Genomic DNA, 60,901 nt, shown 5'->3' on the forward strand with positions numbered 1-60,901 from the left:
CATTTAGCAGGAAACCAGTTTTTTAATCTGAAGTGGATGTGAACCAGTGGGCTCTGCACTGAGGCCCAGGAGGTGTCTGTCTGCTTGCAGAAGCAACACCTGCTGTTGTGGAGGGAAGTAGCAGACACTGCCCAGATCTGGTCCCAGGGCTCCTTGCTCCGTGCTGCAGGGCAGGACCATGTGCCTGGAGTCCTCCTGCTGTCACATACTGTGTCATCAGTGCTTTGTGGTGTACACAGGGTTGGAGTGTGCTGGGTCAGTGTGGGAGGAGGTTTCTCTGCTAAGGTTGACCTGGCCTATGGCTCCAAGCTCATGGAGATGAGGCTTGATGGTATCCCTGCTTGTCCCTGAGCCTGATGCGGGGATAAGTGAAGCAGCTTTGGACATGGACTTGGATGGAGGCACTGGTCCAGGGAGGGCAGCCGCTCTGGCCTCTAGTGACAGCCTGAACTGGAACTGCTTTTAACCTACCTAGAGCTGCTCCTGCTCTGTAAACCCGAGTCTGACACTGAAGGACCTAGCTGGGGTGAAGGACTCACCTGTGCATGGAGTGGTACGGTGGCTGTGGGCTGCTGGTGTGGGAGGGACCCCAAGCAGCCTCAGTGTCCACAGCTGTGTGAGGGAGTCCCATGCACTGGGGCAGCCCTAGCCTCTCCTCGCTCCCTGTCTGCTCACTAGTATGGCCTGGTCACCCCATCACCCACCTCACTTGTACTGAGCTAGATGTCACTTGTCACACTGAGAACACCCTGTCCCTCTGTGGTCTGTGCTGGCTTGCGGGCCTCTCCCTGCCAACCAGCTTCACTCTTGCTGGCCCAAAAGAAATGAGCAACCTCTGCTTCTTTTTAGAGAAGGCTCTGAGATGACAACTTTCAGCACATCCCTCTTGCTCTAGTACTTGAACCAGAGAGCTTCACCCTGACTGTTGTGGCTCTCCTGGCTGCTCCACCTTACGTGGCGTAAGGGACCTGTCTCCTTGCCTTGGCTGCAGAAATGGGTTGCTCCATCTCAATCACTGCTTGACTTATGGCAAAGCTAATGAAGGACCTGGACTCGGTGCATTGCCCTTCTTTCTTCTCCCATAAGTCACCAAAGACAGTAAGTGACGCTAGTGGCCCTTGTTCTTGCTTAAATTCCAAAGCACTAGGAGCACTTTAAGTTTTTCTTTGGAGGGAAAGGAGTGTAGTGCAAAAAAAAAAAATAAAATTAAAGGGCTACAGGCTCATTGTTCATATTGCACTGAAGCACACAACAACAATACGATCTTCCTGGCATTAGGATGGCAGGTCGGGGCAGTGAGTCTTGTTGCTAATGTACTAGTGAGTGACTGGCAAAGTGTTTTGGTTTTATTCATTTGTATGGATGGCTGTTAATTTCGAAACTCTTGACGGCTCCTGCTGGGGCTGGTCCCGTGTTTTACTGAAGTAATTTATAGCTGAGAAGTACAATGACTTTTTTAATGCATAGTTGCCTTTCATTAAACTTTCTTTTTTTGGTATGGTTTGACAGTATTTTGGCTTTGCAGTCAGGCAGCAGCTGGCTGCAACAGGAAGCTGTGGCCAATGAATGTACCTATTTGTTCTTCACTAAACTGTAACCAAGCACTACTATGTTGAAATAAAAAAAAAAAAGTTTCTGTGCTAGGTTGCTGGAGGCATGGCTGTGTCTTGCTCTTGGTGTGATCCAGCCAGCTCCAGCTGTGGTCCTGCTGTCCCCCGGCCGGGGGTTTGCAGGCTGTGCTGGCACAGGACCCTGGATGTGTCTGGTAACCTGGTACGGCTGGTTTTTGCCAGGCTCCCAGAGCTGAGGCTGGCCTGGTGTAGGGTGGGAAGCACAGCTGGGTGTGGGCTGTGCTTTGTCCCCTTCTTGGGACCTGCTGTCCCTCCTCTGCAGCACTGAGCCGTGGGGGAGCTGAAAATCCCACTTGGTAATGTGGTGCTTCTCTTATTTCCTCGCACAGGTTTATCTGTGTGGCCTTGAGCTCGCTGCAAACAGCAGCAGCTTAGCTGGAGCACATGCTGCATCTTCCTGTGCGGCAGTACCTGCCCCCACAGTGTGTTTTGGGGTGCAAAGCAGTGTGGCTGGAGCTGCTGCGCCCCTTCACTTTGCAGGGCTGTGCGAGGGGCACGTATTTTCTGGCAGTGCTGACCACGTGTGAGCCTGTCCTTTGCCCCTGTTGCGAAGGTGGGTGGTGTAATCAGGGCTGGCTCCGTCCCTGTGGGCCCTGGCTGGCAGCTGGATGGGGGGGTCTGGCCCCTGGTGTTGCTGAGATGGAGGGGGGCTGTGGCTGACCTCTGTCCTGCTCCCCAGCTGCTTGTCCCTGGAACAGCAAAATCCAGCTTCAACAGAGGAGTGGCAGCCCTGGGGCCAGTCCCTCCTGTCCCTTTTTAGCCCTGCCTGGCTACCAGCATCAGACAAGCAGCTCCCAAACAAGGACACCCTCTTTAAGAGCCTGGCAGGGACAAAAGACCAGCAGGTCTGTAACAGATCCTGGCACTTGCTGAAGCCCAGCCAGCACACAGCAGAGGTGCTGCAGCAGAAACCATCGTGAACAGCCCACTGCCACAAAGTTCCACCAAGAGGAAGGCACAGTTGTAGGGCAGTTGAGGTACGGGGCTCCTACTATGCCTTGCAGTCTGTTTTTATGCAGCACAAAGTTAGGGTAGAGGCAGTGTAAGTGAGGGGGTGGTTGGAATCATGGAACGGACAAGACCTTTTCCCCAAATTTATTCAGCATCACAGTTCTTACCCCACCTCCAGCTTCTGAAGGCCAAAAGAGTGGTCTCATCCATCAAAATAGTACAGCACTATTTAAAGTGATTCAGAATGATCTTCCAATATATAAAATAAACTTTACACATAGTCCCCACTTATATTACAAAAAAAAGTAGCTTTTTTTTCCTTTTACAAAATATGTCATCAGCAGGTTACAGACAATCAGCTGAGAACAGGACATCCAGCAAGTGATCTTCACCGTGTAGTGGTTGGGAGTGTGATGGAACAATGGTCTTTGTCCATTTTTGGAGAACCCAGAACAGCCGAGCAGTAGAAGTTTAAGTCTCTCTTTCTCCAACAAATTCACTACAGATTTCGTAAGATGTTCCTGAAGTTTTCCAGTTCTTTAACGCTTGTTGAAATCCTGGGTGCAAGGAGAGCAAGAGGGAAGTATGAGCAACATCTGCACCACACCTTATTTAAAATTCAGGAGAAAGGGACTGCGCTCAAATAAAGCTTCATGGAGCTCTTGGGAAGAGAGAATTTAGAATTTCAGCGAAATTAGGTCCTGGTTACAGCCAGGCCCACTGAGAAACACAGCAGAACAGGGTGTTACAGAGAGCTCAGCAGTGATCAGACAAACCCATTAACTAGAGGTCAAGAAATAGACCATAATATCACCAGCTGTGCAGGCAGGGTGCAGACTCTCCTTGCAATCTAAGTTTGTTTCTTCTGAAGGTGTTTTTCTTTCAATCACCTACCTCATTTTTCTTGCTGAATGCATTTTACCCCAGAGCATCAGCCAAGATTCAGGCAGCGAGTGGGGAGAGCTCTGCCCCTCCCAGCCGGGACAGCCTTCGCTTGGGGGAGGTTTTGAATCAGTAACCCAGATCCCTTTGGAACCAGCAGCAAGAGACGGAGGTCGGCTTGGAAAGGCTTTTCTAAGCCAGGCAGGGGGTGAGGTTGGAGTCAGGGCTGAGGAATGAGGTGCTTGGCCGCAGTGTTTGCTCACAGCAGAACTTCCAGGGTGAGGTTTTAGGTGGGCAGCAGAGGGGGAAGGGCACAAAGAGAAAGGCTCTTTGCTGCCAGCCCTCAGCTTCCTCCGACCAGAGACTGTCAGAGGGTCTGTGAGTCTCCTCCATGCTGTTTTCCAAAGGCTGTGTTGACACAGCACTAGAAAGGCAGAAGGAAGCCCAGCTCCTCTGGTGTAAGGGGAGCACCACAACATCCCTGGGGAAGAGAATTTTGGAGTTTTCCAGATTTGACTGATGCACGTTGGGGTCTGCCCCTCACCAGGGGCTCACACTGCAGCAGGTACAGCCAGTAGGTTTGCAGTGAGACACAGCAGGACCCCCTGAGCTTTAGCAGCAGCAACATCATCACCTGAAGAATCCTTTGCCAGAAACTCCAGGTCTGTCAGCACCACTAAGCAGTAACGTATAAGCTGAGCGTCCTGAATCTCCTCTCCCTCCTAAAGGCCTGTTACCCTCCTTTTCTGCCAAAACCTCGTCATCCAGCTCTCCACAGGGGCTGAACTGATGGATTCCTGCTAAATGCAAGCTGTGCAAGTGGATCTGGGAACAAATTGGTGGAAGCAAGAAGCCTGAAGGAGAGCTCTAAAGTGAGGATTGAATGAGAACAGCAACCCTTGTCTGGGGACAGTGTGCTCTGAGGACATTTATTCAGAGCAGTCTCAAAAATTACTGAATTCTTTGTATCTTAACACAAATGCTTCCTTAAATTTCTCACAGAAATATAAAGAAGTTGTTTTAAAATTGTTCCAATTATTGCACTCTGTATTAACATCATCTGACATTTGAAAGCTGCTTTATGAGACAGTATGGTCCAAGCAGGAGTTAACACCAATGCTGCTGATGAGAACTTGCCTGTTTAACCTTAAATGGGATGTAACGCAGCAGAGAAAAAAAAAAAAGTCTCAAACTAACCTTCCAAAAGCATTAAATAAGGCAACGATTTCTTGTCTTGTCAGCTGGAATCCATAGGAGGGGCCGCTTTCAGGTATCTTTTCTATCAGGTTTTCAGAAAAGAGGATCTTCAGCGCTGTCCCCAAGCCCTGTGTCTGTGCGTGACAAACGAGATCATTTAATAGCGGGGAGGCATCCAGGGCCCCACAAGTTTAGCTTCACTTCCCTCCTTCATCTTTGCAGGGATTCCTGTTGACATCATTATGACAGAGCAAGACCTGGATTTCACTGAACACAGGTCAGAGAAGGGAGCGGAACAGAGCCGGGATGCTTTATTTATTTAGCCTTACTGCTACAGCAGAGCTACCCAGCAGAGGCTTCCTGGCTGGGTTTGACCATGTGTGAAATTCAGCGCAGATCTCGCTGAACCCCCAGTTTTACAGCACCAGAGGCTCTGCACCCCCTCCCGCCCCTCTCCTGGGGAGCGGCTCTAGCACATTAACCCAGTTTTCAGCTGCAGAGGCCACAGGCAGCTGCCGCCAGCCCAGCAAGCTGGAATCGGCACACTGCTTCCTGCTGACTGGACTAGGGAACGACTCACGCAGCCCCAATCTGTACGGGGGAGCTGACCGGTACCCGAGAACCAGATCCGCGCACCAGAGCCCCATCAGGTGAGGCACTTCCAGACACATCCCCAGCTGCTGGCAGAGCTCACCTGCAACTTCCCCCACAGGCGACATTTGAAGCAGCCAACGCAGTCCATTATCTTAGAAATATTCTTAAAGTGTAGCCTAAATTCCTCCTTCAGGAAGGAAAAAGACATTCAAGTTGATTATGGTTACGCACTAATTAGGACTTCCTCCGTTTCTTAATCCAAATCTAATAATGTATTAATCCTGGACTTCAGGCTAAATTCAGTGGAGCTGAGTTAGGGAAATGCTTCCTGAAGCGGGGTCCTCAGCAGCAATCTCCCGCTCCCCTTAAGAAACAGCCTCCAGTCTGTCATTACCCACAAGGATCCAAACCATTCAGAAAGCAAAAGTGAACTGGAAATACCCAATCCGGTACCTTGCGTGTACTGGGGTCCCTTTCGGATCTAGTATTAGCCCAGACACGCACCTGAAAATACCCTTTGGGTACCAAGCCCAAGCCTTCCCCAAAGGGAAGGGCTGGCCGATTACCTTTAGTTTAGCGGCTTCCTTTTTATTCCCTGCAAAGAATGAGTTTTCATCGAAATGCAGTGGGAAAGACCTGAAAGAGAAATGAAAAAGTGTTTTATCTCTCCACAGTTTGTACAGCCAAAGTCCAGATCTACAGAAGTATCTGGTTAGGTGCGCAAATGAAACTGATAGGTGTCAGACAGTGGGCATCTCTAGATGTATTTTAAGTCAAGCTGCTTATTTCTTAGATCTCTTGGAGGCTTTCAATTTCAATTTTAGCTTGCATCTCACCTTGGAGACATTTTCAGCAATTGCGCTATGGTTTCTAAGCGGTTGCAGTCTGTTTTCTAACAGACACCAGCACTGAAGGCACGGGAGTGCGACAAGATAAATTTAAACATCAATCACATCAGGAGACACCCATTTTCATCTGGTTCCGGTATCTTCCATTCCTCTTACTGCAGACTCTGTCCAATAGCCCAAACCTCTGTTACCAACGTGTTTAGGATTTTTTTTTTCTAGTCGAAAACACAAAGCCACGATTGGTATTCCGCAGGGGAGTCAAACAGGTAGCCAGTTTCAGGGCTGACACACAGGCAGTTATTAAATTCAATCCTGCTAAACCAAAAAGGCAGTCTAGACTATTAAACTGTGGGCTTAATTACCCTGGTTTGCAATTTGAATATGGATACCGATGTACTCCCAGCAACACTACCCTACTGCACAAATCACTCTCCTCCTACAAGAATGAGCCCAGAACCTGCCTTTCTAGGCGCTTTAGTGAAAGGCTAAGCACGCTCAGAGATGCCAGCGTTGGAAGAGCTTTTCTCCCCAGGTACCAAATGCAATTACTTGGCCAGATGGAGAATTTCCAGCAAGAGGTTTTTCACTTCCACGTCGTGACTTTCATTCCCTGTGTACAGCTGGAAACCTGGGCGCTCAAAGAACGGCAGCACTTTGGATAGGGCCCGCAGCTCTATCAGGTAGAGAAAATACAGGTTCTTGAGTCTTCTGGGACCTTCCCCTCTGGTGATGACTTCATCAAATCTCTGCTGGAACTCTGTAACATTGGGGCCCCATTTCTTCTCTGACCACGTATCTGAGAGAGGAACAAAAACCAAAGACATGAGGCGGATGGGAACGGCTCTGGTTCTGCTCCTCCCACCATCCCAAGTTAAACAGCGAGGTGTAACTCTAACCAGGGAGATCCAAGCTTTGCAATAGTCACAGCCCTTTCGCTAACTGCAAATTGCTCGGGAGTCAAGAGGGGTGTGCTTTTAACCAAACACAACTCCCAGTAAACGCAGATCTCCTGCAGACCTTTGTCAGTTGGTTTAAAACATGACCCAGGCTTACAAGCAAAAGCTAAAAAATAAAAGTAATAAAAAAAAAAGGAGGCTGCCTGTTTTAAAGAGAGTTAAATCCATTGAAGTGTTTCTCATCAGGTGAGCTGATTGTTTCTGAGAGCAGTTCTAAGTAAGCTGGTGATAGCTCACGTGTCTGCAAGCGAAGAGGGCCGATGGATGTACCAGACAGGCTGCGAATGTCCCTCCATGCCTTCCCGCCTGCCCACAAAAGCCACTGACTTACTGCAGAGCTCAGCAGAGGTCCCTGCTTTGGTCTGAGTGCCTGCAGAGGCGGGCAGTGCAGCCCTCCTCATCACCTTGCACCCGGAAGCAGCGCGGGAGGCCAGAGGCTGGGAGGCTCCCTAACGGACAGGGACACCTTAAGAGAATTCCTTCTGGTGTGGAAATGCAGGAGGACAAAAGCAGCCAAGGATCAGAGGAGACTGGACTCTGTTTTTCATTATCAAGCCCACAGGTTTCACAAAGAGTATTTCCATTTGCTCATCCTATCGTGTACTTTAGATTATATAAGGTCCGTAGTGGAAGATATAATACAATCATAGCAGGCTGATACTGAAAACTGAAAAGAAAAAAAAGAAGAAGTGGGAGAAGCTTTATCTTGCAAATCACCAATGGATAACCAGCCCAGCAGGAAAGGGCTCCTTCCTCCTTCCCAGCTCTGAGCTGAGGTAGGCTCTCTACCAGGGGATCACGGCACCTGCAGATGGGAATCCCTGCAGGGATCAAAGCTGAGCCAGGGAGACCTCAGAGCAGAGATCACCTTCTGTAGTCTTCACCACCAGCAGCTATCCCTTTCTACACAAAGAAATCCAACCTCATTTTCCTAATCCTCTCTGCAGACTCCCAACTCATCTCTCGCCTTTAATGTTTCTCTGTTATTCTATCTCCCAGCTCTAATGTAGTCTAACTCACATTAAGGTGAGGCCTACGCGGGCCGTAGAGTCTTAAATATAATTACTTAGTTAAATCTAAATTACTTATCCAACAGCTCTCTCTAAATCTGTACTCGATTATTGTAAGCTTGAGCAGAATAAAAGGTGGTAGGCTTGGTCTGCAGGTCTCACTCTGAACTACCGTGACTGAATCCTTCAGGAAGTGCATCAGAACCCGCATCCCACGCTGCACGAGTGGTGGGCCACAGCCCTTGGCCGTGCGAGACGCACAGGTCAGGTTTTCACATCACCCTGGGTTTTTAGCCCCAGGGCTGAAATTTAGATTCTTCAGATAGCTGCTTATGGACAAAGGAAATGGCACATGGAAACGGATCAAGGGCCTTGGGAAAACCCAGCCAAGCATTTCACAGGCTGGGTGAGATTATTGCTAAACTCTACGTCACAGAGACAGGCTAGGGAGGGACAGTCTCAACGTGCAGTTAGAAACCCCCTCCAAAATAACCTTGGAGGAAGAACAGAAGGAATATGTGCTGGAAATCTCAGTACAGAGCACAGTCCGGCCATTTTCAGACCTGAAGGCACGTGGCAACTGCATTCCTGATCTGTTACACAACCTGAGTGCTGAGGGATGGAAGAGCAGAGCAAAGGAGTAGGCCTGAACCCTGCCAGAACGGGCTCTGGCTAGCATTTAGCAGAGCCAAAGTGTCAATTTAGGCCTGATGCAAGAGAGCTAAGGCAGAAAGTAGCAGTTACCTTGTAAGAGGTACCTGGCGCTCAAATGGATGTTGATGCTTGCATGGAGACCAGAAATGAGTTTGTAGAAAGCTCGTTTCTCTACACAGACACCTGAAAAGAAACGGGCACTTTAAGATACTGAAAACATACGTTGAATTTTCTTCTCCTGGCTGTCACACAGAAATCTAATCCCACTTGAGCACAGCAAGTAATCCCTACCCACTCCCTGGCCATTTTGTGTGCACCCCAGGAAGAGCAACCAAGTTTAGAAAACAGATTACCTTTCAGCCACTTGTAAAACGTATGACCTGGAAACAAAAGGAAAAGAAGCCTATCAGTTTGAGATGCCTGGCAGCAGCAGGAGGGCTTTAACACCCTGTGTCACGTTTTAGGCTACTTCTCTGGCTGCATCTTCCCTAGCACAGCAGGATGATACGTGAGTGAGACAAGGCAGTACCCTCCCCTCTGCAGCATGGGAGGGTGCTGCCCAAGCCCGATGCCCTGAAACCAGCTCGGAGGCCAGCCCCCAGAGCACCTCTGCTCACTGCCATTTGCAGAAACAGGGAGAGGAGCATTAGAAAAGCATGACAATATCTTTCCTCCCCACCCTTCTGACTGATGCTTCTAGAACACAGCGTGGCAGCAGCTAAACATAGCACGTGGTCCTTCCCACCTGTCTCAGCAACGGCTGGGTGGGGGGCAGAAAGCCCAAGGGAAGCGCAGACCACGGATCACTTTTCTCTTCTAGCCAGGATGGAAGACAAGTATTTTAATTAAAAATAAAACAGCGCAACCAAGCACGTACAATCACACAAGCCAGCGTTTCACACTACCCGCTACTACAGGCTGGACTGGCCTCAGGGACAGGGAGCTCCACAGGCTCGTGGACACAGCAGAATTTCAAGACAAATTTGCATTTTGCCTGAACAATGATTTTGCTAACCAGGTACGTTATCTAATGGTATAGCTCGTGACAGCACGATAAAGACACCACATTTGTTTCTGTTATCAGTAAAAACAAACAGAGTACCACTCACCTCCATCGTCTCCTGAAGAAAAAAAAGCACAAGTGGTGGAAGGAGAGAAAAGAGGAGATAAAAGTTACACATGACCAAAATTAAACTCCAAAGCACAAGCATTAAGATTGTTCTGTTAATCTACTCTGACAAGAGAGCGAGCCTCTCCAGGGAGGTTTAGAGATGTTCCAAACAGAGAAAATATCATCTCAACTGCAGCAACAAACACACCAGATGAGCCATCCTCCTGAATAACCTGACCAACACAGAAGGGATCAATATTTGCAAAGGAATTAAAACCACCACACAGCTGAAGCAGAGACCAGAAAACAGGGACAGAGGTGTCTACCTCTGCCAGAGATCTCCTGTATGACCTCCAGCAGGATACTCAAGGACCCCATCCCTGTTTCCTGCAGTTTCTTAGTTGCTTGCAACAACTCTCACAAGTATCAGGTCAGATCCTCTATTTTCATGTCCTCCTGCTTCCTCCTCTGCAAAACAGCAGTCCTTCCCTCACCTCTCAACATACCTGTGTTATTTCTTTCAGATCTTGCCCTAAACAGAGGTGGTCAAGCAAAGCACTGATATTTTAAAGGACATTGTACACTTCCTTCACTGGTGCTGCTCCTGGAGCGCCGCTCATTTGCACAAGGGTCAAAGGAGGGGGGGAAGCACCTACAGAGTTTAGGGAAAAATCAAGAGACCACCCCAGAAGGTTCTGCTGGAGCACCTGGTATTCAGGTCAAATGAACAGGGAGCAAGACTGATGATGTTCTAGATGTCTGGGTGGGATGGGGCATCAGGAGAACTGGGATGTCTTAGCAGCCTTGGGCAAGAAGCTCTTACGTTTCCAAAATCCTTCTCTACTTTCATTTACACATTTAGGCTTAGCCTCTAGGGCAGAGTTTCTCTTACTGGATGGTTTCTGCAGAAGATGCCAGCCAGGTTCAGTCCACCACTGATGGTCTGGTATTGCTCAGTACCCAAACTGGAGACCCAAGAAGGGTTCGAGGTTCAGTCCTGCTCCCAGTCCCTCCAAAGCTCACGTTTCTTCCAGGAGTGGTAGATCAGACTTCCCTTCTCCCTGACGGATGCTAGAAAGCCACACTGCCAGGTGCCCTTGCATTAGCCTTAAAATTCTAGACCTGATTGAGAGCTACAATATATTTCTCAGTCTGTTGAAGTAGCTCAGAAAGCATTTACTGTTCCTGGAGCTAGGATCAGCACGCTACTAAACCACTTAGTGAGATAAATAAATGACTCACCTCTACCAGATGCCAAAGGTCTTTTTACATTCTGAGGCCTAAGAGGAAAAACAAAAATTCATGTAAATAAGATATGTAAATCAGTGACTGCCTTCCTTGCATAGCATAGCAAAAGTAGTTACTTCACTGCAGTGAAATAGCCTCAGGAAACCTAAGAACCCCTTCTGTGCTTTAGCTTTGCTCAGACAAGAAAGGGATAGAGCAAAGTGTGGCTTTCTCTATTTTTTCCTTCTTTCTTTAGAAGTAACAGCTAGGAAAACTCAAGTGTCTACAGAGGTGCCAGCAGACATTATCCCACAGCCTTGGTGCAATACTAGATACTAGTACAAATGGGGAGGAAATCACTAGAGAGATCAGAGCAGGCAAACCTACAGACCAGTGCCCACCAGTACTGTGCCTCAGCCCCAGGGGTACCCACAGCAGAGTTCAAACTGGTACACAGACTGGGGAGAGAGCTCACCAATCCTGTGCAGTTGCCAGGGAGGACAGGGCTGTGTGCCCAGGACCACATCACACAGGAGATGCGCACCCCCTGCCAGGCTGCCGTCTCCCCACGCTGCAGGGCTTGCACTGGGAGCCCGCACTGGGGCAAGCTGTGGTCCAAGGACCAGCCAAGAGGGGGGGAGCTCACGGGGCAGCCACGCGGCTTGTCCCCTCCTCTGACAGCCTACACCACACATGCACTGCGGCAAAAGCAAGAGGATGGGGATTAATGGAGCAGTTAAAGCACATGCAGCCCCTCTGCAAAAAAATAGTGCCGGCGAGCTTGTGGAACCTGTCTCCTAAAGCACGTACTTGAAGCAGTTTTCTTCATAAATACTGTTCCAGATCTTCCAGGCATCCGGTCCTTTGTAGCCAGTATAGCGTTCAGGATTCAGGAGTAAATCCACGTACTCCGTGTCAGGAGAATAGAAGTCTGTGAAGCAGAGTGCTGGGTCAGGGACAAAAACTTCTGAAGGAAAATGACACCTTCCACAGCTGCTCCAGATCCACCACCCCTTTGCATACGGAACAGTCTTCCTAGCAGAGAGACCAGCTCATCCCTCCCCAGGGAGGCAGGTACATAACGTTTGCTACGCATGAACCCGCTGCAGCGGGGCAAAGCTCTCCGGCCTTCAGAGCCATCGGAGCGCAAGGCCACTGATGGCAAAGCCAACGGAGCACGCTCCATCCAAGCTGCTAACTTGCTAAACACGGCAAGACCCTGACCAGCAGTGGAGCTTTGTCAGAAATATTTGCATCACATTATTTTCAAAAAACTGAAGGTGGTGGGCTGGGAAAGAGAAGAAATAAGATATATTCTTCAGGCTTGCTGAGATATTACACATTGGCCTGAAAGTTCTGCAGAGGTACTTAAAATCCCATTACAAGACTTGTCAGATCAAACAGGTCCTCATACCATCAGCTTCGCAGAAGCTGTCTGAAGAGTCATCGTGCCGTGTCCACTGCAGCATTGCCTGCTGGGTTTCCTTGCTGCAAAGAAAGTGGAAAAAGACTGTCAGGAAGAGCACTGATACTAGGTTTCCTTCAAGACAAGTAAAGATTGTGGAAAAAAGTCAAACCTCAAAGAGCCATCAACAGCTCCAAGCCTCTTGGCTTCTTCACATTCTTCAGCAAGGTTATTAGCTTCTTCTGAATACTGGGTTGAAAAGCAAAGGGGTGAGGAAAGAGGATTAAAAAGCAGTTTTTCTGCTGCTGTAATTCTGCCTTTAATGCACTAACCAGTTGAAGCATCAGAAACACTTTAATGATTCATCCCACCCTGTATTTCCACAGGATGTCTGCAGATATTCAGAGGCTTATGCAATTGTGATGCTTGTTGCAGGGACTCACAGCAGCCTCTGGCACTCCTGTAGGAGCATTTTGTGCCTGATGATACCTGCTCTTGGAGAAGTCTCCTGAACTGCCCGTTGGTGGAGGGGAATACCTGACTTCAGGATAGCCACCTCAGAGGCTCTGTAGCATGCCAAGCACTTGAAGAGGGTAGAAATTTAGCCACAAAGTACATCCTGACAAACATCTGATTAAGGCAGCTCTTATCAGCTGCAGCGACACAAAACTGTCCCTATAAGCAGCGTCATTTTGTGCATGGTGGCTATGCACAGGCACGCTACCTTGTAACTTCCAGATCTGATTCCATCAGGGACTTCGTCCTGAAAGACAAAATTGAGCATGTGTTACATGTGGGGCTGATGTGGACTTTCAGCCTATTCTTGGAGAAAGATTAGGAAGGTTACCACACTTTCTAGAATTTAAAAGGGAATCAAAGCACTCAGCTTACAACACATCCAAATTCTGGCTCCTCCACAGACTAGGGTTAAGTAATTTCTTGGTGCTTTATTTTGATTTTTCGCAAGACACTTCTCAAAAGGTCAGCAGCCTTCCACGGAGCGCTACATCAGGTAATGTTTTGTTTACCCAAGCGTGAGGTTGGGGAAGCCAATAAAAACTTTAGAGGAGCTGGAGTTGCCTCTGGTCAGCTGATGTCTGTCATCCTGTCTCTGGGTGACGCCAGCGCTCATGACAGGAGCCCAGGCACCTCCTCAGGTATTGCATCTCCCAGCCCCTGATACACGTCGTTCAAAAACTTTCCTTTTACCACTCCATCACGTAACGTCAGGCTTGCCAGCCCCACACAACCTGAGCAGTGCGCACAAGACGATCAGGCCCTACATTCTCCTCAACCTCCATCTCCTCCATCAGTAGGAAGGCACTAAAACCACTTCTATGCTGGAGGAGCAAATACTATGATGGCAAGCAGCACAGAAGAGAAAAATTAAGTTATTTTTGTTGCTTTCAGAATGAAATGGACCTAAATCAAAATAATTAAAAACAGCAGTGACACAGTCAGTTCTTAAGATAACAACAAATTCTAGCTACTAACGTAACTGTAACATTACTCCTTCACATTGGTCATGATCATTGCCAAAAACATCCTTTTCAAGGAAAAAAGTATTTAAACAAAACTTCGGGTTATTTCAGATGGGGGGGAGAGGGGAGAATCATCACCCCACAATTTGGTCCACAACAGGTGCTTTCTGAAGACTCGGGAAGCAAAGAAAACTTGTTTGAGAGGTAGGGTAGTTGATGGCTGAGAAGACACATTAATTTAACATGCACATCAGAATTTACTTAAGTGATGCCCACACACACACGAACCAGATTGTTTCAAGGTGTCATATCAGCTTAGATGTTTTTTTCAGCCAACAGCTACACTACGTCAGGTTACCCCAGAGTTACCAGGTGAGGGGGACAGACGCATGCTTCATCACACCATACTTGAAGTTGTACGTGAAAATAAGCCACCGAGTTGGAAAAATGCCTAGAAGTAGGGTCAGGAGGCCTCTTCCATGAGCAGCACTCATTGTGCCACCAGCATGGTGTACCCCTGACTGCTCTGGAGACCCAGGAACGAGAGCGTAAGATGGTCTGTTGCTGGCTGCCAACCCACAAAGCCAGGCTGGGTGGCAGTTTCACCACCTCTACCAACCCAGCACCCAAGTTCTGATTCACTCACTTTCTCACCCCCTTCTTTTCAGGCAGACACCTGCAGTCAAGGTGTTTTCTTTTAGCTCAGCAAACAAAACCCTTTTGTCCAGGACACACGGACAAGAGTGTTTGCTTTTGTACTGGGAAACAGAGGACTCTGAAAGAGCCATTTCACATATAGAGGGCTGAAAAGGGCCTGGTCAAATTCATCAGCTGAAACTGCAAACCCCAGCGTAGCTCATGGGCCAACAGAGCAAATATCCTGGCAACTAACACAAGAGGCACTTCTTGTAACAACAGCGGACTTGCCCAAAAAACATCTCACTAATACCAAAAGAGGGACCAGGACAAGTTTTTGGCCATTCACAGAGGGTCAGCTATTAAAAGCCAAGCCTTTATTTAAACTTTCAGAATTTAGCATTTTGGCCTTTCTCATGGATACCTGTATTACTGCACCTAAGAAAGCTTCATCAGAGCCACAGTAATGAGAAGAGCAAGTCATTTGCCTGCTTCTTCCTCTTGGTCTGCAAAAGCCAAATATAGAAAAGAGGTAAAAGAATGGATTCTGTACTTACAGATGGGCAGGGCTTTACAGCACAGTCTCTTATTCCACAGTGACTGTTGTCATTCCAAAAAGGACAAGGTTTCTTTAGGTTTACCTACAAATAACATATTATCCTATTACACATTTCCTCCATGCAACCAAGCCAACCTTCCACACCACAGTTTGCCAACACACATCTTCAGTGCCTTAGTGCAAGACTTCAGACAACAAAAACTTAGTGCAAGGTAGAATGCAGTGAGAGTGAAACCAGATTATGTTATTTATCTTAATCACACTCATTCCCTTGTCTCTCAAATGAGATGTGTGCACCCGTGCAGCCTCGCCAGGGCTGTTTGTGCTAACACAGAAGACAGGACACATAGACCACTGATTTCTAATCCCGAGGCTCCTGTTAAGCCATGACAACATGGGTCTTGGCCAGGGGGTTTGTACCCTTTAGGAGCCAACAGTTACTATGGAGCAATCTTTAGCCTTGGAATATGGCTCACTTCATTCTCTGTGAATCTTAGAGGAAGTTTGCTATCCATCGATTTTGTTTCCTTGTTTCGGGCATCTTAGGACTACAGCCTGCCTTCCCATTAGCACAGGAGGAGGAGAACGTGCTGGAGCCTTACTGCCATCCTCCTGTGGCCAGAGCGCAGATCTTCTGCTGTCAAGTCGCGTGTTCTGGACTTGTCGGTGTACAAGCCACCTGGGCTTGACGGGAACAAATAATTCCTTGGTCTTTACCAGATTGATTGCTATCACTCATGTCCTTGTTACCAATACAGGTTATTCTTTTAATCCTCGCTTTGCTGTTCTGGTGCTTTCACACACAGACATTCCCATTCAGACCAATCTTAGTATTTCTGTTACAAATCCCAACACTGGAAGGGGAAAGGACATTAATTTCTTTAACAAATCCTAGTCTTTCTTTTCTGTGAGTTGGTATCAGGTATCAGTCTTCCAAAACAATTAGCATTTAACAAGATCTACCCCTCTCTACCAAACCCACAAGCAGGAAAAAGCAGCTCTACCCTGGTGATTTCATATACGGGCCCATCTAGTTTGCAGTGCAGTGAAATTGGGAACTTTTAAAACTGTTCTTACAGAAGAGTAAATACTTATTTTGTCTGTGAAAACCATCAGGCAACAGTCACTGTTCATTGTTTGTATGCAGCAGGTAAAATACTGCCCCATAACCCCAGCACACCCAAACCAACCCCACATTTAGTCACATACATGCAACCTCACTGAACGGGAACAGAATCCATGTAATGACCACGGTCTGGCAGTAACAGCCATCAAGTCACCTGAATGACATGGAATGCCTGGTTTAGCTACCAGCCAATGGGGAGACGCTACCAATACTCTCATTATGCAATGTGGATCCCCAGTCATCACCATTTTTGAGCCACAGCTCAACAAAAGAAGTCACTTCATTGGTCTACTGCTTAAGTTCTTAAGAGGGAAAAAAGCATAAGAAAATATCTTTAAAATTGTGTGTTTTATTAGTATGTTGTACCACATTAAGACTGTTCTGATAATAAAAGAATCTGTCACTTACTGACTGCATTCCTAAAAGATCAGTATTGAAATGTAGGTATTTGGTTTTAAGAAGATCAGCAATAACTTCAAGGAAGGTTAAAAAAAAAAAAAAAAAAGCAGCACACAAAATAAATATAATTCTTGTATGAGAAAATTACCTTGTAATATCGAAAATAGTCGCTTTCTAGAAGTTCATTCAGCCTAGGAAAAAGTTTGTAGTTGTTGAAGGCATCAATGGTTTCTACATCACAGGTGCAGTCATCTAAATGACCAGTAACCTGTTGGATAAAAAACCAAACAACCCAATGTGAACAACTTAGCCAATACTTTTTAACACTGCAAACAAGAAAACAACTCACAATTTTATTTATTTCCTTTCACCAGCGAGTCAACTAGTTAAGTTTAACCAGAATTAAACAACGTTAAACTAGGCTGTGCTGAACTGGCAGAGAACTTCTTTTGATGCAATCCTTTAGGATGTGTCCTGTACTTGTTGCTTGGGGACAGGCGGTTTGCTTTGGGAACGCTTTTCCTCTGACACATTGATACATTAGAATTTGGTGATGTCTGAGTAACAGGCATCAGATGGACACTTCCATCTCTACAAAGCAGAGATGACAGACACATTCAACTAGACTGTCACACACATACACAAAAACCACACAGCCCTTGTCCACACATCAGACAGTTATACAGATCACAGATGTTTCTGTCAGGGCCAAATCCAGCAAGTTTCTGTCAGGGCCAAATCCAGCAAGATGCTGGCTATTGGCTGCTGTAACAGCTCTGAGCCACACACACTGCCAGCTCGGGGTCACAATTGACCTTCTCAGTATGTCACTCCTGTAGGATGGCATACAGGTGAGAGCTGGCGATTGCATAAGGGACCAGTTAGGCAACAATAATGCCACTGAAGATTACAGCAGTCAAAGAAAGTCCTTGTTGTTAACCAACTGCGCTGCAGCCATTTGTTTGATTTAATCAGAACCACAGCAACTGCAAGAGTCTCTCCCCTTGCCTCAGAGAGCCATGTGGCAAGAAAACATTTGTTCTAAATCTGATGTAGAAAGCCAATACTTCTTGCATCATCCTGAACAATTCAACAAGCTGTGTGCAAGCCCTGAAAAAGAAAAAAAAAAAGTAAAAAAAAAGTAGTACAAATTCAGCTATGGCTTTCTGACACGTAGATTACTGTCTGGATGACAAAGTTGCACAACTCAGAAGTAGTTTTGCTTCCTCTACACCCCCTGATGAGTACTTGGGGAAATCACCCTGGCCAGAATCAAGTATTACTACTCATTCACTCTCAACAGCACACCAGGGATTTTTCCTGGATGTTGATACAGCAATACAACATGTGGCAAGCTGCCATTCCCCAGTATCAGATAAATTCAGGAGTTTAAGACCAATGCAGTTGTTTTGTTGATTTACGAAGCAAAGAATGGGATGTTCGCCACAGTTCGTGATAAGAAACCCTCCTGCCACTTCTCTCCCAGAAAGAGGCCTATAGAATCTGACAGCACAGAAACAATGTACCCCACACTATACTGTTCTAAGGGGTTGTGTCCGATCTCTGCCTTCTCTCTGTGCACAAGAAGGCAAGTGGGAAGCACAGACAACCAGAATAAGACTGGAAACATTGGCATGGGCAGCTCCTGTGAAGTGTGACAGAGTGCACTGCTAAGCGGTGGCATAAAAGCTCCCCAGGGGAAGCCAGGAACAAACAGGCAGATGGGGGATGCTCTAGACCTAAGAAGGTGCTGGATTGTATTTCAGGGGCTCCCCCTTTTCTTACTTCTGAAGCACTCAACCAGCCTAAGCGTTGCTGCGCACTGTGGGACAGCAAACAGAAGAAGGTATCACCCCTCTTGCAGGAAAGGCAGCACATGACCAAAGTCACAGGCATCTCAGCAGTCAGACCCAGGAAAGGGAGTAAAACCCTGCAAGCCTCAAGAAAAGCCTCCCCAATTCCAAAGCAAAGGTGTTACTCCAATCTTCAAAATAAAAATATTTATGTACAGAAAGAAGAAAAAGAGCCACGTGAGAAACACGAGTCACCTGCCTTGATGCATTTCCGGAGTGCCCTCAGATAATTCAGTAAGACCTACATATCAACTTAAATAAAACCATTATAATTACTGCTGTGGAAATTAAGCTCCTTCTCAGAAGGAGGGCAGAAATAGAGCACTTGCCCTTAGAGCACACTGTCACACGAAATGGGGAAGGGGGAAGAAAAATAGCCTGGATTAAGCATAGAGCACCTTAAAGGCAAGTCCAAGTTTTCTCCTGCCACCATGGTCTACATCTGGACTGCTCCATAGAGGGAATTAGTATTTTGGAAACAGCTTTTTTCAAAAGGGCTTTGACATTCCAGGCTCAGCCACATTGATCTAAGGGGGAGCAAAGGGAAATCTATCACAGTGTGTCAGAATGCCCTACTCCACTTGAGCAAATAGTTTCTGTTTAGGCACCATGATTTGGAGGCTCACTTCTATTTCTTGTGGTCACATTGAAGCCCACTGCCTCATCGTCACACATGTACCGTATTCTGTCATGCGTTTTGCATGGTAATGAAAATTAAGATTAATAGCAGAGCAATAAAGCTTTCCACTAGCCTGAATCACCCCTGTAAAAAACCAGCAGCAATTTGCTAATCCAGTTACCCAACTTAAAACTGTTTCAAAATTTATATAAAAACAAAACAGAACAAAAAACAACCCTCCAAACCACAACAAAAACCCCAAACCATATCTTTTTATTTCCTGGAAACTTGGCATCCTTTGAGGAAGGCAGCTTACAGATAGGCCACTTTTAGACCCAACAAAAAAAGACTTGTGGATAATATTTAGCTGCTCTCTGTATCCACACTAGACAAACATGTCACTCCAAGGGAATGATGTCCCTGTAAGACGTAACACCGAAGCACCCAGCCAGCCCTCAACTGAAACAGCACGCATCATTTGCGCCAGGCCTGTCTTCACTATGTCTACCGACCAACTGAAGCCAGAAGCAACCCAGCAAAACATCAGCCTGAAAATAACCCAGGGTGAAGCACTGCAGATGCTCCCACAATATTGAGGAGTAGATGGGAGTCGTCCTTTGGAGATCTCCAAATATCCGCTCACAGGCAAAGGAGTACAGAAGACAGCATCAAGAGTCAAGTCTCCCCAGAGACCAAGACGAAAGCCCCAGTGCTGCTGCCACCAAGCAGCGCTGACACACTTTAAGACACAGGGAAGTGGGCTGTACCAGACCACTTAGCAGGGGATGTTCCTCACCCCAGAAGTTCCCTCTCGCTCTGTGAATGCCTGCCACCCAGCACCTGTTTCCTTCAGCCCTGTCCGCAGCCAGAGACTCACTTGTTTTGGACTGCAATTCCTGCTGTCACAGCAGCTGAGCTGTAGCATGTGTCAAACATGGGTGGTGGCTTAAAACACTTCCCCCCACCCCAATATTTATCTACATCTTCAGCCTGTAATAATTAGAACAGTTGTTTAAGATGAAACATAAATTCATCCAGTCCCAAACACGTGCCATGTGCTTGCTGGCACCTGTGAATCACTGAGCTGAGCGGCAGCGATGGGTTCACTCCACCCAGCAAGGGTGTGAGAGCCTGGCATGGGAGTGATGGGCAGGGCTGGGTTTGCCGAGTGGGAAGAGATGCAACGGAGCCGCCGGGACAGACGCGACACAAGTGGTTCCGGCTGCTGAGTCAGCAACGAGGAAGGTGTTCAGTTGGCCCTCCGCAATAGCTGCTGTTCTCAATCCCATAACACTGATGCACCCGCCTTGAGCGCGTAACACAGGTTAGAACACCCCCACACGTGGCCTCTGCATAATCCTTGGGTTTGGCCTTTGCTTCATCTTCCTTTACCTCCATCCCAGGCTCCTGTCAGTCTGCTCTCCCCACCTCTTTTTGCTTCCCCCAGCGTCACAGAAATGCTCCCTGGGCATTTGGGGCTTTCTTCTCTTGCTATGTGCTCCGTTCCAGACCTGTACACCATCACCATCCCTGCACAGCTGGGGAGGGAAGAAGGCAAACTCTTTTCTGCATCTCCCTCTCGCAGCTACCACGGGGCACAGGGAAGGGAATACTACAGCAGCTGAGGAATTGCTGTTAGCTTGTACTAACTTCAGTGGCAGCTGCCTGCTCTTCTAGAGAAGCCCCACCAGCCCCAGCCTGACAACGAGCAGGTGCTTTCCCTGCTGCCCTAGCAGAAGCTTCCTTGCAGTCGCCTGCACAAGCGATTTGTAGCTCTGCCTGCGGCACTCGGTCTCCCTTTCACACTTGCCAGGGGACTTGGAGCAAGTAGCTGGCAGCCAGGTGAGGACAGTCGTGTCCAGCCTCTGCCCTGGAAGCAGTACATGCCAGCCCACGTGCTTTCTCCCCAATCTTTTCCCCAGAAAACAAGGACTGGGGCTTCTGGAGCTCATACAGAAGCAAACCTCACATGGGAGCCTCAGAATGGGGTTAAACCACAGAGAATGATGTGCTGTCACATGGCACCTCCAAGCATCTGCTAGCAAAGGATCTGCAGCTACTTTGCACCTCTCGAGTCACCCCACAGAGATCAAGAACTGTGCTAGGTATGAATTCCTGCCCCGAAGGCTGTTGAGCGAACACCAATTCAACAAGAACGCAAGAGCAACTTCAAAGTCCGTTCAGGTAACAACAAGGTAATTCTTAGTGCCCGGACTCACCCCTAATGACAGTACTGGCCACAGAAACACCCCCTGAAGGAAACCAGCCCTCAGCCAGACCGGAAGGCTAGCCAAAATCCCAGTTTGCCAAACACCTGCAGCACATCCTTAATGCAGCCGCATCAGTCTGTAAAGAGCAAATGAGCAATAATTACTAGGAATATGGAAAATTGATTCATGGCTGACTAAAGCATTAATGCAAACAGAAATATCTGGGTGGGGGACAAGCTATCTGTAAAGTTCAAGGGAACTCTGATACTGAAGTGTTATTCAGTGCTAATGAGACAGCTTGGAAAGCAGAAACAGTATGTGAAACTTAAGTGGTTTTAGTAACAGATGGGCATTTCTAATAAAAGTTTCAGGACTGGTTGGCAACCTCTCTAAGTAAATGAGGAGCTAAATAATAGTCAAAAAAAAGCAGGTGAGGCACTGCTCTTAGCAGCACAGACAGACAGGAGCGCAACACCCATTCCAGAATTACGGCCTGCTTAAGTCAGCATCTGAAATATTGCTACAGCAAGTGCTCTCAAAAGCGGTCCTTGTCACCTGTCCCAACACAGGCTGATGGACAAGTCAAAGCTCTTCCATTCACCCTACGTCAAGGTTTCTTAATCTGACCAGCGCATGAGACAGCAAGAGATAGTTCACAGGAAGAAACCAAAAGCTATAGCCCAGGCCTTCAAATATATAAGCAAAGGAAGGTAAAACACGCCATTTAAGGCTCACCCTATATTTTATTTGGTGGTAAATAAAAACCACCAGACCAGTTCTGCACAAGATGATCGGCAGATTATTTTTTTACAAAAAGATGAGGCAGCCCTTGGGTGTGTTTTTAAAAGGTTAAGTGGTTAGTAAGGCTGAGAAATACTGCCCTATATAACATGCTTTCCCAAAGGCAATAAAGGCCAGAAAAGTCTTGAACCTGAACATTTGTATTGAAAACTAAACCAAAGCATATGCTACTCCATAAACAAGAAGTGCATTGCAACAAGCCAGAAGTGTACAAAGTACAACGCCAGTTCCTCCTACCCAAGGAAAAAAGCCTACAAGACATTACCGTGCCAGAACACCAGTTTATTTAGTGGTTCAGCTTTTTAGCCCACACCACACTCCTAACTCAAACTTCAATCCTTAGGAGACAAGCTTCACTGCTAAGCAGGAAGCGTACAAGCAAGAAGATATCTGTAGAGATATAGAATAGAAATGCATGCTTTTCAGTTCTTTATCAGCATAGCTTTTGTTTACCATTTCCATGTGAAACTAAAGTGTCATGAGCCACCCAGAAGGCAAAGCCCAAACCAACTGCACAATTGCATTTGTCTTCTTTCTCCACTCTAAATTTCTGACTCACATTTAAACACTAGAATTTTACTACTGCAAGAGTAAGATTTACAATAGCTTCCTTTTAAAAAAGGCAACAAAACCAAAACACTAAATACATTGTACCATCTTCATTCCTTGATCTTGCAAGTGTGCTTGTGCAAAGTCAAAAGGAATCTGTATAGCAACCATTCCCCCAAATCCAGCTGTTCGGTCTCCTCTCTTAGTTGACTATATCCAGTTCTCTCATTACTACACATCAACAGAAGGTGCACCAAGTGCACCAGGCCAGATGGTAACATGCCTGGCACATCAACAAGTGGAATTAACCCTGGAAGAGCTTTAACAAGCAGGTCAGGGCAGCTCACCCCGGGCATGGCAGGGTAGGGTAGCAGGGGCCTGCTGCAGCCACACTCTCTCCTGGACACCGGTGTTGGGAGGAACAGCAAGGCAGACCTGCAGGAGAGGGGATGAGGCAGCTCCCAGACATTATAGTGACACATACTCCTGAAACATCCAACAAGCAGCAGCTGGGTGACTAGGGAAGAACTGCTCCCCTAGCTGAAACACTCACCTTTCCTGCTAGGGGCAGGAACCAAATACAGTTAAGGCGGCAAGGAAGAGGGCATAGGGCCGCTTAGTGGGCAGAAGCCACCCTTTGCTCTAGGCACGTCCCAGCAGGCTTTCCGATGCTCGGAGAGGAGCCAAGGCACTGAGACATCTGCACCCAGCGGTGCTCACGAGTGGGGTCCGCACCCCCCGCGGAAAAGGAGCCGCCACCGCCGCCCATCCCGCCCCCCCCCAGCAAAGCCCACCTGGCAGAAGCAGCGTCGCTCCGCCACGCTGGGCGACCCACGGGGCACCACCGGTAACAACAGAGCGGCAAGTCCCAACGCCCGCAGCAGCAACCCGCTGCCCGCCGCCATCTCGCCGCGCCGGCACCGCCACAGCAGCCGCCGGCTGAAGAAGCCGCGCCGCGCCGCGTACCGCCCCTCGCCGGGGGCGCGGCCGCCGCCGGCTACGCGCTGAGCCGCACGCAGCCTGCCCGGCTCGGCCCGGCCCGGCCCGCGGGGCTACCCGCTGCGGAAGAGCGTCCGAGTCCTTGCCGGGCAGCGGGGAGGTGGCCCGGGGAAACTGCCCAACTTCTCAGCCGCGGTGACTCACCCGGGCCGGGACGGGGTGGCCCTGCCGGAAGATGGGCCAAAGCCGGCCCGTGGTCGGGGCTCACGTCCGCAGAGGTGCCCCTGACCGTCGGCAAGAGCCCGGGCACAGCCCCGGGAACAGCCGCAGCCTCCGCTCACGTCCCATTTTCTCACAGACCCACGGGCCTTTTGTGCTGGCTCTGACTGCGCAGGAGACACGTCTGGGTTCTCCTGTACCCACGGGCTGTGGCCGTGCCTTAATCCATGAACTGCTACCAGTCGGCATTAAAAATAAAGCCTTGCCAGTTAATGGAATTTATAATTCAGCTGTGAGTAATCTACTGACTCGTCTTTTTCCTGGACATCTGCAAAGCTGCCGAACGGCCTAAGCCCGGGGGAGCCGGCTCTGACAGGAAACCCCGGGCTGACGACTGAGGAGCCGTTGGGGGCTCCCGAGGAGGCTCCGCCTGGCTGTTACTCGTGCCAGACGGCATGGTGCGCGGGTGTGCACACGCACACGCACACACGTATGCACACGCACAGGTAAATACAGACACACTTTGTAGACGGGGCGGGCGGCCCACACGACGCCCAAGGGCCTGTGTATGTTCGCGACTGTTGCAGTGCGCATGCCCCCTCCGCGACGGCAGGGGGCGCTACAGCGTGTGGAAGGGCGGGCGGGCGGGCGGGCGCGGGCGCGCGCGGGGGGGCGGGGCGGGGCGGGCGCGCGGCCCTGCCCCCGGCGGCCATGGCCCTTCCCGGCATTCCCTATGAGCGGCGGCTGCTCATCATGGCGGACCCGAGAGACAAGGCGCTGCAGGACTACCGCAAGAAGCTGCTGGAGCACAAGGAGATCGACGGCCGCCTCAAGGAGTGTAAGCGCCGTCCCGAGGGCCGTCGCTGTGGGGATCGCCGCCGCTGAGCGTCCGGAGAGCTCTGAGGGAGCCCCACGGCCGCCGCGCCGGTGCCCGCGCTTCGTCATGGGCCTGGCCGGGCCCCGTGGGGCAGCGCCGGTGCCGGGCTGAGGGGAGGGCGGACGGACGGGCGAGCGGGCCTGAGTGCCGCCGGCCGCGGCGGCAGAGCGTTGTGTTGTGGCTCCCCTTGCCAGCGCCGTGGCTGCTTTCCTTTCCCCTCAGGAGAGCCCCGCGGGGCAGCCCGGGCCCTGGGGACCCCCCCCTTACGTTGGGGCGGACGGGAGGGTCAGGCCCCGCCGGCTCCGGATCGAGCCGGGCCATTGTCTCTGCTCAGCCTTTTCCCCCGTGAGGTTTTTCTGTCAGCCTTTTGTTTTCCTGTTGCAAACGTCCTCTGTTAAATCGTTCTGGCAGTAGCGTATCCCGCCGTACAAGTGTCAGTGCGGTACAAAGGCACTGATACCTTTGAATTTGGGGTTTTTAAATTCTGGGTTGGGTTTTTAGATGCTTTCCGCAGAGTGTCCTCACTAATAAGAGATGCCACTGCGTTGAGGGTGTGCAGGCCCTGGAGCAGGGGCTCCCCTGTGATCGCAGGAGGGTGATGTACTGGGTATGCAGATGTCCCACGGTCTAGTTCTACCTGCTACTTTTCTGAGTTCTTGTTGAATTGAAAGCTTAGAAAAATTGTGTTTCTTTTTCTAGTAAGGGAACAGCTGAAAGAGCTCACCAAGCAATATGAAAAATCAGAAAATGATCTCAAGGCTTTACAGAGTGTCGGGCAGGTACGTAAGAGAAACAGTCGTAGCAACTGGTGGTGGTAGTGATTGACAGTGACCTTGCCTGGAAGTAGCATTTAAGTCCATTTTTGATATCAAGAAAGAGTAAACTGGACAGGTACAGCTAACCGAAACGGGGGCCTTCCCATGAGGAACAGGCACACCATATGGGATAGAGAGGTTTTCTGTTTGTCTCAGTTGACAGAAATGTGTTAAATAAAAGTGCTGGCAAACAGTGTGAAGCAGGAGAAAGAATTTCAAAGGTGACTGTCATCTTCCATGTCCTGAAACATGTTAAGTGTTGTTTTGCACTGGTAATTTATCTATAGGCTAATACTGCATTTATTCTTTGCAGATTGTTGGCGAGGTTCTTAAACAGCTGACAGAAGAGAAATGTAAGTACACTGGACTGTTACAGTCTTCGAAATCTTGAAAATGAGCTTTTGTAGTTAAAATCTGGCTAAAGATTTAGAGAAGTAAAAAATTAAGAGTATTGGTGATCTCAGTATTGGCAGAACAATATAGTTCAGAAGCATAATTCAGAGCAGTGAATCAAGTAAATTTGATGTTTTTCTTTGACCTTCTTTTTCCAGTCATTGTGAAGGCTACAAATGGACCCAGATACGTGGTTGGCTGTCGTCGTCAGGTAGCTGATCTATGTGAATGTTTATTACAAGTTTGCTTTGGTCTTGAATATTAGCATTGCTTTTCATAAACTGGGTCCTTACTGGGATTAAGTATTTTCTTCTTTAAGATGTATGTGACTGTTTTATACTGGTGTCTGCTTGCCCTCTCCTTTCGTAGCTGGTAGTAGTGTAACGTCCTAGTAAAGGTGAAGTAGTCCACAACATTCCTGGAATGTTGCATGTGTTTTATTCTTTTCCTTGAGTTGGAGCTCTGTCTTTCTGCCTTATTTTGAACTCTCTGAAAATTAATCATCACTGTGAAAATTAATCAACTGTGTAAGGTGCCTCGTGCTGTGAACACAGCATGTGACCATTACTGTTGTAGTGCTGAGCTGTAGTCTTAATGTTATATAACTATATATCTTTATGTATTTTTTCCTATTGCTTTTCCACTCCAATAAATAATTACAGCAGGCAAACCCCCTGTTCTAAACGCTCTGAGGGGTTTTTATTTAGTCTCTGGAAAAAAAAAAAAAAAAGCATTATCACTTCTAGTCTATGAGACAACAGCTTTTTTTTTTTACCTACACCAAATTGTGTAGACGTTAGACGCTTTAATACAGAACATTGCTGACAGCATAATCCATCTTCTGCGATAGTCAGCAAGAACCACTAAGGTACTCTTTGCTTTTAATTTTTACACAAAAGTATAAGGGTGTAGTGCAGAAGTGGTTTAAAATTTGCTTGTTGGTTAATTGAGCACTGAATGTGACCCACTGACAGTAATTAAACCCACTGACAGTGATTAATGGATTGGCTATTCCTTACCAAAGCTGCCTATTAAGTAGAAACCACAATACTTAGTGAACATGTTCTGCAAGTGCAGAGCGATTGGGGAAGCAAAAGTGAATCTCTAGTTAATTTTCATGATACTCATCCCTGACTCTAAGAAACAGAAGCTAAGAGGAATGTGTATGAAGTATGAGACTGTAAGGCATCTCTGAACAGAGAATAGGGACCCCAGGGAAGGATCACGTATCCTAAGAAGACATCAGCGTTTTACTTAGTTATTTTAATGCCCAAATAAGTGTAAGGTCTTTTATCAGCTGTGACTCAGTGCATCTTGAACTGATTCCTTTATGGTGGAGAAAGGTAACTGCAGTTGAGCTTTTAACACGTCGTGATCGTATTGTTCTGTATTATGGAAATTGTGAAAAATAGAAAGGCCTTCAGTAAAAGGAGCACAGAGGTGGCAGAGATGTTAGAGGTGGCTTTTCTTTGTCTTTCGTTACAGAATTTTGAACTCTTACTGATTCTGTGTAAAGAAAGAAAATGTGTTTGCAAGACTAACATGCAAATGTTTTCCATTACGCAGAATCTCTGGAATAGTTTAAGGTTTGTACATGGAATTTAAACTGAAGAACGGTGTAATGGAACTTCAATGTACAAAAATTAACCAACTTTATTTTGGTGATTCAGCCGTAAAGGTGTTGTGGTGGCGCTGGAGCAAGCGGCAGAGTGGGGAGCCTGCTGTACTTTGAAGAATTTAAAGAGGGGTGGGAGGAGGCGTTTGTAGCTGTCAGAGGAATTCCTGGTGAAGGCCCATGACTAACAGTACTTAGCAGTAAGCAGGGAGCAAAACTCATGCAACAAGTATTTTCCTATGCCGTTCACTGTTAATGGATTGTGTATTTCTCAGTGAGGATGGACCTTTTCTCTTCCTTTTAGAGACAAAATATCTGGGAAATGTGGGTACCCGTAAGTGTGTTAGTACATGTAGCATATATACGGATATCCTTGACTTTCCTCGAGCATACCAGTGCGATACGGTTTTGTTTGCATAAAACATCTGTAAGAATTATTGGTATCGAAATGCTCTTTAAATACCTAAGCTTCATCCCTTTCAAGATGGTGTGGTGCAAACTCACTATTTTCTCTCACCAGAATGAACAAAATATTTTCTGGAGCATAAGTATACTTAATTCCACTTAGGGAGACGTGAGGTAGTCTTGAGGTTTCATGTTGAAAGGGAGATAAATGCTATGGAATAGGTTGTCCTTGGATGAGCCTGGTGTTGCAGCACATACTTCCAAGTTTACTCTTCAGTAAAAACACTCTTTGATCTTAAAAGATCCTTGATTTGATACTGGAGACTAAAAAAAACCATACCCATGATTGTTTTAAAAAATGTCAAAATATCAAGGCAGATGATTTCCCGCAGAGTTGTTTCACAGACTAGTTTTTGATCAAAGTCCTTGTGGCTGTGCCACGCTGCAATGCTGTTTAAATCAAAACAAAATTACTTCCCTATCTAAAGTGCATTTCGTAAGGAATTCAAGGTCAAGTGGCTTCTCTTTGTTTTCTTCTCACTGCAGAATAACTTAAATCTATTGGGTGATGTTGAATCCGATAGAATTTCAAGCTTTTACAGATTTCTTAAGATTAGGCAGCTGGAAAGAGGTCTTATTAGTGACCCCAGTAAGGGAGAAGTGACAGCTGGATCCTGAAGGCTACCAGAGACTAAAGAACCCATGTGGGCAAGGGACCTTACAAATCCCCTCAGTGGGGGTGATGGGAAGCTTCAGGCAGTGCTTGCAAACAGTTGTCGAAATCCCTGTTGTTCAGATGCCATGTCAGTAAAGTTTAGAATAACTAGATTTTATATTCAAATGTGGATTGAGTACCTTTTTTTTTAAAAAAAAAAAAAAAAAACAACCAAAAAACAATTAGAGTGGTGAGGTAATCTCTATGATTGTTGTTCAAGGTTGTGTTGTGTGAGAAGTGAGACTGCTCTCCTAGGCCAGGTTTCTTAAAAACACAAGTTAGTAGTTTTAATCCCAGCAGAAATTAGCAGGATGTACTGGAATAGGACTGGTAGTGTGTTTCAAAATCTCATTAAAATGGAGTGAGCAGACAAAAACTGCTGAGGCAGATGAGTGAGGCATCTGAGGTAAATGATAGCAAAAGAATAACAGCTGGAACAGTGGACTTTGAAGATGGGGCACAACTGGATATGCGAAAATGTGCAAATGATGGAAGGCTTGGAGAAAATAAGTTAGGAAGATGTATCACCTTTCTTGGCAGTCCTGAAATGAGAAAGCCATTGAGTAGAAGGGGGCAAGTTTGGACTCAGATGGGCAGGCTGCTCTATGTGTCCTTAAAGGAGGATTGCTTGCTTGTTTTTAAAAGTGGCAGAGAAGTTAATTACTTGCTGTTCAAGATTGCTTTCAAGGTTCAAAAAAATTCTTGCTGTGGTCTGGTTTAGCTTTGCTGGTGTCCAGCTGTGACAACCAACAGGTTCATTGGTCTAGGCCAGCTCCTGAATTGCTTCTCCCAAAGATCACATTCCCATGAAACAGTTTTTTCCCAGTTTAAGCGTTCCCAAAAAAAATAGTGGTGAGGGGGACACAGTGTTTACTATACAAACTGCTTGGCATGTAGCTCAGTAGCCTTGTTTTCTTCCTGTGTGTGATTGAGCAAAGAGTGCAAGCTACAGTAAACATCTTGGCTAAAACCAGACATTGTTTTGGAGCATGTTTCTAATAAAAATACCTTCTTCACAACTAGCTCGACAAAAGTAAGCTGAAGCCGGGGACAAGAGTTGCTCTGGATATGACCACTCTGACTATTATGAGGTAGGTTTCTGCTCTACAGCTGCTCTTCTGCTCATCATATAAAGGGGGAAAAACAGTGATCTGAGTAGGTTACACGAAGGTTTGAATAATCAGTTTTGTAATGTTTTGTAAGTGTTTTCTGCAAAGCAGTGCTTAAGTAAGGACAATTACTTTGAGGGAAGGATTATGTGTCTATTAAGATATGGTTTAAAAAGAAATTTGTTGTTTAAAAAAAAATTCAGTTACAACTCAGCATTTTCAGCAGTTTTTTAAACTTCTGTTTGGTTTAAAACTTGAAAAAGTTTGCTAGGTTTGGAGTTTATTCTGTTTTTTTAATAAACTTGTTATTAAGATGGGAGGAGAAGAAATCATTTTCATTGTTGCTGTAAAATTTTTTGCAATAACTTTATAAATGTGTCTGCACAACAAAAAATGTCTACTCTTAACTCTTTTTTCCAGATACTTGCCAAGGGAAGTGGATCCATTGGTTTATAATATGTCTCATGAAGATCCAGGGGATGTTTCCTATTCTGAGATCGGAGGGTTGTCAGAACAAATCAGAGAGCTGCGAGAGGTATCCAGTATTCTCACAAACACTTCTCAAATAGCGGTGTATGTTCTGAGTGAAGTTTTTCAGTGCAAAAATGCCTTACTGATTATTCTAAAAACCAAAACCCAGTTCTCAAACTTATCTCTACTGTTACAGAAGCTTGGATTGATACTAAAACAAAGAAAATCCTCTTAAGAAGTGAGTTTGAAGGATCTGAGACCCATTAGGTTAAGGCAGTGCCATAAAGTTGGATGGAAGTGCGTAACTGGGATTGGCAACCAACAAACCAAGCTTGAATTTTGCACAAAACCTACTAGAATTGCTCTGGGTAGTTGTATTATGACAGTAGCAAAACATGTTTGGAGCAAAGAGCATTGAGAGAAGCAAACCATTGGAGAGCTGTCACCTGAACAGCAAGGGCAGGGTTGTGGATCGATCCATTAGATCAATCTGACATTTTCTGACTTGTTTCTCATACCAAATATGCCGCACAGATAAGAATACAGGTATCTGGAAAACAGACTGGCAAGTGTACCATTAGCTTCCTGGGATTGCTGATCTATTTTAAACCTCAGAGTCTCAGTTTGTTTGTCTGTCTATTCACAGGTAATAGAATTGCCACTTACAAACCCAGAATTATTCCAGCGTGTGGGAATTATACCTCCAAAAGGCTGCTTGCTCTACGGCCCCCCTGGTGAGTCCCATGAACAGGTAATGAATGCTTAGTTGTCACTCTCAAACTGTGGCAATAGCCTTGTTTGTTTCTTTTTCTTTTTTTTTTTTTCCCCTTTTGTTTTTTTGTTAAAGTCACTGGCAGGCACTGTTGGGTTACTAGTTAAACAGCTTCAGTCTCTTGTCTGTCCAGGTACAGGGAAAACGCTTTTGGCCAGAGCTGTTGCTAGCCAGCTTGATTGCAACTTCCTAAAGGTAGTGTAACTTTACTCTTGCATTCACGCATATGCATGCACGCTTAATCTGTTTGCACTCAGGTCTCTTCACTCACGTGTTTTTTGTCTTTCAAAAGGTGGTGTCGAGTTCAATAGTGGACAAGTACATCGGTGAAAGTGCTCGACTGATCAGAGAGATGTTCAATTATGCCAGAGATCATCAGCCGTGTATCATTTTCATGGATGAGATAGATGCTATTGGTAAGGCTGATGACCTGGAGGGTGGCTAGAGTCTCCTTTTAACACTGAAATTAGCTATGAAGCTACAGTCTGTCCTCTCAAAAGAGAGTGTGCATGCGTGTTTGTTCAGAAGAAACATAACAGGACAAGTGGTTCAGCTTCCTCCTGGAGCTTAGAACCGTATCTGTTCGTATTTGGCTTGGATATTTTTCATAGAGTCAAAAAGCATTTAAAAAATGTGTGCATTTAACTCTAAATACCACCCCTCCTTCCCCCCCAGCTAAAAGGGATACCTAATTGGCTTCAGACTTAGTATTATACGGAGGCAAAAATAAAGTACTATAACTTACAAGTTTGGTATGCTGCAGGTGGTCGTCGTTTTTCTGAAGGCACCTCAGCTGATAGAGAAATTCAGAGGACTCTGATGGAGGTGAGTGTCTAAACCCTGACTACGTACTGTACAGTGCACGTTAAATAACAACACAGATATGAATTGTTACACTATGACCTGGCTTGGTAGAACTTTTTCTGAGTTGTTAATCTTACCTAAAAGTGAACTAGATGCTGCTTTGACAAAAGGCAGCTGCACATCCTGATAATTCAGCTTGGAGACTAATTGACAGAATCTTTAAAATTGCTAAAGTTATCTGGGGTATTTTCGCTTTTTACTGTGACTTTGCTGCTGCTTACTGCATCTTCTTGAAGGTTTGGAGAACCGCCCCTTAAAGAAGGGAAAGCGGAACCGGTCTCTTTTAGTCCCAAAGACGCTTACTTTATAAAATTTTACAACTGTTACAATTTGATTTTCAAAACTAGGAGAAGTTAGCTGTATTTCTTTGCTTCTGTACTAATTACTCTGGTAAACTGGGTTGTGTGAAGAGAATTTTAAAACCACTGGTGACAATTAAGAATTCTGAAGTTAATGGGAAACTTCATTGGCCGATGTTTGCAAACAGTTTGCCCAGTTCAAAAGAATGCGTCTGCCTTACATAAAGAATTAAATTGCTGCAATCAAAGAGCAAGTACTTTGAATCTTCACAATGAAATGTCTTCATATGTGTGGATTAGTATTCTGGAGGCTGTTCTCCATGTCTGATTTGAATGTCCTGGACTTACTGCAATACAACCAAAATGTGTCAGCCAGTCATTGGCTCCTTTAGTACTCACACTGTTTTCATTGCCTTATTGTTTCAGCCAAGTCTTTCACGTTTGAGCTCTGCTTTGCTCAACATCTTTTTCTCTGGGCAAAGCATTTTCTGCATCTCTCGTAAGCTCTCCTTTATTGCTCACAGAATATGCGCGGAGCTGTGGCCTTCTGCTAGAAGGCTTGCAGCTTTTTTTTTTTTTTCTGATTTATCTTTACCTCTTTTACATCTTGGTGAAAATACTTATGCAGAAAATAAGTATGCTAGATCACACTAGGAAGGTCTTGGGTTGTTTAAAAACCAAACTTCTGTTTTGTATTAGTTACTGAATCAGATGGATGGATTCGATACTCTGCACAGAGTTAAAATGATCATGGCTACTAACAGACCAGACACGCTGGATCCTGCGCTTCTGCGGCCTGGAAGACTGGATAGAAAAATACGTGAGTTACTATTTCACAGTGGCTGGAAGGGGGATATTATCCATATGAAATGTGGTTTTCTGTTTTTATTAAAGCTGTAATTCTTTCTAGATATTGATCTACCAAATGAACAAGCCAGATTAGACATTTTGAAGATTCATGCAGGGCCTATCACTAAACATGGTGAAATAGGTAAGTAGGAAGTTCCTGGATATCCTTCCTACTTCTGTTTGAAAAAATATGAAGAGGGTGCCTTAGGATGACTCTGCCCTCCTAATTCCTACTCTTACACCACCCACACAACTTCCCCTCTCAGAATTCTACTACTTTTTTTTTTTTTTTTTTTTTTTTTAAAAAATGCATCCTGATTGAATTGTAGCATAGCCTTCCTTTGCAAAGGAAAACTGAATATAAACTCTTGGAGCACAGTTGTAAAATGGAAAATCAAGATGATTCGTATCGGGTAGTTTCCTATTTCTAAAGGAATAGCTTAATGCAAGTAAACAGCGTTTTTGTTAGGCCCCCAAAGATAGAAAAATTGTTGCTGCAGAAGTGTGAAAACAATAAGGAATCTTGAAAAGTGATGGAGAAACTTACTTTGGAGTTTGGAGATGGTGTAAGGAAAACCTTGTTGTCTGAAACAATGCTTGGCTTTGGTCAGTGGTGTAGAGAGCTCTCTTCAGAGCGTAAGGGGGAGAAGTATCCATCAGATGAAACAGGGAAGGTTTATTTAGTGACTCTGTTACTCTGACCAGAGTCTTAGTTTCACAGTGACACTTCAGAGCTTCCCTCAAGAAAACTGTAATTGTGATTTGCCTTTAAAACGACATTGGCTGCCTTTTATTTCAGTAAGGTCCGGCAGACCCTGTCTGCTTGTTCCCAGCCTGTGCGACCTGCCCCTTTGCTGACATGAGCTATTTGTGCAGCCGGGCAGCGCAATCCGGGTAGTGGAACTGATCTCGTTCACCATCTGGCTGCATAAACAGCTGCAGCTCAATGGGGGGGGGGTGGCTCGGGACCGGGAGGAGGGTGGGAGGGATGAAGATTGCCTTTCTTAGCAGCAACGTTGGCTTAAACATGCACGTGGCTATAGTCTTAAGATAGAGAAGAAGCTCCAAAGCAAATCGTGAACCTGAGGTAAAATACTTCATCCTTTCTCCCCGTATCTTCGGGCACTGGAGTGGAAGCAGGGTAGGATCATTCCTTTACACCATTTAGCAAGGTGAGATGTCAGATGGGTATTAGCTACGTTTCTGAACGCGATGTGGGAAGACTGTGATGCTCAGCTTTAATATCTGAAAGGAAAACCAGAACTTAGCGGCAAGGTGGGGTTGTGAATTGCATTAAAATCCGAAGATAATGACCTGTTCCGTGTTCAAGCATGAGATTCTCCTGCTCCAGTACTGGTGGCTACTGAAAACTCTAAACTTAACCAAACTTTGCAATGTTCAACATTGCTTAATCTCCTCATTCTTTGGTGGTTTTTTTTTTTCTTTATAATTATGGGTAGACTTGTTTATAGCACATTGTGCTACATGGAATTAAAATAAAGTTGAAGAATTTCTAATCTCTAGGGAGTTTTTGGATTCTTAAGATAAAAACATTCAGTTCATTCTGAATTTCATACAGAAGATAAACTGGTTTGAAGAGTTTTGCAGAAAGTTGATAATAGTTTCAATAAGCAGCCTTGCAAAAATCAGAACTTGCTGGAGGCTCCATAGATGCAGTGGTTTAGAAATTGATTCTAGAAACTATAACCATATCCACTTTTTTAGTAAATATATGTGCATTAAAAAATCAGGCTTAATATATCAAGACATCAAATGCCTTTAGTAGATGCAGTTGTTGTAAGCGGAAAGGGACTGAGTTATGATCACTTGGAGATAAGTTTTCTGGGCTTTTACATTATTTAAATGATGATTAGAGCATCGCCTTGATGCAGCTTTTCTTGCTTCATGGTGATGCTTGTAACCACAAGTTACTAACTTGGGGATTTGATTATATTATATGAGCTTTTGGCTGCAGTACATTTCTGTTTTAATGAAAGGGGCAAAACATGATTGATTTCAGAGCAAATAGCTGTCCACTAGACTGATTACTTTATTTCAGTTAATTTAATATAAGTGTTTCTTTGTTAACTGGATCTGTATTTCCTTGGCATCCGTAACGGGAAGTGTGAATTTATTTCTAATTGGCATTCGTGTTTTATGAATAGATTATGAAGCAATTGTGAAGCTTTCAGATGGCTTTAACGGAGCAGACTTGAGAAATGTCTGTACTGAAGCAGGTATTTTCTTAACTCTTAATTTTGATATGCTAAGTCTTGGTAAATGCTAAACATTTGAGCTGTTTTCTCTGATACTCCTGGGAATGGATTAAAATCATGAGGTCAAAAATGCTCTGCTGGCATGCGGTGCTTGTGCACTGATGCTCACTTTTTGTATCCCTCTCTGTAGGACTAGATAGCTTTTACTCAACGGAAATGTTAGCACCTGGACAGTAGCAAAATCCCGAAACACTTGCGTATTTCACAGCGTGTCACGCGTCTCTGGACTGTTAAGCATAAGCAGCAGCATGATGATGTGCCCTGAAGCTTAGTGGAATAGCTTGAACAAACCCTCTTTTCTTTCTTCCAAGTTTCCTTATGACCTATACAGTCACGCAGAACTTGATTCTTTACATCCTCCTTCTAAGGTTACAGCAAGTCTCTTATCAGGTGTGCGGATAAACCAGCTAGGCGTACAAACAGTCCAGCTGATAACGTGCAGATCTGCTGCTGGTTAGGAGCAGTGCCGCTGCATTCGTGTGACATTACACCTGCTAATATCCCCTGCCGTGCACAGGCTGGATCCACACAGGGTTCTGTGGATTTGGGCGCTATTCTGTGACATGCATGGTAGAAAAGATTTCTGTAGTTCAGTTCAGCGCGATGTGGGGATAAATCAGCCGTACCGTTTCTGAGCTGGAGCTGGCCTTTAGCCCCTTACTGGCTGAGTGTCATGGCGTACGTCATACTATCTCAGAGGAATTAGATACATTCCAGAAACAGTGATGACACCCTTTTTTTTTTTTTCCTTTTTGTGGAGAATCCAAGTCTCTTAGTACCTGGGTGACTGGAGAGTTAATGCTATTTTAGGCTTTTTCCACATTGTAAATTCATCGTACGCTTAGCATTTGCCTGCATGGGAAGGCTGAGTACCACAGTAACCACACACTCATAGTCTAAAAAAAGTTAATATATTTCTTAGTGATCACCTAGTTCAGAAAGGTGACCTCACTGAAGTTTACTCCTCTTCCCAGCATCCAAGACCTGCATGTAAAAGTCTACACGCAGATAGTGTAACTCAGATCCATTTTCACTTTAATTTGAGTGAATCTTCATGTGCTGTTGCCACAAGGAGCACAAACTTAACTCTTGCTGTTTAATTACTCTTCACAGGTATGTTTGCGATCCGTGCCGATCATGACTTTGTAGTTCAGGAAGACTTCATGAAAGCTGTTAGAAAAGTGGCTGATTCTAAGAAGCTGGAGTCCAAGCTTGACTACAAACCTGTTTAAATCAACCACATCATTTGTGATTGACTGCATACATCATACTGGGTTAATGTATAGAGAAATAATGTACCTCTTGATTATTATTGTAAGGTGTTTGTGTAATCTGTAGCTAATAATTTGGTAACACTAGTTGCAAGTTGGCTACAGAAGTGTGTTTTCTGTACAATTCTGAAATACAATATTCATTACATCCCAGGTTAAGTACAATGTGTGGGGATGTGTTCTCTTAGCAATGATGGTGTGAATTTATAAATGTGCCTGTAAGAAAGTCAGTTCACTTCTTGACTTTTTTTATATCAGTAAATTTCCTTTCCCCAAACAGTTTATGAATAAAATTTGTTTAAATCTGCTTATCTTGGTGTACCTTCTCTGTAACTCTTCAAGAGAGTTGAATTATGTGTCTTTGGTTTTGCAGAGCAACTGTTCTCTGGCAAAGGGATTGCGTTGGAGTCCTCTGCCTTACATACCAAATGGGGGCAACCTTTCCCTCGGGAGGGAAGAGGATTTAGCTGAGCTAGCATTTAATTGCTTGGAATGCAAGAAGTAAACAAGTCTTTTAAAAAGTTTTCTGTCTTCCCTCCTGCTGGGATAACTCCTATGCTGAATGCCAGTTTATAGACAAAAGCATCTAAGTGGAGGTGGAGACACTGATAGTTTGATATATACATATATATAAAAGTTTTTATTCCAGCTTTTGGGGTGGTGGGGGAGATACTGGAGATGGATTTCCTTTCCAAGGTCCCCTACATAGGCAGAAACTGTAATTTGAACCTGTACCAGTGGTGTACGTAATACTTGTGGAGCTGCGAGCAGGGCTTTGCCACACACCTTAGGAGGTTGAAAGTTGGCTGTATGTGGGTGGCCTTTCTGCTCCCAGGTGTTTGAGCGATCGTTGAAACAAGAAGGCAGAGGCTAAGGTGTCGGTGTTCTTAAGGACATCTGTCACAGTGCCTTATTTTTGTTTTCTCAGCAGTTCAACCCGAGGGCTGTGCCCGCAGATCGACTGACTGCACTATGCAGCTTACTGAAATGTTGGACTGCACCAGTAGTGGACTAGACCCTACTTCTGGCTACTTCTAATTAGCCTAATTGGATTACTCTGGGCATGCTCAGCTGACAGACAAGTACATTAGATTAACTCTAGATTTGCCAGGAAATGCACTGCTTAACAGCATCTCCCTGGCAGTTTTAATAGCCGCGGTTGTATTTCTTTCACCATCACCGTGAGACAAAACAGGTAGCGTAAGGTGTAGCACAGTTCCAACAGGACAGGCAACAATATTTTCACATTTATATGGCTAATGGTTGTTACAGACCTTTTTTCTGGTTCGTATGACAACTTCCTATCGTGATTGTGTTAGGAGTGTAAAGATGTAAACTAAAACTGAGATTTGCCATAGCTGCTAGGTCTGGGTGCTACAGCCAATGTTCTTGGAACAATTAGAAAATGCAATAAAAATCAGTTTGAGCACTATGGTGATGTAAACAGTGAGCTGAGCTTCTGGTATTACCTTGGAGAAGGGTAAAAGGTGGCAAACTGTTTCCTGAAGCCCTGGGAGTGGTTATAGTTCATTTTTGAAGGTCGGGCTGCAAGCAGAGGCTACCAACACCCATCTCTTTTCCTGTTCCAGATGGCAGCTGGAGGTGGGAGCTGCAGTTTTACTGTTGCTTTCTCCTTTGCCGTTTCATTTTTCATCTTTCACTGAAGGGAAATTGCAGTGTTGAAAGAACGGTTGCCGAAATGTGATTGTTGAAGGTTTCTTAAGGGGGAAATGAGCAAATGAACAAAATGTTTAAATACTTTGGGGTGATATCTTAAGAGTTCAGTAGAGCATGGGACCAAGGAACCCCAAAAGTGGAAAAATAGATTCAAGTCCCAAGACTGGTGTGTCGGAGGGTGTCTCCCATGCACAAAAAAGACCTGTTTGAAAATGACTGTGTTTGAGGCGTCTTTTTGATGGCGAACAAACCAAGCGCCTGCTCACCAGAATGGAAGTGGTTTGATCTGCGTCTGAGGAGAAAGAGTCCATAAGCAATAGCAGGGTGAGGGGAAGGTCAGGTGAACGTCGTCTTTGGAAGCGTTAATGGTGCAGAGCGCGGCTGAGGCGTGAAGTACTTCAGGCCTGACCGTCGGCCGAAGCTGGACCTCGATCGCTGTGAACCTGTGGTGGGAAAAGAACCTGCTGAAGAAGTTCTAATTGGGGTGGCGAGGAGTTAATCAACGAATTCGGGCCGCTAACGGCGCTGCCCGGGCTCCGCCTGAGGACGGCCCGTGAGGTGACACCGCCTTCCCGCCGCCGGGAGGTGCCAAGCGGCGCTTCGCCACCTCTGCCGCGCGCCGGGCCCCGCCCCTCGGGCCTTTGGCGGCACCGCCCCCCGCGCGCCGCGGCCGTTGGGGGGCGGGGGCGGAGGTGGTGCCGCCGCTGGAGCGGAGCCCGGGGGCGGGCGGAAGGGAGGGGGAGCGGCGGCGGCGGTGGCGGCAGCGGCGGGAGGAGGAGGAGGAGGAGGAAAGAGGAGGCAGCAGAAGCAGCAGCAGCAGCATGGCGGCTGGGCGCGAGCGGCTGAGCGCGCCGCCGCCTCCTCCGCCTCCTTCTGCCGCCGCTGCCGCTCCCGAGCCGGAGCCCGCGGGCCCGCTGCCCAAATAGCCGCCCTGTCCGGTCCTGCCCCGCCCGGAGAGCGCCCGGCCATGGAGCTCGCCAAGCCGGCCTTCCCCGCGCTGCCGCAGGCCAAAGAGGACTCTGAGGTGAGCGGCGTGAGGGGAGCTGCGAGGGGCCGCCGCTCGGCTCCGCCGCTCCGGCCCCGCCTGAGGAGAGCTGCCCGCCGCGGGGACAGCTGCCGCCCCGGCCTCGTGCGCGCCCGGCCCCGCGTGGCGCGGATGGTCCCGGCCTCCCCCCCCCCCCCCCCCCCCCCCCCTTCCCCGCCCTCGGCCCGGGCTGTGGGGCCCTGTCCGTCCACCCCCTCGCACACGGCGGGTCCCCGCTGCCAGCCTTCCCCGCCCTGAGGGGTCTCCCGTCCCGTCTCCCCCCGCCTCGCCCTGACCGTGGAGGTCCCAGCGCAGGCCTCGCTGGCCGCCCCCGCGGGTCCCCGCCAGGTCCGCCTCCTCCCCCTTGTACTGGTGACACCCCCGTCCGCAGGCCCCGCTGCCGGACGCTGTGCCATCCCCTGGGAGCACCGACCAACATCCTGCGGTCCTGCCTGTTGTCCTCTGCCGTCTCCATTGCCCTCACAGACCCCCTTCCGTCCTGCATCTCCCCTTCTCGGGTGCCTCCGGCCTTTCCCCGCCTGCCTGCTCTCGGGGCTGTTAGCGAGCCCTGCCCGCTGAAGAGAGGGTGCCTGCTGGCACGGAAGCCCCCCGGTTCATCTCACCTGACCGCCGCTCCCTTGGCTTTTGCCCTCTGATAGTGGCCCCTACTCAGCTTGCTGTCACGGGTGTCCCTTCTTCTGTGCTTCAGCGTGTCGTGGCCTTCCTGTTAGTCGCCCTTTTGCTTTCCACTTCGTGTTCCCTCTCTCTTTGTATGGTCACCACTCCTGTCCTCCATCTGCTGCTGGCTTGCCTGCTTGCCCCTTTTTGTACACGCAGGAGCAGCTAGCAGTGAGTACCTGCGTGTCCCCTTCCAAACAGTTGGTGTCTACTAACTCTTAGATACTCGAGAAACAATCTGGCACTCTGGTGAGTCTATTGGGGAGGCATTTTTATGGTGTTTAAGAGCAAAGACTTCTCTGCAAACTGAGACAGGTGGCAATATCTGCTAAGGCTAAACTGCACCCGTGTGCGGTGTCAGAGGAGTCGGGTCAGTGTGGTGTCTGATTTCTGAACTTGGCTTGGCTTCTCCTCTCTGACCCTGGGTACTGGTGGTATGTTTTCATGTGTCACAAACAGCCTTGAGCGTCCCGCTTTGATAGCGTCAGATGTTTAATGCAAAATGTCACCGTGTTCATGCAGGAAGTTGATAGTATCTGAGCTCCTCAGAGGTCTATAGATTGCATTTTTCATAAACATCAGCATTTATTTCTATTTTAACAGAGTTATTGTTGAATGCTGTTATTGTGGTAAGTTACCTGACATATGGAGGTTACTATGTTTTTTTTCTTTTTTGGTTTTGTTGTCAAGATTTCACACCATCTTCGGAGCTATGGAGGTGTTTACAAGTCATTTTGGTTGTTTTCAGAAAGTTGTAATCAGTTTGTATCTGAACACAAATTATATACCATCTTAAGGCTTATAATTTGTTTCATTTAAAATATTTTTTTCTTTCTGGAGAAACCAATCATATTATCTACAGTTACTTCTGAAAAATGGTGAACTAGATTAGCCTGGATGGCTTTTCGAACCTGTTTATAACTAGAATGGCTAAAAAGGAGCGTGCAGTCAAAATAGTTTTAAAACCAGAGGTCACTGCTAGTCTAACAACTCTTAGCTGATGAAAACTGAAATTGTAATACAGTGTCCTTCAGAGTGGATTTTATTTTTTGCTTTTTTCATGCTCTATCTCTCAATAGTATAATGTATAGAATGTTAGAACTTGACATGCTGCAAGACCATAGTGAAGAATTTCAAGGACTATTTTTAAGAACTGTAAGTTCATATTTTTTTTTTTCCAAAACCTTACATTTGTGTCTGACTTGATCTAAATACACTATAGTTGGAATATTTGTGGGAAACAGAAAAGTTAAAGCCAGTGTAAGAATGTCAAAGTTCTTGTGGAGCTAACTTGTTAAGCAAAGCATAGGAGACTTCTGCCTTGGGCCTTCAGCCCAGTCCTTAAGAAGATGCTTTAGAAAAGCAAACTAAGGCAACCAAAGTCATTCTGCCTACAAAATGTAGTTATTCATGGAAAGCTGAAGATCATCTCTTGTGTATTACAGTGAGGCCACTGTGGCAGTTAAAAGCTCTTTAATGAGGAGTGGTCTCTAATATTATTTCAGGAAGTTGGTTATATATGGTTTAATGCTGTCTTGGTAGATTTGATTGCAAGATACTTGGGGGGGGGGAAGCGGAGGAGAGCGAACTTGGAATGCCTGGTTTACTTCCTGAAGTAGGCTGCTCAGGAGTAAGTGCAACTTTATGGTCATTTTAAGGCAATCTGCCACCCCTAGCTCCTGGCTGACACCAGTAACCATGTGACAGCTTAAATAACAATAATCATCCAAATCAGTGAGCTGATCTGGCTGACTGCACAACTTCATACTCCCTAGTGCTGGCACAAGGAAAACTCGGAGAGCGGGCAAGGCTATCTGTTGAGGGGGCGACAGCAGCCTGTGGTTGGATTGACTTAGGCTGCAGAAATGTACTCTAGATAAATAGGTCAGTTCTCTGGCCTCTAGATTGTTTGCAATGTCCCCAATCCATACGTAGTATTACGAATTGCTGGATTTTTTAAACTACTTGGCCATTGGTACTTTTTGGAGCTTCTGAAATGCCACATTAAGAAATGCTGGTAATGTTTACCTGCCAGAGAGAGTTGTGCCTTCTTTGCATTCCTGATCTGATACCATCTCAGGAATTGACAGGCCAGAAGTTTGTTGTTCTGAGTACTCTTAGCGATGTGCGTCACTCTTTCCCTGCAGTTCGTGTGTACTTAAAGTTCATACAGGTGGTGAAACCGTGGTTGTTACAGGTCAAGCACAGACAGGTATTTGCCAGCGTCTGCCACGCTTCGATACAAATGTGCGTCAGTGCTGGCTTGTGGTGCTTCCTCTAGTCCGCTCTCATGTGCTGGCTGCAGTGCGGGTGAATTGTCCAGTTCTGCAAGATGAGCTAATGAAGTCTGGGATAAACCAGCTTCCATCTTTCAGTGGTGAGTCTCTGGCAGTTAAAAGCTGAACTCCTTTTTACAGGGCCTTATACCATCTGGGTGTTTTCTACTTTTAATTTTTGGATATTCAACCTGTAACTTGTCATTCTTGCAAAGCTTTTCTGGTATATGTCATGAACGTCTGTAAACTGTATGTGTTCTTTTACAGATTGGCAATAGTGAGTATGTCAAAGTCTTATGAGTAATAGTGATCGTACGTGGCATGGAAATAACTTCTAAGCCTAGATGTAAATGTCTTTTTCTAAAATTGACACGCTTTCCAAGATGAGATCTCAAACTTTCTTAAATTTGAGAAGTTTGGTTGGTTGGTTTTTTTCTCCAGTATTAACATGCATGGCTAAAAGAGGGTTGAGTTAATAGCAGTGCATGCTGGTGTGCTAGTACTGAGACATCTTAGCGCTTTTGGAAAGATAGTAAAGAAGGACTGGAATCATTCAAGGAATTTAATGGAAATTATTTTCCCATTAAATTTTAAACAACAACAAAAAATAGCATTAGGATGTATGTAATGGGAACACAGCAATAATTACCAGATCATTTCTTTATTAAAACATTAGCATATTTGCTTGCAAGCAGGCTGAGTAAACTAGTATTCATGATGTATTTAGATTTTTTTAGGACTCTCCATGGTTTTTGTAATGAAATTATCAGCTTATTGACTAAGCAGTCATATTTGCCTTTTTATTACGTGTGTAAAAACTGAGTTCTCTTTGGCACATGATTTTTGAAGAAATGTACATTTCTTGACAGGTGTATTTAGTCTGAAATGCTAATATGTTTTTAACTGCTTTTTAAACTATGCAGTAGTGCAATCTATCTAAAGGTGGAACAAATTTCTTAAGCTTTTTTTACTCTTACTTTTGATAGGAAACACAAATAACCCCCTTAAACATAAAGTGATTCCCTTCCTGTGCAGACTTTAAAATAAGTAGGAAGTATTATAATATTTATTTTACCTGCTCACATAATAGCATTTGTTTTAAATTTCTTTTGCACTGTGTCATGCTGGGAAATGTAAATCAGGTGACAGATTTTGATCCTAACTCTGTGGGGTACTCTCAGACTACTTTGCATATATCAAAAGAAGTGCACTGTGGCAGCTGAAGCTGAGCAGTCTCATCAGTCGTGATTGCAATAGCAATCTCAATACAATTTTTCCATTACCGGTAAAACTTGTTCATTAGTGCACATTCTACAGATTCTTCGTAAAAAGTGAATCATCAAGACCTATTACTGTCACGGGTAGAATTGCCGTGGGGTGAATGCAGGAGCAATACTACTAGAAAAAGATCAGATGAGTCTCAGCTTCTGTGCAAGTCTGTTTAAAAAGAAAATAATATGAAAAGTGTGGCGGTCCTGCCACTCGGCTATGTGCTTCAAATAAGCTGAAGAATTCTGCCTTCACTGCTTTATCATGCTTTAATAAAAGCCAGTGCTGATGATCCTGTGTGCTAATTGGTATTTAACAAGCTAGTAGAGGTATGTTTTGGACCAGTGTTACAGAATGGGACAAATAAGAAACATTTGTTTCTTATCTATGTTTCTACTTTCCATTTAGTTACCTTAGTCTACCTTTTATCCTTTTCCTGTGGCTTGTGTTCCTCTTGGCCAAAATAACCTTTATTTTCCTGTTGTGCACTTCTTCCTTCCTCCGTGTGCTCTGTCATTCCCACCTGCTATTGTTTTTCCTCTCCACCTTCCTGGTTTTGTATTTCTTTGTATTTTCAAAAGCAAAAAATGTCTGTATGATGAGGACCTCCCAGTGTCCATCTCTTCTTTGCAAACATACAGAAAACAATGTTAAACGCTGCTTCCCAACCCGTGTTTATCATTGTCGAGACTGACTGAAGTGGGATCTGTGACCGAGGGGGGACTTACTGTTACAGCAAAGCCCATCTAATAGCTGGCTTTGCTAAAAAGTGCCTTTACCCGTCCTGCCAACCGTCCAGTGTTGTCACTGGTTTTGTCCCAATGCTTAGCTGACCTGTGGTGACCTGCAGCAGGGAGCTTACTTGGTAGACAACCAGCTTTGCTAAAAAAGCTGTTAGTTTTGGGCCATTATAGTTTCCCGAGCTTGGTATCCATAGGATTAGACAACCGTGCATTGGGAATGTAATCTCACCCTTTAACCAGCTGCTGCTTTGGGTTAGCAGTTCTGTCAAAGCCTTCCTTAACTTCATTAGTATAGCTCTGGTCTTATTTTAGTGCCCTGCCCACATCTCGAGTCAGCAAAAAGAGTGGGTTGAATTTTTTGTATTTTATATACTTGCACTAGAACTTCTACCTGTATATAGACATACACACACTCAAAAAGAAAAAAAAGGCAAGCAAGCTTCTTAACAGAATAACTGGGTCCAAGAACATGAAGCATGACTAGAACCAAAGATACAGCCTTTCATTTCAGTCTTGTTTGTAGCTAATTTTGAGGCCCTTAAAGTAGCATGCTTCACAGTGATAGACGTGACAGGTTTCAGCAAATATTTTTCTTGAATTTATTTTCAGTATTTGATTTAATTTGTCTCTTATTAAAAGATGGCAAATGAGTATGCATTATTATTATTTTTCAAAATATTATCTAAAATACTTTCAAAACCAAGATGTGATTTCATTGTGTAAATTAGACTTAAAACTGCCTTGGAATTAAGCATAAAGTTTTTGTGTCAAGGTAATCATTAAGGGATCAAGACCCATCCGCAATCCAAGCTGTAGCCTGGTAAGGGGAGTGACAGTAGTGTCAGCAGTTAATGTAATCGTGCCCTCTGACTGTTCTGATATAACACTGTTTAGCTGTAATTTTAATTTCCTATACAGAGCGGTACAGAGTTATAGCCAAGAGATCAGCTGACCAGAGCAGATGAAGGAATTGAAGCAGGTCAGCAGAATGCGTGGCTGTCATTGCCGTAACAGTTGTCTTCAGCTTTGATTTCACAACTTGAAAGAAGTGGAAGAATGTTGTACCAGGTTTGGAGGAGAGACTTTTGAGTGTTATAGCTTCTATGAATATTTCACTAGACAGGGAAACAAATTTAGGCAAGAGGATTCTGACAGCCCTAGATTTTTGAGGTACATGAGGAACGATCAATCATGCTGAAATCTTGTTGTGAGGAATTGTGATGGGAAGAGAAATCTGTACAGAGGTAAGTGATGCTATTAATCAACAACAAAAAGAGCTGTCTGCGTGCTGGAAAAGGGTCAGAAACCTGGAGTGGTAAGGAAAGTTTTACTGGGAGTTGCATGCAGCTTTTCAAAAGGACTTGAGTAATGGTCTTGAAAACGGGGAGTCGTTCCAGCTGGTGGCTGATGCCCAGTGATGCTGAGGAGATAAGGGGCAGCAGCTAAAAATCCTGAAAAGATACTTCTTGGTGTTGGATTCTCCTTCTTTAAACTACTGATTTTATTTTGCTAGTGGTTTTCTTCTTCAGCACCTTTGAGAGCTTCTTCCTTCATCTAGGATAGTCTGTGGTTTGCAGGCTCTATTAATTAGAAGGCAGCAGGAGTTTAACCATAGTAATGAAAGTGCAGTACTGCAGATTACTTTTCAACGAAAGCTGAGCCTTGGCAGAGACCAGCTAGGATATACCTTCTGTATGTGAAAATTAGATGGGTCTTCAGACTTAAACTGTCGGTTAGGGACCAGTTAAGCGATGTCACGTATATCCATTTCACTGCATTCCTTCTGGTGAGGCATATGTAGATTGCATAAAGTATGTTGTGCTGTGTTTAAAAACCACAGTCTTTACTTTTGTTCAGATCTTGAGCACACACAAGTCTCAATGTCAGGGCTGTTAAAGTAATTAAAATTCATATTATAATTTCTTTATATGAAGTCCTAGCCAAGGTGACTCAGGAAAAAGTCCACATGTAATGTGCATTTACACATGTCAATGTAAAGCGTCATTTGCCATTAAACTCTTCTTTGAAAGAACGGGTGTAGCTATGGCAAAATATTGACAAAAATAACCATAAGTGTTGGCAGAGTAACTCTTGATGTAGTTTGGATATTGGTTACCAAGAATCTCTCTGTAGTGTAGACAAGTCTCCCCTATTCATTCATATCTTCAGTTTATTTCAGCTAGAGATTGGCTGTAGATGGGGAAGGGAGGGCTTTGAGACATGCTTTCCTCCCTTTTCTCTTGCTAGTTGCTCTGTTCTGGGACAGTAGTGGAAGTGCTTTAGATAGTCCCTGGCATTTCATTTGTGCAAATACAAAATACAGCAGGTACGTGCTGTGAACACCCTCAGCCAAACAGCTGAGGTATCTTAAACTTGTCTGCCAGTGAATCACAGTATAGTTTGGGAAGATCTGTTAGAGGTGAGTCTCTCTTTAAAACTTTGGAGTTGTGGGAGTTATTTTTTGCATTTCTTCTCTTTAGTTTTGTGTCTTGAGAGTATTGTAGATCATGTCTTCCAGTGAGTTGTCACTTATTCTCTAGAACCTACCAAATACTTAGCAGTAAGGAATGCTGTTATTCTATCCAGCTCAGGCATCATCAGTTGTTTTATTAGCAAAGTTCTTGTATTTGGCCTGATAAAAAGAAAAACTTTCAGTTGTTATCTGTCTGCTGGGTGCTTCAGACAATATGGAAAACGTGGTTGATGAATTAATTCCTTAAAATGAGACCTCTGCTTGGGTTCAGTCTACGTTAATAGATTTTTTTAACATAATTTTGCATAATGTTTGAATGATCTTGCATTGTTAGTTTTAAAAGTCTTGCAGGGCTTTCAGGAAATCACCAGAATCGCTCTTTCTGTATACTTGTAGAAAGAAAACATTTAATCTGAGACATCATCTTTCAGATACGTGTTTTGCAGACTAAATTCCGTTGGAAACTGTACCTTTTTGGCTTCTTGAAGAGCATTGAAGACTAATATCTGGAGGCAATACTGGCCTTTTTTTCTTGTTCAGAACCTCTGTTGTCTTTTGGGTTTTGGTTTCCTTTGGACTGTGTATCGCTAAATTCTTGCCTACTTATTTTGCACAGCTTACAGCTGTTGGGACTAACACATTTTTCTGCTTCTAATGCATTTGAAAGGAATATTTGTCATTTGTTAAGTCCCTTTGATCAAAGTAGTGATGAATTTGTGTTTTCATTATGCTCCAGATTAAGACTTTTAAACTCTACAAATAGAGTAATAAACACACTTAAGTGATTGTATACTCCTGGAGTATAGCTTAAGCTTTATTACAGAGTTGATTACACTTACTGTTGTTTTTATACTTGGACAAAACTGGGGTTTTCTTGCTTTTTGAGTGAATTATGCTTTTGTATATGCAATGAGAAAACAGGGTCATGCTAAAACACCCTTAGGTCAACCTTCAAAGGATACAGTTCTGTAAATATCATCCTTTTGTCACAGGATTTCTACTTTCTACTACCAGGAGCTTTTACTCCTACAGCTTGAACATGCAGAAATAACTTAGCTACCTCTCTGTGTCTTTAGCAAAGATAATTTTGGTGCATTTTATTTCCCTTTTTGTGCAACTGTTTTAGGTAGTATTCAAAGAATTGTTTTGAGTGGCTTAATGTTTGTTTGCTTTCTCAGAAATGCTGTCCCAGATTCAAGTGGCTTCCAGAATCAAGAGCTAGCAAAACCTCACTGTGTAACTGTGTGTGTGTCCGGGGGAAGCACTGGATTTTTCTTGTGTCTCTTAGTAAAAAGAGGATTAATGTGAAACTGGTATTATCGGTACAACTGCAGGTGCTAAGGTGGGCATTGCTGCCATTTAAGGGCCTGGATCTTTTTTGATGTAATCCTGACCTCACTTCAGAGGTGGAATATTTAGAGTTTAACTTTCTCATGGTTTTGAGGAGATTGGAGCATAACATATGGCAAAGGTTTTTTTTTTTTCTTAGCTGCCGGTGTGTGTGGAGCAAAGAAAGATATGTAAATAAATGTATGCAGTCGATTTGATATGCTTGACTATTTCCCTTTTTTCCTCCAGTTGGTAACTGTCATCTCAGATACAACTCCTTCGTGTGTGAGGGTCAGAGAATGAGTAAGAGCCTGTTAATAGAGGACAGTGGGAGTTGTAAAGAAGGAAAGACAGGAATAGAGTCTGAGCATTTTTCTGTTCAGCTTTGGCAGTTCTGTAAAATGGAGCAAAGGATGAAAATTTTGATGCTGGCATTTGCTCTGGACAGTTCTGATAGATTGAGTTGGATGATAGTAAATAGCCAGCTGGGAAGGGGTGGATCCCGAGTGGTTCCCAAGTGGTTTCCTCACAGACTTGAGGGTCTGAGATTCTGTGGAATGGTGTGATGTGCTAGCTGTAAATTTACCAACAAGGAGTATCGTGTCTTTGTGGCTGAACACAAGCCTATGCGTTTACTGTGCAAGGGTCCTTCCTAGTGTAACTGTTGAGGATGGAGAAAAGTGGAAGTTCACTTAGATGGCTTGCTGTGTTCACAAAGAACATGATTTTCTAGAATTGTTAAAGCTAAATCCTGACTATTCAAAATAAAGTTAGTGTGAATGTATCAGGTGAGGCAGTGTAGACTTTAAGGGAGTTACCTGCTATACTTGTTATCTTCTGTTTTTTCAATGGGTGTAGGAATGTACCAGACAAGGGAAGGTTTTTTGCTTCTATGGCTAGTACAGAATATTATAAAACTTTTTTCCTTTTCTTTTTTTTTTTTTCCCCCCCTCCCCACTCTAGAGTGAAGCTTCTAAGCAGAAAGTTGAGGTGTGGATATACAACACACTGGCTGTTCTGTGCAGGCTTCATCACTGATTATGCAGAATACTTGATGTTTCTTCATATTAGCTTTCAAAATAGTGTTCCTTGCACTTGAGTGTTACTGGTATCCATGTGGAGGGTTAACAGTAAGCGTAAGCAGTGTGCCTGTTGTGTGGCAGCTAGCTTGTACAATCTGCAGAAAACAGATTTTGATTCTTTTACATAAGATCTCTGAATTTGTTTTTCCCTTTATGTGCCTATATAATTATTTTTTATTTATTTATTTTAAGGATTGGACCTATCCCATGAGGAGAGAGATGCAGGTATGACATGTTTTCATTTACCATTTGAGTCTAAACTCATGGTACGTTCAGTAAGAAGTGCCCTACAAAAGAGCTGGTATCAAAATCAGTCTTTGGGGTGAAGTGTCAGGCAGCACCATGGGAGAGGTGTGCAAGGATTGCCAGCTTAGAGTGCTGGTGTGCTTGGGTCTCAGTTATACACATATAAAATAAAAAAGGCAATTTTATTTTTTTCTTCAGAATCCCCAAAATATTCTATTTTTGTTTTCATGAATGCTTTTAGGAGATAGTTGCAAGTAGGAGCTCTGAACAATTAAAATTTTCCTACCATGACGTCTGCCAAATCTTTGCACAAGATCTACAGACCTACATGTCTTTATTGGTGGGGAGATAAATGGTTAAAAATTGATATTTTCCTACTACTGGGACAAAGCTAGAAGATTTACCATGCATGTATCTTCCCCCCCCCCCAAAGCGATTTGGAATTAATTACAAGACACGGTTGTATACAAAGTTAGAGCTCCTTTCATTTGATCTGGGGGTGGGTAAGATGTGTGGAACTTAGTCCAAATAAAGGACTTGATTCCTGTTCCAAAACAAGATCTCCTGCACCAAGATCATGTTTCTTTTATTTTGCCAAACCGATTTTTTTCCCCCCTTGTCCTATTATAAATGACACTTGATAGCACGTCTCTCACTAATATCTAAGTGACTTGCTTCTGTGGCCATAGTTTGAGTTGAGTGCAATGTATTATTTCAAATAATTTTGAGTTGGTATTAAATGTCTGTTTTTCTGCCCCCCTAGGAAATTTTACCTGGGTTATTTTTAGGCCCGTATTCTTCAGCTATGAAAAGCAAGGTATGATTTTCAGAACGGTGTCTCATAAGGAAACTTTGCTGTGGTGATCTGTTACTGTGGCGATATGTTCAAGTGTTATCTATATAGGTGTGAATTTGGTTGCAATCCTGAACTGGAACGTGAAAGATGCCAGAGTATAAGTTCATGGTTCATTTATGGGCTGGTCCTTTTAGCCTGCAGGATTCTCTGAGCTAAAGGGTTGCTTCAGGAGAAAAAAATGTAAGAGACCCCTGACTGATTTTCACGCGGCTTGAAGTTCTGCATGCGTTTATACGCACACGTACGTGTGTGCTCTCTCAATCCAGTTGCTCAGCTTTACCTGCTCCTTAGAAACCAGAGAAAAACACAAGTCTGAAGTGATTTGCACACTAATTGCAGTGAGCATTCATATGTGAGCTTTTTGTATTAAAGTTGAGTCTTGTATAATGTATTAATCTTGAATATATTTTTTTTCTTAGAAAAAGGTAAAACATTTGAGATTTGCACATTGCCAATCGGGCAATCTATTTCCTTTTTTTAAAGTGTTGCAGTACAGGTCAGAACTGTGAACTCGTACATATGCAATAAAATAAGGTAAACTGCATCTACGGTAGAGTACTGCTAAGGAAAAGCTAGTATCTGCAAGTTTACCTTGTAGTTTAAATGATCTTTCAATGGTCTGATTCCAGCAAGAATCCAATGCTAGCTGTAAATTACTACGTCATGTAGGGACTTGCCTTTCAGGTGAAGTGAAAGGTGGGCAGAGAGAAACAAGTTCACTGAATGCTTTCTTTATTGCCTATTCTGTTTATCATTGTCAGGAATGCTTTTTCTTTTAGCTCCTAATGGTTGCGTTTTATCTTTTTGAAAGACAAGATTCTTCACACTATGCTTTGAATATTAGAAAACTAGCTCTGATTTTCCTTGAGGACATGTTATAGCCCTATTGTGTATTTAAGTATAGCTTTTCTTTTTATTGCTCTGCAATAGATCAATTCAGTAATTTAAAAAAAAAAATCCGTGTGTTTTTTCTTTTTCCACAGCTACCTATACTTCAGAAACATGGCATAACCCATGTAATATGCATACGGCAAAACATTGAAGCAAATTTTATTAAACCAAACTTCCAACAGTTATTTAGGTAAGAAATTATCATAATATGCAGAACTGCAAACAATGAAAGATCTCGCTTTTAAACACCTTATTCTATATTAATGAAATTTTTTTTTGTTAGTGTTGTTTCCAAATATTTTCACATTGTAAAGACTATTTGAAAAAATGTGCTAAGGTGTAGGAAGACTCTTAAATCCAAACCATAAAGCTCATTCATCCTGCTAAACTGTAGCCATAGACAAGTCCGTAAATGAGAAGTATCTGTTAGTTCGCAGTAACTGTTTTCAGTTTTATTGTTGTTAGTTCTGAGTGCAGTTTGTCCTGCTAATAAAATATTTGAGGTAATTTGATCAGAATGTGTGTGTCTCTGGAAAAAAGTTGTGTAGAGCCCCAGGAATGAACACTGGCCTGTATTTACAAACTGATGGGGAGTGTGTGAGTGTGTAGTATGCTGCTTTCAGGCACACTTGAGTCACTTGCAGCATCACACTTGTGAATCTCTTCACTCTGAGAGGTGATTTTGTCGTGGGATGCTGGAGAAGGTTCCTTGCTGGCTTCCTCACAAGGACAGCTCCAGAGATCACTTGTTTGTAGAAGTTCTGGATCTCAGACCAGAAAGTAAAGCCAGGAGGGTGGTGCTGGCTTCCTTCGGCAGGTTTGAGTATTGTAGCGGGGTTGAATCAGCTGTGCATGTACAGGTGGCAGCGACTTGGTGGTGTTGTGTACTCATAGCAACTGTTTTCATTGTAGGTATTTAGTCTTGGATATTGCAGATAATCCAGTTGAGAATATAATACGATTTTTCCCTATGGTAAGTATTTGTGCATTAATGTGAATGGATTGGGAATGGAGTTGCCCAGTAGAGTTTTCTGAGCTAACAGATACCAGTTTCAAATTTGAGATATCCAGCCTGAGGCACCTGGAAGGGCTGCGAACTCTTAAGTGACTTTTTTATTGCCACTTCAGTAAGTGTAATTAACTCCTTTTTACAAGTATAAGAACTGAGGCAGAGTTGTAAGAGCTGTATCTTATTATGGTCTCAAAAAAAAAAAAAAAGGCTGGTCTCAAAACTAAGAAATCAAGTAATGGCAGAATGCTAGTGTTTGGGAGAATTCTGGAGAACTTGGCCTGTAGGAAACTTACTTTTTGAGCCCAAGACTATTTACATCGCTTGTATCAAATACTAAAACAAATTCAACAGAAAATAGTAACTAGCTGGTCTAACTAATTCCCCTACAGTAAACATGGTTCAAGACACTGTAAAACTTAAAAAGTAACTTTAAGTGAAACAGTACCCATTACATACTGACACTTGCAAATAGAATAAACTCTTAGTTTCCAGCTATGGTTTTGTTTCTTTATTTAGGTTAGTTTGCAACAGAGCAAAAGCATTTTGTTCCTTGCTTGCTCCCCTGCCCCCCCAAAAAATGCCAAACCATCAAAAAGCTCTTGTGGCTTCCCTCTGTATGGCAGAGGTGGTCGTGGTTTTGCAGAACAAGACAGCAAATCAGTTGATGGCTTGCTGCTTTTCTAAACTATAATGCTGTTTGATCAAACAACATGCTTTGCAAATCTCAGTTACTGACATCTTAGTACCTCTGTGTTGGTATATTTTTAAGAGCCCAGTCTGAGTTTTCCCCACAATAAATTATTTTGCTTTTCATCTAATCGGCTGTTTCAACCTGGCAGTATTCTACAGACTTGACTACATCACATCTCGCCTTATAGGTTGATTGGACATACTTTTATAACCGAAAATATCGCTGGAGCATTTCTAGGAAGACACAAGTGTCAGCAGAGAGATCCAGGCCATATTGTTGTTGATGTGGCATAACATGCGATGTAATGATTGTAAAAGGCAGGCATGTATACTAGATTTTTATGCATTTTGTTTTTCATTGACAATTTTATGGATGATTAAAAGTACAAAAGAAATACAAAAGGTCCAGTTGAAGTGGTGTCTAAGTCTGTATAAACAGAGTACATTACTGTCACTGTATATAGAGAGTGATACAAAAATTCTGCCACATTTAAATGCAAGTAGCAGCAACATCTAAATTAATCTGAAATCTTGAGTCTTATCATTTTTTTCTTTTTAGACTAAAGAATTTATTGATGGAAGTTTACAAAGTGGAGGTAAAATCATATTAACTTTCTCCGTTTACTAATACATTGTTGTTAAAGCTTTAAAACTAAGTTAGCGGTAAGTATTAGAGGCTCTTAAGTATGAGGGTTTTCTTAAATTTGGGATTTTATTGTGCTTGACTTGAACTATATTATACAAGTTCAGAGCAAAGTGTTTATTTCTTTTGCCTCCGAGTGGAAAACAAACTTCTTTGTATATCTGAGGGGTTTTCCACTTTAAACACATCTGTGTTCTGCGCATGAGTTGAGATTTTGGGTTGGGTGGTTTTTGGTTTTTTTGGTCCCCTCTCTAATGAAGGCCCTTAAATCTGCATTGTGGTCCTGGAATGCAGTCTGTCACTCAAAATCCTCAGAGGAGCAGGAATCCATGCTTCTGTATCCCAGGGCAGTAATAAACAGTGTAATTACTAATCTAGAGTGAAGACAGACACACCTATTATTTTTAGGATGTACCTTGCTACTGTGTAGTTTTCCATAATAAGGGAAAACTACACTTCAAAGAATTTTCTTCAGTCTATACAAGTACGGTTGTTTGTTTTTTCCTTTTCAGGAAAAGTTCTTGTCCATGGAAATGCAGGGATTTCTAGAAGGTAGGAAACTATCCATCCTGCTTATTAATTATTTTTAAACAATGGAAATATATTTTACTTTTTTTTTTCTTTACAGTGCTGCCTTAGTTATTGCATACATAATGGAAACATTTGGAGTGAAGTACAGGTAAGAATAGAGCGTGGTCATGAGAAGAGAAGGCTCCGGGGAGACCTTAGAGCCCCTTCCAGTCCCTGAAGGGGCTCCAGGAAAGCTGGAGAGGGGCTGGTGACAAGGGCAGGGAGTGACAGGCCAAGGGGAATGGCCTGAAGCTGCAGGAGGGGAGATGGAGATGGGATGGGAGGCAGAAATCCTTCCCTGTGAGGGTGCTGAGGCCCTGGCACAGGTTGCCCAGAGAAGCTGTGGCTGCCCCTGGCTCCCTGGCAGTGTTCAAGGCCAGGTTGGATGGGGCTTTGGGCAACCTGGGCTAGTGGAGGGTGTCCCTGCCCATGGCAGGGGGTTGGGACTGGATGGGCTGTGAGGTCCCTTCCCACCCAAACCAGTCTGGGACTCTATGAAGGGAATCATAATTTTGGAGGGGAACGTAAACAGCCGTGTATAGACAAGTAAGCCAGTTGTTACCTACTGCAACTGAGTGAAGACTTTACATGGGGCAGATTATTCCATTTCCCTTCACTGCAGCTTTGTTTACATCCTTTAAGAGGGGAGCTCATGGGAACAGGGTACCAGCTCTTCTGAAGCAGTGTGGTGAGAACAGGCCAGCAAGCTCAAGACTGGAGGTGGTGGTGGGCGAATTGTATGTTAAAACTACTGCTTCCTGTTGTACCCAAACGATTTCAGTTATACACTCCAGTTCTGAGGAGCATTTAGAGGTTGTATGCATCCAAAGAACGGATAATAGGAAGAAAGGCTCCTGAAACCACAGAGACTTTTGTCACAGGCTGTTTTCCACTGAAATATTTTCTCTCCCCTCTTGTTAAGGGATGCATTTACTTATGTTCAAGAAAGAAGATTCTGTATTAATCCTAATGCTGGATTTGTCCATCAACTTCAGGTGACTTTTTCTTTTTTTTTTTCTGATCATAACTCAAAAGCCATTTGATGAATCACTTTCCAGGAAAACAGCCATTTCTACTTAGGCTTAACATCTACTGTAGAAGTATGCTTCAAATAAATGTCAGAAGCCATAGTAGAGCTTGGGAGGAAAATGGGTGGGTACCCTAGTTACTTGACTTAAGCTTTAGATAAAGCAAATCCAGGAATGGAGGAGAAATAAAATTAATGTTTTGTGCAGTGACTAAGAGGCTCTGAAACAGCAGTATTGTGAAGTTGCTTTATCATATTCCAGGAGTCTATTGGGTGAATGGTGGGCAAACATCAGGACAACATGATGAAACAGATTTGCAATGTCTCTGCTGTTACTTAGGTGGCTGGCAGCAAGATAACTGAATATCCCCTGAGTTTGTTGTTGGGTTTTTGGGTTTTTTTTGTTTGGTTTGGGGTTTTTTTAAGGAACTCCTGTAAGGAGTTGTTGTGTAGCACTGAAAGCATGACAGGCAACTTCAAGGCCATGTATAGTTTATCCTTGCAACAAAGCTCTGAAGCTACTGTATTCTAAGTTTGGTTTGTTTCTGTCTGAATTGCCTTCTGGGGAGCAACAATGAGTTCTCTGAACATTCTCACAGAGCTTTTTTTAATGAAAGTTTACTCTCTTCAAGCCATTTCTTGTCATCCTTCAAGTTTTCTTTTGCTCTGTCTTCCTGACAATTTTGTTGTTCATGTCAAAGCAACAAAGAACTGTCCTCCTCTAAAATCTCTGCCTAATGATAAGATACTCTTTAGTCCCTCCTAGTGAACTCTGAATCAGTCCTTCTCATCCTTACAAAGTATTATGCCAAATTAATAGCAATATGTATTATTAAACTTTTTCAGGAATATGAAGCCATCTATCTAGCAAAATTAACCATCCAGATGATGTCACCACTGCAGTTGGAGAGATCCCTTGCGGTTCCACCTGGTACTACAGGTCAGAAGCCTCTCCTGTTGTGTGTGATGCTGCCTGTCTTACCCGCTGTTGCAAGGTGACTTTTGCACTCCTAGAGTAAACCACCAGCAGCAGTGAATCCCAAAATTTTGGGAAGGGGATGGCTGCGGTTGGTGTGCAATCTATGTTCAAACTTCAGCATGCAGCACCTAAATATTCTGTTCTCCTATGGCTGAACTTTCCTGTATTGCCTGCACTTCCATGACATACTGGAGAAGGGCCCTGCCTCTCCCTGTCCTCGAAAATCCCCCGAGTTCCTTAGAGGAATCAAGACTGACAGGTTGAAAGCAGCCAATGTTCATGACATAATTGCTGTCCTTAAAATTAAGGCAGTTGCTCATGGCAGGGCTATGAAGATGCTCAGAGGGCTGGAGCACCTCTCCTATGAGGACAGGCTGAGAGAGTTGGGGTTGTTCAGCCTGGAGAAGAGAAGGCTGCGGGGAGACCTTAGAGCCCCTTCCAGTCCCTGCAGGGGCTCCAGGAAAGCTGGAGAGGGACTGGTGACAAGGGCAGGGAGTGACAGGCCAAGGGGAATGGCCTGAAGCTGCAGGAGGGGAGATGGAGATGGGATGTGAGGCAGAAATCCTTCCCTGTGAGGGTGCTGAGGCCCTGGCACAGGGTGCCCAGAGAAGCTGTGGCTGCCCCTGGCTCCCTGGCAGTGTTCAAGGCCAGGTTGGATGGGGCTTTGGGCAACCTGGGCTAGTGGAGGGTGTCCCTGCCCATGGCAGGGGGTTGGGACTGGATGGGCTTTGAGGTCCCTTCCCACCCAAACCATTCTATGAGTCTATGAAAAAGAAGTTTTGCTGTGCCTTTAAACAGATAATAGGTGATTAAGGCATCTAAAAAATCTTACCTTGATCATATAGAGGTTTAGCAACCCCTGCTAAAGGTCAGTGGAAATGGAGTTTGGGGGGAGATGTATAGGGAGTGTAAGAACTAGTGGATTTTAGGAAATTTCTCTTTTGTGTGGAGAAGTGTGAGGGAAGAAGAGGGCTGTTAGTGACTGGCTGAGTGTCTCCAAAGGGTAGAGTCCTTGCAGGAGACAACTGCCCTGTAGTCCTATCACAGCTGTGTATTGTTAGAGCTAGTTTTTCCCACTGTATCCTCATTCCTCTTGCCTTTTTCAGGAAGTTTAAAGCGAATGCATGAAGAGGACGAAGAACTCGGAACCATGCAAGTGGCAGCAGCACAGAATGGATGATATCTGAGGACAAGCACTGTTTGTATTGTGAATCCCTGCCAAGAAAGGTGAAGAAAACTAGGGAAAAAGAATCAATAATGCAAAGTGATGAACACACACATAGCTTCTTTTCAATTACATGTTGCTTTCAGATGTAAATCTGCCTCTGCAACACACTAAGCATCATTTTTAAGATGTTGGACTTCTTGAATGAATAGATGGCACTGATTGTTTTACTCCTTTTTTACACTTTACAGTTTTATTCTAAACCAAGATTTTTGGACTTGCAAAGAGGTATTATTGCAATAATGCACTTTTCATACTTGAAATTTCTTTATTTGTATGATATAAAGTTATTACTTTAAACAAAATGCAAGTGGGGGGGATTTGTTTATAAAGTTATTTGTGTAATTTATAACAAGAGACTTTAGTAAAGAAAAAGTTTGCTAAAACTCACCTTGTTCTCAGTATATATTATGGTCAATGCTTGTAGAAATGTGCTTTATGAACTGCACTGTGCACTGCTACTGGCAATTGAGCAACAGCAGTGATCTAATCAGTATTTAATTCTTTATCTTGTTATAAAACCTCATTATATACTGAATTATTTGAGAGTGACACTGAGACCAGTTTAAGACAAAATACTGTTCTAAAAATCTCTACTTGTTTTATGCAAGTTAACCTTCAGCAGAGTACTGATTAATTACTTAATAAAATAGTCATGTGCTAAATTAATACAGAGGGCAGCTACCAATTTTACACACATCAAGGCTGAATTCTTTCAGCTAGCATTAAAAAGCTGCTTGTTAAATTAGTTACAGGTTCAAGTTAGATGAGTCAGTATGGTCCATCTGTCTACTGGAATAGTGCATCTTCAAACTGGTATTGGAGGAGTAGTTCCCTTCGTGAGACAACAGTTGCATCATTTGAGGTAAAAACTGGGTTGGTGCTTGCAAACTGGGGCCTGAAGCACTGGCTGTATCAAGACCAAAGGGATTCACCTCCAGCTCTTCTAAAGTGTTAGAGTCAATTAAGGCCATGCACTTGTTGGTGTTTGAAGGATTTCAAATTGGGAATTGCCAAGGCAGTTCATGCAGCTTTTAATTCTTCTCCCTTCTCAGAAGCACCGTGACAAGCACTGGTTGTGTGAGTACAAGCCTCCATTCTGTGTCTCGGCTCTATTTGCCGATCAATCCGTTGCATAAAAGATATGAATGGAATGATGGCTCCTTCAGAGCACTGTGGTGGCTGAGCAAGTTACAAAACTGTTAGAACTTGTGTGTTTGGGAAATGTGAGCTTGTAGACTGTATTTTAACAGGGACTAGGTGGGCTCAAGAGTTGAATCAATATAAAATACATTTGGGGATCTGAGCATCCAGCCATCTCCCTCTGCTCTGATACGGCTGTGTGTGAATGGGCAGCGTCCTCCATCAGCCTTGGAATGAGCAACCTGAGGGCAGATAGCTTTGAATTTGCAGGCATGAATCTCAACAGTGCAGCCATTTTGTACTGTGAGAGTCTCTGCTGCTGCTGCCTTTTGCTGGAGGATCCTCCAGCACCTTATTGACTTTGTAGGAGTTCCACCTCACTTTGTGTATTCAAGGCAAGTGGACCATGCCTGTGACTTGCTGATCTTTGCTTAGTCACTGATCCTCTGCCTTGTCTTGCAGCTCCTCGGAAGCCTTGCTGAGGGACAGTCCCTCCCAAGCAGGTCTGAGCTCCTGGCCCCTGTCAAGGCTCTTACAAGTAGTTTGCAAATTCTGGTTTGAACAGATGTTGGTGATGCCTGAGGAGGAAATCCTCCTGCAGTAAGTCAGGGCTTTTGGTTAAGCCAGGACACCTGGGTGAGGCTTTATAGCTGAATAACCTCCTCTTGGGTGGAATGTGAAGGCCCTGGAGTGCTGCCTGTGGGGAGGGTTCACAGCTTCAGCGGAGCCGAAACACTGTCAAGCAGCATTTTCCCTTTCCTGCTGTCTGTCCTCTGCTGCCTACATGGGTTACGGAGCAGCACACATCCTTCAGAAAAAAAATCTTTAAGAAACATATGATGCCTTAGGAAATGTTCAGCTTGAAAAAAAGAAGTGTTATTGTTATCTCCTTAAGAACTACAACTTGTCAGTGTTAGGCTGACCAGCTAAGCATGCAGTGCTGGTTTTGCAGTTGCAGGGTTTATGATGTGCTGTTAACTGGCTCTCTTTAAAAGAACGCTTCTGGGACTGTTGGGAAAGACAGTCTTAGCTGTTTCACCACTTCCCCCCATGGGCTATCCCATGTTTGGGATCTGTCTCTCCTGCGCTGCTCACCAAAAGCTGGCAGCTCCAAGCTTCTGATGAAACGGGGATGGGAACCAGAACTTTGGCATAAAATTCCTTTCCATTTCAGCTCCCTTTGGGAAGGGGTAGAGATGAAACATGGAGGGAAGAACACTATTGATTCATCCAACTCTCCTGCCAGAGAGGCTTGTTCATGTGTAGTCTGGTTCTGTTACCTCACTGAGGCCCTGGTGCTTCCCTGGGGAGACTGTTTCACAAACTAACAAGTTTCATGACTACAGATTTTCCACTGATTTTTTTTTTTTTTAATGCCATTACCCCCCCCCCCCCACACACACTGCTGCTTTCTACAGTCCTTCTGGTCTGGCTGCCTTGCAGATAACAGCTTCTCAGATCCTAAGGGATTCTGAGATTAGTTTTCCTCAGATATCTATTATTAAGCCTCTTCTTTAAAACTTGTTGACACCTGTTCTCATTTAGCTTACTGCCAATAGGTATTTCAATTACTGTTTGCTTTCTGGGATCAAACCAAAGGTGGGAACTGGCAGCAGGAGCCCTTCACTGTGGCCTTGGAGTAGCAGTGGAGGTTGAATTTTCTTGCTTCCCTGGGTTCTGACACAAAGCTGCAGTACCCAGATCCTTGGGGAGACGCAGACCTATGGTAAGGTGCTAAAAAGAGGAAAGGAGCTGGAGATCTCCTCCCCACACAATGAAATCCCATGGAGGTAATCCTAAACCTCAGGAGAAGCTGGTGGTTATGTTAGGAGGTGGCTCTTGTTCAGTTCTGACAAGATTCCTATTCCTTTGCTCCCTGGTCTTGTTCTTTCCTGCTGAGCCAATTGTACCATGGATAAATTACCAGGGTTCTTCAGTTAGGAGATGCATAATGTATTTTAACAGCACCTGTTGCTGTTAAAGGTTGTTATTTGTGGCACTTTCCTGGTTACTGCAAACCAGGACAGTTCAAAATACATGTCCCTGTGTACTAGGTGTTCCAGCTGCCTGGAGTGCACCTGAAACCCCACTGGCATTTGTAACTCCCCACTCTGGGTAGTACCAGCTCTACAGCATCTGCCTCCAGGTTGTAAAGTGTGTTTAGTGCCTTGGCTGGCTGATGCTTCCAGGGCCAGTTTCTGCCTGTTCCTCTTATTAAAAGACTGTACAGTGAGCCCAGTCTTCCTTCAGAGGAATAACCAGGTGTGACACAGCAGGTGACAGTCCTCTCACCACAGAGCTGCTGTACCCACAGTTGGGAATGTCACCTCTGGCACAGAACAAAGAGCTCTTCAAAGCTAAAGGGATGCTGATGAGCTGGATTCTGCCCAGCAAAGGCATTGTCATGCAGCCACAAAACCAAGCTTTCAACCCAATTCATTTGTTTTATGATGATCTAAGCTGGGTGCACAATCACCTGC

At 44.7% G+C, this 60,901-nt stretch overlaps 4 protein-coding genes across 8 annotated transcripts in view; 3 read left to right on the forward strand and 1 right to left on the reverse strand.

The window, feature by feature from the left end:
• GPR137C (G protein-coupled receptor 137C) overlaps positions 1-1,206 on the forward strand; it is a 16,041-nt gene extending 14,835 nt beyond the window's left edge. For both annotated transcript variants that reach the window (XM_075753202.1, XM_075753203.1), the window contains one exon: positions 1-1,206. This exon is cut by the window's left edge and continues 1,167 nt beyond it. The gene's annotated coding sequence lies outside the window, so the exon portion shown is untranslated.
• A 1,505-nt stretch (positions 1,207-2,711) lies between these two features.
• On the reverse strand, positions 2,712-23,778 carry ERO1A (endoplasmic reticulum oxidoreductase 1 alpha). Its single transcript, XM_075753211.1, has 16 exons — positions 23,494-23,778; positions 16,816-16,935; positions 15,141-15,224; positions 13,191-13,229; positions 12,639-12,715; positions 12,476-12,549; positions 11,872-11,992; positions 11,077-11,114; positions 9,833-9,844; positions 9,077-9,103; positions 8,814-8,906; positions 6,653-6,899; positions 5,822-5,891; positions 5,356-5,442; positions 4,662-4,795; positions 2,712-3,139 (listed from the first exon to the last, which is right to left on the reverse strand). Exons 1-16 carry the CDS (start codon positions 23,602-23,604, stop codon positions 3,082-3,084), a joined length of 1,392 nt encoding a protein of 463 aa, XP_075609326.1. The 5' UTR covers positions 23,605-23,778; the 3' UTR covers positions 2,712-3,081.
• A 770-nt stretch (positions 23,779-24,548) lies between these two features.
• PSMC6 (proteasome 26S subunit, ATPase 6) lies at positions 24,549-36,899 on the forward strand. Its single transcript, XM_075753185.1, has 14 exons — positions 24,549-24,695; positions 25,434-25,513; positions 25,863-25,902; positions 26,101-26,153; positions 29,701-29,768; positions 30,207-30,321; positions 30,904-30,991; positions 31,163-31,224; positions 31,322-31,445; positions 31,793-31,854; positions 32,892-33,012; positions 33,103-33,183; positions 35,207-35,278; positions 36,431-36,899. Exons 1-14 carry the CDS (start codon positions 24,569-24,571, stop codon positions 36,547-36,549), a joined length of 1,212 nt encoding a protein of 403 aa, XP_075609300.1. The 5' UTR covers positions 24,549-24,568; the 3' UTR covers positions 36,550-36,899.
• Positions 36,900-39,002: 2,103 nt separating this feature from the next.
• STYX (serine/threonine/tyrosine interacting protein) lies at positions 39,003-57,664 on the forward strand. 4 transcript variants are annotated; one of them, XM_075753206.1, is made up of 11 exons: positions 39,003-39,289; positions 49,332-49,364; positions 50,149-50,202; positions 51,225-51,322; positions 52,045-52,105; positions 53,394-53,430; positions 53,990-54,029; positions 54,106-54,156; positions 54,970-55,042; positions 55,921-56,014; positions 57,160-57,664. In XM_075753206.1, the coding sequence occupies exons 1-11, from the start codon at positions 39,233-39,235 to the stop codon at positions 57,231-57,233; spliced, it is 672 nt and encodes a 223-aa protein (XP_075609321.1). In that variant the 5' UTR covers positions 39,003-39,232; the 3' UTR covers positions 57,234-57,664. The 4 variants fall into 4 exon arrangements, with proteins under 4 accessions (XP_075609321.1, XP_075609324.1, XP_075609323.1 ...); XM_075753209.1 differs by lacking the exon at positions 39,003-39,289 and adding an exon at positions 39,466-40,596 and having other exon boundaries at positions 55,921-56,069; XM_075753208.1 differs by lacking the exon at positions 39,003-39,289 and adding an exon at positions 41,446-42,344 and having other exon boundaries at positions 55,921-56,069.
• The last annotated feature ends 3,237 nt before the right edge of the window (positions 57,665-60,901 follow it).

The sequence above is a fragment of the Balearica regulorum genome, chromosome 5 (genome assembly GCF_011004875.1).
Source record: "Balearica regulorum gibbericeps isolate bBalReg1 chromosome 5, bBalReg1.pri, whole genome shotgun sequence".
Lineage (NCBI taxonomy): Eukaryota > Metazoa > Chordata > Aves > Gruiformes > Gruidae > Balearica > Balearica regulorum.

Bases quoted from the DNA above. Each gene is read 5' to 3' on its own strand.
- ERO1A (XM_075753211.1), bottom strand. From the start codon at position 23,604: ATGGCGGCGGGCAGCGGGTTGCTGCTGCGGGCGTTGGGACTTGCCGCT. The intron at 12,550-12,638 runs GTTTGACTTTTT...CTTTCTTTGCAG, and splicing joins GCTGTTGATGGCTCTTTGAG to CAAGGAAACCCAGCAGGCAA. The intron at 6,900-8,813 runs GTAACTGCTACT...TTCCTCTCTCAG, and splicing joins CGCCAGGTACCTCTTACAAG to ATACGTGGTCAGAGAAGAAA.
- PSMC6 (XM_075753185.1), top strand. From the start codon at position 24,569: ATGGCCCTTCCCGGCATTCCCTATGAGCGGCGGCTGCTCATCATGGCG. The intron at 30,322-30,903 runs GTATCCAGTATT...GTCTATTCACAG, and splicing joins AAATCAGAGAGCTGCGAGAG to GTAATAGAATTGCCACTTAC. The intron at 31,446-31,792 runs GTAAGGCTGATG...GGTATGCTGCAG, and splicing joins GGATGAGATAGATGCTATTG to GTGGTCGTCGTTTTTCTGAA.
- STYX (XM_075753206.1), top strand. From the start codon at position 39,233: ATGGAGCTCGCCAAGCCGGCCTTCCCCGCGCTGCCGCAGGCCAAAGAG. The intron at 39,290-49,331 runs GTGAGCGGCGTG...ATTTATTTTAAG, and splicing joins AGGCCAAAGAGGACTCTGAG to GATTGGACCTATCCCATGAG. The intron at 56,015-57,159 runs GTCAGAAGCCTC...TGCCTTTTTCAG, and splicing joins GGTTCCACCTGGTACTACAG to GAAGTTTAAAGCGAATGCAT.